The sequence below is a fragment of the Pyrgilauda ruficollis genome, unplaced genomic scaffold, assembly GCF_017590135.1.
Source record: "Pyrgilauda ruficollis isolate IOZ18807 unplaced genomic scaffold, ASM1759013v1 scaffold85, whole genome shotgun sequence".
NCBI lineage: Eukaryota > Metazoa > Chordata > Aves > Passeriformes > Passeridae > Pyrgilauda > Pyrgilauda ruficollis.
Window position 1 is genome coordinate 1,702,201 of NW_024530488.1, and position 63,910 is coordinate 1,766,110.

General features: G+C 43.9%; 1 protein-coding gene across 2 annotated transcripts; it reads left to right on the top strand.

The window, feature by feature from the left end:
* The first annotated feature begins 31,130 nt into the window (after nt 1–31,130).
* LOC121364538 (norrin cystine knot growth factor NDP) lies at nt 31,131–50,176 on the top strand. Of its 2 annotated transcripts, none has more exons than XM_041487907.1 (3): nt 31,131–31,208; nt 40,848–41,202; nt 49,467–50,176. In XM_041487907.1, the coding sequence occupies exons 2-3, from the start codon at nt 40,984–40,986 to the stop codon at nt 49,692–49,694; spliced, it is 447 nt and encodes a 148-aa protein (XP_041343841.1). In that variant the 5' UTR covers nt 31,131–31,208; nt 40,848–40,983; the 3' UTR covers nt 49,695–50,176. The 2 variants fall into 2 exon arrangements, with proteins under 2 accessions (XP_041343841.1, XP_041343839.1); XM_041487905.1 differs by lacking the exon at nt 31,131–31,208 and adding an exon at nt 40,137–40,215.
* The last annotated feature ends 13,734 nt before the right edge of the window (nt 50,177–63,910 follow it).

Below are 63,910 nucleotides of genomic sequence, written 5' to 3' on the forward strand. Positions count from 1 at the left end.
GACCACCAGGAGCCAGAAAAGCCAGATGAGATTCTGTTGGGATCACAGGCTCTTTGTGGAATCCAAGACTGCAGCACCACCAAGGGAATAAAAAGTGGCAGCCTCAAGTGAAACTAGGCCTCTCTGCCTTTCTGCTTGTGAGGGCATTGAGGCGACACCACCACCACAGGGATAACTACCAGCTCATTGTTTGCTAATTACTTGCTGTCCCAAGCAATTGCTTTTTGCAATTAAACTGTGGCTCTTTCTCCCTTGCTGGAGGTTGTGGTGCAGGGCTTTAGCTGATTGGGCTGCCATAGGATGACTTGACTTTAGCATTTGTACCACCTTCAGCCTCCCAGGGTGGAATGGCTTAGCCTGGGCTGCCCACAGCTGCTCCTCTGCTTCACATGGGAACTCCTCTGGATGGGCAGGGCTGGAGGGATGAGTAAGTCAGCTTGTCTGGGGTGACCCCTGGATGGTGTTTCCCTGCTTGGATGAGCACAGGGGGAGAAAGAAGGTGAAGATCATGGGAAAGTGGTGAGAACCACCCTCGATGAGCCAATTGCACTCAAACTTTCCCCCTTGGATTGTGTCAGGTGCCTCTTTCAAAAACCTTAACTCACACTGTTAGGAGTTTAATTTTAGGTTCTTGCCTCCCACATATGGCTTTTATACTGTGGGAAGCCTTCAGACATATCACACTTAATCACTGTTTATCCTTACTCATTTTCTTGCCATGCTGGATATTTGTTTTTAATCAAGAACAACTTTTCTGTGTCATGCCTTCATCCAGCTAAATGATAATGTGCAGTTCTGCTCCAAGAAGCCACTATGTCTTGCTGCATCATTTCAAAGCAGGGCTTGCTGAGTTGGGTAACAATATGCCTTTTTCTTCTGCAGCCCTGGGGAAGCTGGCACAATTCAGAGGCAGTAAAAGAAATTATTTCTTATTTTTCGCCTTGTCCAAAGAAATAGAACATAAATTTCCTAGCTCTGGCCAGCTGTGTGGCCAACATTTTGGGGATGTAGGACTTTTCCTAGGAGAGGAGAAAGAACAGAAAGAAACCTGTTTGAGTGGCACTGTCTATTAATTAGAAAAACCACAGTGAGTGAAAGCTTGGCCCTCCAGAAGACAGCAAGAGCTTTGCTGCAGATTTTCATAAAACCAGGATTAAACTCACCCTCTTTTAACACTAATATAGCAAATTTTGCATCCAACGCATCTGACTTGTTTGTCATTGAATTTACCAGTAGCCCAAGTGGGATATTTGGTCTGAGAGATAGTAAACTCAGAGCCACAACCAAATTCCACTGGGGAGCCAGTGCTCTCATACCATAGCTGACGTTGCCAAGGCAGAAGGATGAGGAATACAAATGCAGTTTTAGCTCTGTAAACCTTGGATTCAAATTGGAGGAAGAACTGGATTAAAGGAAAATGCATTCTTGCGTCCCATACAGTCATTGAAACCATGATGGAAATAAAGGAAAATGCTTGTCCACAAGATGTGTTAATACAAACATGAGTTTGCAGGGTGTGAGGGGAAATAACTTATATGAAAACAGCTTTGTAAAAAGATAACAAAAAGAGATTTTTTTTCTTTTTTTTTTTTGGTTCAGCCATCACATTTTAATCTGCTTCTCTACTTCCACTGGCTATTTCCAGGAATGTGAGTTGTTTGGGAATACCGGACACACACATCACGTATTTTTCATGTCAGAATCACCAGTAGGAGATATCATTATGTTGTTGAGCATTCATTTTTATCTGTTAGTGAAAGAGATGAGTGGATGAATCTATGTTCCCAGCAGAGCTGCCTGGGTGGGATGGACACACCAGCATTTTAAAACTTCTTATCTTTCACCTTCTTATTTTTGCCTAAAAAATACCCTGTAAAAAAATACATATTCTGGAGAGATCAAGGGTTGGGTGAGACACAACCATATCTAATTACTCTTGAACCCTTCCCCTCTCACAGACGCCACCCTCCAAGCCTCAGCTTTTAACATCAGCCTTGTTCTGGTTTATAAAGAATTTATTTTTTCTGCGTGGCCAAGTTTTACAGCACCTGCACTGATGCTGAGCAATTCCTTCTCTGCTCCTGGGAGCATCAGCTTGGACAAGAGTGGCCAAGAGGGCAAAGCTGGAGGGACAGTGCTGTGGGCAGAGGAGGACAGGGCACACAGGGGCTGCTGCTTCATCAGCCATAGACACAAGGACAAGTTTTAGCTGATCTCTGTGTAACACTTGGGAGAGCAAAGCCCTGGCCTGAGCCTTTTTATCTTCTTGGGGCCCAAAGTCCTGGCACTGCCTCAGTTCTCGTGGTTTCTGGAGCTGCCAAATCAAAAAATCACCTTCATCTTGCATTCCTGGAAGGTGCTGCCTTCGTGGGACAGCTGGAAAAGTGGTGGCATTACGAAAGCCAGAGTGACCACAGGGCAGCTCTAAGGGAGGCGATGCTCAGGCAGATGGTTTGCTCTTCCCTGGGCCAGAAATGCTCCCCTGCTGAAGAGATATCCCAGTGTCACTTCAATCTGTCTCCTGTTCTGGTGACAGAGAGTTTTGATTTTGGTTTCTGTCAGTGCTCACATAAGTCAGTGACTATTTCTTTATGGAAATAGCCATCAAGGACTCAAACCATCTGACACTTCACAGACGTGGAAATGACAAATAAAAATATCCATAATATCATCAGAACTTCTAGAACAAAGATGAAGTCTGATTTTTTTTTTCAGACAGAGACAGAAAGCACATCTTTAGACTTTGATCTTCTTGTACATCATTAGCTGATGCAACTATAATCCTAGGTTAAAATAAAATATCCTTCTCAAGTCCTCTTTAAGTTAGTCTTACTTTTCAGTCAGGTACAGAAGAAGCAAAACAAAGCAAAGCAGCTCATAAATCCAAAAGCTTTTCCAATCGTACTAAAGTTTTGTGCCAGAATTTATTTTCTATATAAATGTACATACGTACTCTGTCTGAAACATCCATAATTGCTGGAAAACAGAGAGGCTTTGAAGGATTAAAACAGAGCATGAGACCTGCAAAATAAAGATTGGATAATTAGGAATTTTTTCAATTCATTGACAGCATTGAAAGAATTAAACCACCGTTTCTTTCAGGTTGCCCCAAAAGTGAGAATATTTAAAGTGTTTTAGAAGAATCAAAGAGGGGGGGGAAAAAAAAAAAAGTGACTGGAAAAAAATTCATTTTTGTTCCTGAAATTAAACATTAAAAGTACTTAACTGAAACTGGAACTGTGTCTTCAGACATGAAAGCATAGCATTTCATCCTTAAAATATGAATATTTAAGTATTTTGTTCACTTTGTCTGGCTTTTTTAGAGTCTTATTTATCTGACCAGTCCAAAGCAACATTGGGCATAAATTAGAACTTATTCTTGTCAATCTGTGCCAGCATTTTCCAAGAAATAAACTATAGCTGTAAGCAACATTCCTCTGTCCAGCCAGAAACCATGATGTTACCTGCTTCTAATTTGTATGACAAGGGTGATTCACCAATAACATGCAACTCTTTGGAAATGATCATAAATTCTCAGCCTTTCAGCAGACTCCTAGTTTTTCATCCTCCTACAGTAATATTGTACTGAAGAGAAGATAGATGACACTGGTTTCTGCCACCTCCTTGGGGGATGCTTTTTCCCTGAACTCCATCCCCCATGCAGTTATGTGAATCATGGCATTTGCTAGCACTGCCTGGCATGATTTAGTTTATAGACTTCAAGTGAACAAGTTCTTGAATGTTGTAATCAACCAGCATTTTTTAATGCTGGGAAATCTTCCATCTCACAATGGGTTCTTATTTAAAATTCTATATATGACAGATTTTACGATCCAGTCCTGAGGTTACACAGAAAGCTTTTGAAAGTGCATGTTATTTTACATGCTTATGTTTTATGTGCAGCACATCTTCCAAGTCATTTTCTGTACAGACTTGTGGTAACACTGCATTGACTTCAGGAGCACTTCCTTAGACCAATGTCCGTGGATGTTGAAGAGCCAGAGCTTCCCTATCTGTGACAGCTGCCTTGCATTTGAGAGCCAGTATGGGAACAGAAGGCTCATATAATGGAGAATGGAGATATCTACCAACTTCATTACTCTTTATGACATATTAATGCACATGGGGGGGGGGCAGAGCCTCCATTTCTGAATATTGGGCCCTAATATTGAGCAATTTTTGGTTTGTGTTTCTTCTGTACAGCGTACTGTGAAGTTCAAAATGTAATACAACAAAGCAAACCCACTGAGCCTGGAGCAACTGCAGAGTTTCATAACCCAGAACATGAACACAGTGGGATGTTGCCAGGCCTGTCAGAGCAGCTGTCCAGACTCCCAGTTCCTGGTGAGTTAAAGGCTGTACCTCCATCAATGGAAATGAGGACTTTGTGAGAGTCAGCATTTGCATTAATCAGAATAACTGAGACATTTCTTTGGTTATTTCATTTGATCTCTACCTTCCATGGACACATCTGCTCAAGCTGAAGAGTATTCCTCAGACTAGGAAGCCCACAATGCTTTTTGTTTCTTGGTATTGTCTCATAGGACCATCTCCCTGGACAAAGTGGAGGAGGATTTTCAAAGGGTTGCTCAAAAATCTTTTCTTTGCTGGAGACTATGTACAACCCCAGGAAACAAACTCAGGGGAGGGCTGGGGAAAAGAGCAGACATTAAAAGCACTGTCACATACTTCTCTTATGTTCTCAGAAAGTCTGGTTGTATGCACTGCTTGAGGAAGAAGTCATGGGGGTGTGGGCAGGGGGGGCATCTTTCAGTTCCCTGAGGAAACAACTTCCCCCTGCCCTTCTCCAAGTTGGAATTGGACCCCTCCAAGAGAATCCAAAGGGATGCACAGTCCCAGAAGATGTGCTAGCAGGAAAATACAAGGCTTTGCACAACTCAGCAGACGTGCATTAAATCATGTCCTTTGATGGGAAAGACATTTCTACCCTGGGTAAGATCCCAGTGCTGCAGATTTACTGCTCGGTTGGGGCAGGTTCATGGAACGTCGTGGGTATTCTGGTATGAGCTGTGCTGTGGAGGTGGGGAAGGTTTACACCTGCCTAGGGCTGGACCACTGTCAGAGGGTAGTGGAACTCTCTAATGTGATCCAATCCTGGACTACAGAGGACAACTACTCAGAAAATTGGTCTGAAAATAAAATGTTGATGAAAAATCCAGAAATCAATAAAAAAAAAGTCCTCTTCAGTTCCAGAACTGGTCTTGAATCATTTATCACAAAGCTTCTTTCACCAGGAGAGGTGTATGGGTGAGGGAAGATTGAAGGGCAGTGTAAAAGCAGCCAAGGTGCAGATCGTGAGTAAGAAAATCCCTGGACACGTTGGTCTGTACAGTGCAGCACCAGCCAAATAATGACACCATGCTCTTGTTGTCATGGCCTGCAAAGCAAACAGAGTTCATGGTCACTTTGTGATTTTTCAAAAAAGACCCAGGCAGAGAGGGCTGTCATGTGAAGCACAGGAAAGGTGAGTGAGATTTTGGTTTTCCAAGGGCAAGCAAGCCTAATTTTGGTAACTGCCAGAGACAGATGTGATCTGCCCCTCAGCTTCCCACCCCAAAGAGTGGTACTTGGCAGAGATAACCCCAGACTGTATTGCTGGGAGGGAGATACCCTGCCCTCACCCTCCAGATTGATTGCTGTTCATAGGAAGACAGTCCTGGACAAGAGCAACAACCTGCAGCTCAACCCCTCTCTGCTGACTGGTTCACTCTTTTCATGGAGCTAAACCACCTGTAGATGCCTTTTGCTTTACATTCAGAAATTATTTGCCATTGTTTTTGTTGTTTTTTTGGTTGTGGTGGTTTGGCTTGATTCAGCTTTTTGTGGGTTTGGGGAGTTTTGGGGATTTTTTGGGGAGTGTTTTGTTTGGTTGATTGGTTTTTGTTGTTGTTGGTTTTGGTTTGGTTTTGATTTTGTTTTTTTTTTTGTTTGTTTGTTGATTTTTTGGTTTGTTTTGGTTTTTTGTTCGGATTCGTTTTGGTTTTTAGTAGGAGAGTGTTCTTGCTGCACTCCTGCCCAGCCACCCCAGGGTGCCATGTGGCAGAAGACAGACTGAAAACAGCATCCTGTCCTTCTCACCCTGCATGCCCAAAGCCCATCATAGCATCCTCAGGAGCTCAGCATTTCAAGGAAGCCACACATTAAATGTACACCATGGGACTCAGTCCTCTTTGCTCCTTCCACCAGAGGTATCAGCTCAGACCAGGCTTCCACAGAAGGTGGTAGCTCCGGTGGGTTTGGATCTTGGGCAGGAAGAGGGTGGGACTATGGAGCAGTGGCCTGGGAGGTCAGCAAGCCCCCGTGTATCTGCCTTGTCCTTGGCAAGTTTGTTCCCAAGCCTGTTTGTTCCCAAGCATTTTGGACCAGTTCCCCACTTCTGTGCCTAATGTCTCTCACAGATCACCAGCGTAGCTGCCCCATGCCAGCAACCCCATGAATTTCCTCATTTAATATTGTTCTGTGTATTATTTATGGCAGAATCCTTCTCCCAGCCTAAACAAATTACTCCTTCATCCTTTCCCCACAAATAATGTATTTCAGTCCCTTGCAGCTCCTCATGCTCCTCTTCCCTATATGTTCCCATCTGCCTAAATTCTCTGCAGAGCCTGGTGCCAAGGTCTGGGCCCAGGGCTGCTCCTCAGGGTCCTTCAAAGCAGAGCAGAGTGGAGTAATTGTTTACAGCACTTGCTGGCATGTCCCAGAATGACATTTGCCTTTTCCCCAACAATATCACATTGTCAATTCATGCTCGATCCCCGCTTTTCCCTGGTGCCCAGACTGGTTTGTGCAGCAGCCCAGTCCATCTGCCCAGCTTGGCCTTCTTCCGGGCACCTGAGTTTTCCTTCCTGAATGCTGCCCTCCCACTGAGTTTTACCCTGCTGATTTTAGATGCATTTTATTTTATCTTATCAGGGCTGTTTTGAATTCCAGTTTTATCTGTGAAAGTGCTGCTGAAACCTCTCCAGCCTCATGCTGTTGGAAATCTTTCTGAAGCCAAGATATACCACCTCCACAGCATACCCTTACCCACCAGCCCTGTGACCCTGCCAGAGAAGGAAATCCACTTGGTTTGACACAATTTGCTCTTCACAAATCCACGCCAGCTCTTTTCCTTGCCTTTATGCTCTGAGTCACTGACTGATTGTCAATAATTCAGCTGAGTATTTTTCATGGTGTTGAGCTTCCACTGACTGTTTTACCATTGTCCATGTGGACTTTCTCTTCTTTTCTAAAGCCAGTGCTTTTCCCCTTGGTTAGTGAATCCCACATCTCAAAACTCATTCACACCTGACTTTTTGGAAGCACTCTTCCTGGGATTGCCAGGAGTGCTGGCAATACTCAAGGGGTACGTGGCCAGATCCGTAGGTAGATCAACATACCCTCACTAACCAGCTTTGAATGAGCTGTGTGTTCCTAAAAAGCAGTTTGCTGCTTTCCAAAACACTGCAAAAATGATGTCATAGGAAGAAATGCTACTGCAAATTAGTCAAGTCAAGAACTTCTGTGTAATTCTGTGAACTGAATTTGTCCCACAAGAGGTGGGCTCTGTGTACAGGTCTGGGAGTGATCTCTGAGCTGACCAACAGAATCACTGTCTGCCTTGCTGTATTTTTTGAAAGTCTCATAGGAAGACAGCTCAAAAAGACTCCCCCAAGCTCATAAAACCCCCAAAAAACAATAACAAAAAACCACTAACCAAAAAAGTGCAATATCCGCTCATTCACCTCTGTCTTAAAGAATTTTCTATTGGAGTTCTCCCCATTCCTCTGAGATTCACTCCCGAGTTTTCTGAATTTGGGAATGACGTAACTTCCTTAATCTTAGCTTGGTCCCCCAGCCACCTAATCCTGTGCTACTTGCACCTACCCACATGACTTAAATCCCTGTGCAATACCTTTCACAGGCACCTTCTTTAAAGATAAACATATGTTACAATAACAGTAAAATAACACATTACTCTCACAGCCCTTCACACTTGTTAACACTCATCTGGATCTATACAACCTCAGTTTTACGTTTACAATTTTATTTCCATAAATTTTAAATCCATACCTGGGCTGTGGGATTTAATCACAGGTAACTAATGGCTTTCTTTATGAATCTTATTGTTGGTGCACTTTAGTGTTGTGCAGAGTACAAAGTGTAAGAGAAAATTTCTTTCCTGGGGACCATATGGTAAAAGAATAAAGCTCTGACTTAATGCCCTTGCTTTGCAGAGTAGCACAGTCAACAAACCCCTATTAGATCATGGGATAAATATTGACAAGTTCCAGAGTATTGTTTCAGACCGTTGCTATAGTAATTTGAAATTTTGTTCTATGAGCCGTATAAAAAAGGGGATGAAACAACACATTAGTATTTAATTATTCCCAAATTTGCTGCACTGGTACCACTCAAACCAGAATCACCTGCATTTAAAAGAAAAGTGGGATGTGGGCATTTCTAGGCCAAATTGCTCTGTGTAGGCTTTCATCCTGGAAATTATTTATTCATATTAATGGAGAAGAGCAGGCTTTTCCCTGGTCTTTAAGCCAATGATTTAAGGTTCACAACTCCAGACCAGATGACATTGCCTATTTTTGGAACAACATGAGTTTATAATTTCATGTGAAGGATAAGTGCTTTATTGGGAAGTCACAGAAGGGCAAGGGGTCATGTTGTGAGTTTCTATGAGCAGCGAGCGCCGAGGCACTCAGGCACAGTGCAGGAAGGCATGTATCATCCATAATGCATGGACTGCCCCTCTGCAGGCTTCCTGTGGTATGAAAAGATGCTGTGAGGGCATCAGGGAACAGCAGAGACAAAGGTCAGGAACCCGGGCAAGCCTGAAGGGACCAGATCAATTGTAGGATGTGACATGAGATCAAGCAACTCTTATCCGAGTTGCTTCTTCATAGCTGTAGCAACTGTGTGATGCTCATGTCCCTTGGCAGGACCTGACAAACTGACCAGTACCATTTTTAACTTATGCATTTCCTTCCAAACCCATAGTAAATCACAGTGGAATCTTCTGAGACTGCTTCAGTCCCCTCCTGCTCATACAAGTTACTACAAAGTGTGTGCAATTTGAGAAGAACCTTCTTTTGCATTTTTTCTGAAGTAGGCAATATTCTTTAGCCCTTCTATATTTTAACTGCTACCTTTATAACAGGTTGGAGGTGTCCTGCTAGATTATTTCTAAGGATTTTACAGTTGCTCTTTCTTAACATAAAGCTGTAGTTTAGCCCAGCATTTTGTAATGCCAAGGCTCTGGAAGGGAAAGGAAAGTGCTTTTCAGTCTGTGGAACACAACACTTTATGCTGGTCTGTGAGGCAGCAGATGGGTGGTCTGTGGATGGATAAAAAAAGTAAGAAAATCAAAGCATGCCTTTACACACCTGACAAACAAATAAACTGGAGGTGGGGGTGCAGGAGAAACAGCACTGAAGATCAGCTGCATTTGGCTGCAGAGGAAAAGCAAACTGGCAGCGCCACACAAACTGTCCTTGACTTCTTTTTTGCAAGAGGATGCATAGTTTTTGGAATGAGGAATGCTGAGCAGCCCTGTTGAGCAGTATGGGGCACACAGCTGCATGGAGTTATGGAGAGTGCAACACCACCATGTGAAATATGGTAAGTGTCTAAATGTCTGGGGATAGTACAATTGCTGTCGTGCCTTTGAATTGGCACCGTGCTGCAAATTATTAAATAGATGTCTGTCTGCTCTGGAGGTGCTGCTAAGGGCTTTTGATGCCCAACACTTGTAAAAGTTATCCTTATCAGATTGTGCTAGACAGGATTTGTCACTGGTGAGTTTTGGTACCCTGGGCGCACCAGCTGCCCCTGCAAAACCAACCAACCCTGGAAGAGTTAAATCTTTCCAGTGCCTGGGTCCAGCCTTTCTCCAAGGAGCAGCCTTTCCCCCTTCAGAAAGAGGCAGCTGGCCCCCTGCCCACAGCTTGCTTGTCAGAAAAGGGGTTCCTTTCTTTGCTGAGGGCATGGCCCAGGAGCAGTGAGGGAGCCCAGCCTGGCACTGTCCTGCCTGGCAGCGAGGTTCTCACGGCTCTGCAGACTGCTGCTGTGGTGACAGCTTCAGAGATCCGCTGGATGACATTTTTCTTTTTTCCTCTTCTTTATTTTTTTCCTCCTTGCAGTCCTCCTGGCAGGTACAAATCTATTCATGTCTTGTTAAGCCCGATTTTTCACAAAGCAGGGTTTTGTCCCCTCCTGGTCTTACAGGGATCACTCAGAAATGAGGGAGTGGAAGGAAAGGGGAGCAAACACTCTGCTCTCACCCGGAGGGATCATCACAAAGACCCTTGAGGTGCTCTCCACAAAGCTGAATTTCATGCAAAACGAGTAAAGAGAACTCAAATGGTGTTATTTGCATCTGCACCTCATTTGTGAAGTGCCACGTTTCAGGTGCAACTGGAAGGTTCGGGATCAGTTTTTTAAATGATCTGCCCTGAAGCACTGCTTGGGCTGCTGGCAAAATCCCTGGCTCAGTGATGGGGCCAACAAGTGCTCTTGTACACTCATTATTCACAAATGCAGGGCAGCACACACAGCACTAATCTGGATCCTGGCACAAAGTTTCTAAATGCTCAGAAGTTCAAAATTCTAGGTTTTTTTTTTTTTTTTTTTTTTTTTTGCATAAGTAAGTTGTCTGGCAGTAGCAGGTGCTACTCCAGCCTGGAACTGAGGTAATTTGTGTCTCTGTCTCATTTTTCCACAGGAAGCAATAGCCAACAATTCCATTCAGCATCACCTACAACCTTCAGCCCCATGTGCTCTTGACTGCCTTGTCTGCAAAACCCATCTGGGGAGTTTTCCAGATGCAAATCTGCAAATTTATCCACTTGCCTACACCACAGAGCCACCCTGAGGCTCTGCACAGTTGCAGAGGAGCTGTCTCTGAACCCTCCACAGAAATGCCCAAGGTACACCAACTAACCATTTTTTTAAGAGCTTCCTGTGATTTTTGTGATAATGTGAACTTTATGGACCAAACTCTCTGTTGGTGGAAAACAAGAGAGTGTTGAGGTCCTGGTAAACCAAAACTAGTTGTGCACATCAAAGGACTTAGATCACTGAGGACAGCTGTTTTTCTGTCACTCAGCATAAATTGGGCAGAATTCAGTTCTGCTTTGCTCTGCTGGATGCTGTTGTTCCCTTGAAGCTTAAAGCTTCAAGTGTCATCACTCTTGGCTGTAAGGAGGAAGCTGGTGGGGGTGACACCACCTGCTCAGTTTTTTTTGCTGACAAAATAAACTGTAAACTCCATCATTTTGGAGCCACAATCTCTGCTTGCTAAAGTGGGCTGGCAAAGACAGACATTGCAGGTCCTTATCTCTCCAAGCGTGAGAGTTCTTTTCCTTTAAGTCCAACAGGAATTTTCTCATCTCCAGGAAACCAGAAGTTGTCATAGCTGCAAATTTTGGGTGCAGGAAAAAGAAGAACATTGTCCCCTAAAAATCAGCACTGTTGGGCAGGTAGAGCCACTCTGGGGCAGCACTTTTCAGATGCCACTGGCAGCATCAGTGAGAATTAGTGGAAAATCTGGATCACTTTGTGAAACAGTAGCTTGAATATGGAGCAAGACAAATGATATTTAAGGAAGCTGTGCTTTACAAATAAAAGGAAAATATGCTCAAAAAAAAAAAAGTGCTCCAAAAAAGTATTAATTAAGTAACTAAGAGGAAAATTCACCTAAGTCCCACAGGAAAAAAATATCTGGACACCCTTAGCTCACTAGCACACCCAAAGAAATCTTGCGTTAGTATTCTTCAGATATGACCTATTTTTGTTTTGTTGGTGTAATTCAAGGATAGTCTCTGCAGTGCCCCTGTAGGGAACTGTAATTCTATATATGATATTTGTGGGTTTAGGGAGGGAACAGAAGCAGGTAAGTGTTCTCTAGAGAAAAGGCTCTTGTGAGAAGTGACCCTGTAAAACTGAGGTGCTCTCTAGTAACCAGGAGCTGTTGGAAGGTCTAAGCATTGGACAGGGCTGGAGGCAGGTATGCATAAGCAAACATGAAAACAGATATGGAACCAGATAATATTTATTTTGCTTAATCCTTGGTAGGGGCACATTCCTGAGAGTAACTGGAGCACCAGGTCTCAGGTGCATTTCAGGGAAGCTGTTTCTGCAGCACAGACTGTGCCAAAGAGGCACACAGCCTCAGGACTGCAGCTGGCCTGTCACTGCATGGGAAACATGGACATGGGAATGGGCATGGTGGGAAGAGCAACCACTGCTATGGGTGCCACAAGGCACAGCCAGTGCAGCCACACTCCTGGAGGAGGGATGAGGTTCCTTATGGTACCAGGGGTGGGAGCAGGGAGTTGGTCCCTGCTTTCAAAGTCACACTTTGCTTTCCATCCTGAATTTTTTTGTTAAGGTGTCTGTCAACTTCTACCCAATTTGAGTGTATCTTTCATTTCTCATTCAGCACAGGTTGGTGCACAAGAAGCACCTGAACTCTGTTCCTTATGGCCTAAGGAAGAAGATGTGTGGCACTCATGTGACATGTTTCTTCCCACCAGTATCCCTGGACACCTCATCATGGGGTGAAGGGCTCAAGAGCATTGTGAACTCTTTCATTAGACCAGCTGAAATACAAAAATAAACCAAAAACCAAACTCCAAAAACCTGACAGTTATAGTGGTGGACACACAGCTCTCACCTCATGACTCAGAAACCAGTAGCAGCATCTTCCAAACAGGAAGCCAAAACACAGGTGAGAGACAAAAACTCTTTGTTCAACACAGTTGTGCCAGATGACCAGCCAGCTTTAGAGAAAAAGGGGTGGTTACAGTCTGTGACCAGATGAGGGTTTAGCAAGAGGAAGTTGATAACAGGTTCATTTCTTCAGAAAAAGCAGGGGGAAATGTGTTGGCAGGCAGCCCACATGGAATGAGCTTCATTCAGCCAGACAGGAGGAAGATCAAAGTAGGCCTTAAGTAAATGGACTTTGCTGAGTCTGTAATTTCTTTTTTCTACTCTAGTAGATTTGAGCATTTTGCTTTCCAGTGTTGCCTTTTGGAGTTGTATCAGAAGTCACTTTTCAGGATGGTCCTTTGAGACATCAGTGAGAACAGCTGGTGAAAAATATCCTCTAAATGGTGACTGGGTGCTCTGGTCCTTTATTGATCGTCCAGTTTATTGATTGACACCAGCAGAGTTCACTCCAGCACGTTGTCCAGCTGCATGGTCTCCATCAGTCCTGTGGTGTACAGGTGTGGTGTGTGCCAGGTTTCATGGGGAGCATGGGGAAGCTCCCTGGATTGCAGTGGGGCTGCTCGGAGTGCAGTGTGACAGTGGCTGCAGAAATGGGTTTACAGTCTATTTATTTTCTGCTTGTTGCTGTTCATTTTTTTGAGGGCAGGTTCATTTTGTTTTACTTCTGGTTATGAGTTTGTTGAGGATGGCAGTTATTTAAAAGTTAGAAAGCTAGATGCTGGGGGAAATTTCTTTCAAAACACATGGCATTCTGTTGCTGGTTTTAGTTACTTGATGATTTTCCATTTGGATCCCGTTAGGGCTTAGTATGTGAAACCTGAGGGATAGAGGCAGTAGGTTGGCTTGGATTTCTGCACTGAACCAGGCTTCTGGTCCCACATAGAATAAGCTGAGTTGGAAGAGACCCATCAGAATCATGAGTCCAGCTCCTGTCCCAGCACAGGGCACCCAGGAGTCACATCATGTACCTGAGAGCATTGTCCAAACACTTCCTGAGCTCTGCCAGGCTGGTGCTGTGACCACTGCCCTGGGGAGCCTGTGCCAGTGCTCAACCTCCCTCAGGGTGAAAAACTTTTTCCTTATATCCAACCTTAACCTCCCCTGACTCAGATCCATGCCAATTCCTCAAGCCCTGTCACCGGAGAGAAGAGATCAGTGCCTGCCCATCATGAGGATGCTGGAGACACAATGAATCCCTGTGAGATAAGGGCAGTTCTTCTGATAAGGCAAAGCCCAGTCTTACACCAGCAAAGCAAGTGCCATCATTGCTGTCCTCCAAGTGGCCAGTGGCCCCTGAGAGCCTCCCTTAAGGCACAGCAGTGTGATATCTTTTGAAGTTCAGTGGCAATATCTGTGTTGATCTGCAGGCGTGCTTGTACCTGGAAGATTTAGGGTCTCACTTCACCAATGATAGTGTCCCTGAAGTTAATAGAGGTGTAAGAATATCTCAGAGACAGCATGATGGCATTGTTGACTGAATTTGTGATGGGAACTGAAAATAAAATACAGGCTTCCAATCCAGCTGGTGAGCATGTGATTTCTGAATGTTGGTTAAAACATAGGCTTGGTGACATGGTTATTTAAAAAGAAAAATCTTCTGTGAAGTTGGTTTATAAAGAAGTTGGAATCTTTTGGGGCAAACTGGGTTCCTGTAGCCTAGATTTATTGAAAGAAAAAATTGGCGGAGTCAGAGATGCAGTGGGTGAGTTTGGTGGTGTGTTTGAGTTGGGAATCTGTGGGTATATTTTATTTTGTAGGTTCTTAAGGGAGGCTGCAACACTCTTACTGGGGATGTAGTTGCACAGGCAGTTCTTGGCTGTGGGAGCATGAATGGTGCTAATTTGGGGTACTTCATTTTATGCAGATCATGGGAAAAATCCAAAAATTCTCAGCTTTCTGAGTGAGGAAGGGCTGAGGATGATTTCTCTTCCTTGTGAAATCTGGCAGCAGATGATCTGCCAAAGCTGGGGGAGGGGATGGATTTTTTTCTTTGGCTCAGGAGAGCAAAACTACTGAATTTAGGATTGTTGTCTCAGTGCAACCTTTGTGTGCTTCAGGGCTTCCCAAACTCTGCAGCCAGGCAGCCTCTGCCAGCAGCCAGGCTCCAGAGCTACGTGTGCATGCATTCAAAGAGCTCCTGCTCTGCCCACTGCCTGAACCCCCACATCTCCCCCTCTTTTCCATTCAAATCCTCCCACCCAGGAAGAAGTTGCTGCACAGCTGAGGAGTTGCCCTGGCAGGGAGCTCGGGGGATGTACTGGGATTTTCGGTCATGTTATTCTGACTTGGGGAGCTGTTTGTCCTCCTTCAGTATTCCAGGCAGCCAGCCTGAAAAGAAGTCCTGATCCTGTGCTGCAGGCCAATCGTGTTCACAAAGATCTCTTTGTTACACCCGTGTCTGTGGCATTGTTCCTCTCCAACAAAACTCCCCTGCCAAAGCCCTGATGCGCTTGGCTCTGAAAGTGCCAGGCTGGTAATGCAAGGGGTGAATTCCTGCTCATTCACCCCATCCTGCCTCCTGCATCCTTCTGCCCTGCAGCTTTCTACTTCTTTAGGCCATGATGGGTGGGAGAATGCAGGCAGGACATGGTGGTTTATCCTCCTTGCAGCCTGTGTGTTACACAGACCCCGCATTATCAAACGTGCAAAAGTCCTGCTCTCCAGTCAGGTTTGCACAGAACCATGGAGTCACTGAGGTTGGAAAAAGGCCTCTAGGATCATAAACCCAGCTGTCAACCTAGAACCACCACCATGTTCACCACTGAACCATGTCCTCAAGTGCCACATCCACACATGTTTGGAATACTTCCAGTGGTTCTACCACTTTCCTTGGGCAGCCTGTTCCGATGCATGACAACATTTTCTGTGGAGAAATTTTTCATAAAATCTAGCAAAAACCTCCCCCAGTGCAACCTGATGTCTCCTCTCAGGTAATTGTAGAGCACATTAAGAACTCCCCCCAGCCTCTAGGTTTGCCCTCTGTCAGACCCAGCACTTGGTTTCTGAGCAGGTGATGGTGAAAGGGTTTTCAGACCAGGGCTGGCCCCTCAGCCTGTGGGGAACAGGAGCACTGAGCTCTGCATCACACAGGGGTTTTTAATGCCCATGTGGAGGGATCCTTGGTGTATGTATAAACCACAGTGCCAGATATCTGGGAGCACTTGACAGATTTTTAATCCGATGCACCCATTTCTGTCCCCTGGAACGGGACACAGTCAGGACAATGGAGGCTGCAATCCCAGCACAGCCAAAGTACAGCACAGCTGTACCCTGAGCTCCTGTTGCTGGAAGCTTTACCTGGATTGCCAAACAATATTGTTTTTTCTAGTCAACTTTCCCTGTACTCCTTCATGTATTAACTGCTACACTTTTCACTACTTTTGAGGAAAATCTGGAGTTTTTTCCAATCAGTATTTCCATGCAAACTGGCTTGTATTTCATAACAGGAGGTGTAATAGGCAGGGAACCCAGGCAGGGGACAGTAAAGACCCTCATCCTTCCCTGCTCTCTGTCTCTGCACTGAAAGGTCCCTCTAAGGCATCCATCTGCCCCTGGCAAACACCAGTCACACACCTGTGAGCCAGATGTAAACAGCTGCATGGTAGGTGTCATTTGTGATCCAGACTTAATACAAACCATGCTAAGGATTGGTTACAAATGGCTCCATAAAAAAAAAAAATACTTTAAACTTGCAAGTTCTTGCCTTATCCAAAGAATGCTGGTAGTGACTGTAGGGAATGCATTGACTGTTTTCCAATAATCCATATTCCTTTGCTGGAAACTTTAATAAATATATTGATTTTCAATCTGGATCATCTCAATAGTTTTCATTCTCCATACAAAATGGGAATCCTCAGGAAAAAGAACTCGAGTCTGTTCTCAGCATCAGCAAAAGTTGCTGAAATGAACTTGTAGCCACATGAGGCAGGGTCAGAAGTAAATGACAGTAAAGGCAAGCTCAATACTCTGCTTCTGCAAGGCAGTCTCAGATACCTTTGAGAAACCTTTAGAAAGTGAAGTGCCTTTAAGGAGATTTTAGTGGTTTTCTAATCAGACCTCAGTAAAGCACTGCAGACTCGATACTTACAGTCAATTGCTTCATGTTTACTTTATAAAACAAACAGCAGCCAAGAACTGGTATCCTTAATTGTACCCTCGCTAAAAATTGAAGAGGCAAATAAACACAAATCTAGAGATAACAAGCACATGCCTATCAGGTAGATTTGCACATGAACATAGACCTATGGAAACTGCTCAGCGTAGAAGGGAAGAGCTGGAGATTTTGTCAACTCTCTCTTTAATTAGAAGATTAATTAGCTGCGGTGGTCTCCTGCATGGTGTGTGTTCCTGGCCATCCCTACCTGATGCTGTTTCCACAGCATCCCTTTGACAGGTCCTGCAGAGGTGGGGCGAGACTGGAGTCAAGTGTGTGCTGGTACTATCGCACATAAACATGACTTATTTAATCTTCAAATGTCAAAAGAAAATGTAGAAATGTCAGGCTTGGCTGGCAGTAGCAGTTGTAGGTTGGACACTCGAAAATTAGAGATTCAGCAAGTACAAGACTTTTATTTAGCCTTGTTTGCTCTTAGTATCTCCCTGCTCTTTTCCCAAGCACTTCTCTTTCCAACCAAGTGACAATTTGAATAATTTTTGTTCTGGTTCCAGGAAGTTTTAAGAACAAACTTCAGACTTTAGTAGAAAGCAAGAAATGTGGCTTGGAATTTTTTTCCTGTAAACAAATTTGCAGAACAGTAGCAGGATAATCTTATTTATAAGGACATAACAGAAAACGGAAGATGACATTTAAACATGTTTTGTGTCTGGGCAAATTTATAACATGAAAAAATCACTTTGGCTTTCTTTGAAGTTCTTGCATTAAGACAGATGTTTACTATTGAGGGAATAAAAAAATGTGGAAGGGGCGATAGATGTGTTGGTTTTCCCCATCAGAAACATGACTGAAAAATATTTTTAATTTGGAAAGCAAACAAGAAAAAAAGCTCAACTTTGCAGGGTTGAGTAACCCTTGCTGCCAGTTTCTGGCACTGTACTTGAATCTAAATGAGGGGTGAACGTTGCATTAATTGCAGCAGTAATTGGTCTGCCTGAAAGACAGTGCCCCACAAACATGCCATGTCTATGAAGGAATGGAAGTGCAGGATCCTGATGCCTTGCATGTCATGGGGGGACGTCCCTGGAGCCTCCCAGTGCAGTGACTGCCAAGTGCTGCTGGGACTGCCCCACCCTGGCACTGCAGCCCCCAAGCCCATTCCACAGATTCCTCTGGAAGCAAACACTTCTTTTCCCTCTGCCCATTTTTTAAGGAGGGCCCTGCTCACCTGGAATCAGCTGATGAACAGAAGGATTTTGGTTTCCCTTTGGGAGTTGGATGGCACCTCTGGACCATCTGAGGCTCCTGGATGTGGTGATGTCCATGAGTGGGAACTGGAACTCATCTTTCCTGACAATGTTCCTGCTCATCCCTGTGCACCTGGGAGGGTGCTGGGGTGTTGCTGCTAATGGAGCTCTACCACCTGAAGATCTGAAAATTAATTACATTTTGACTGGTGGGTTTAGCTCTTATCTTTAGATTTCTGGTCATTTGTACACACAAGACTGACCAGAGAAGTTTCTTCTAGATCTTCTGGATCCTTTTATTTTTCATTTGGTAGCGCTGTATTGACTACAGGCATTCTTTTCATTTAAGACCATATAAATGAAGTCACTGCACAGCTCCTGGAAAGAGTAATGTATTTGGGAGAAAACCTATTTTATTAAGTCTGTCATAAATTAAAAATATTTGTGCCTGAGACTACAGTTACAACATTTTTTTTTTTGCTTCTTGCTCTCTTATGTGATTCTTTTATGTCAGACAAGATGGTAATGTACATAAATTATATTTTATATAGTCTGTCAAGCTTCTTAGCAGGTGGTGCTTTGTCTTACTACACCATAGATGGAATGCTTTGAGATCAAAGCATATCTTATTGCACAGGAGGATGCCAAGAGACTCTCTCCTTCATGACAGGTGATAAATGATTTCAACATTTGAGCAAGGTGGCTGCCTTTACCTGGAAAATCAGAATTGGCAATGGTAATTAAAGAAACTGCTCATATAGAGACATCAATGCTTGAGTGTTATGAGCAGCCTGAGACTGCTGTGGGGAACAGGGATGTTCATCAATTCATTACAGACTGAATGGGTAGAGCTGGCCACCAGCTCTGCAGACCAGGCCATTAAAATAAATGTGTTTGATTTACAACTACAGACAGTCTGAATTGCAATTTTACTGCTGCAAAACTCCAGAAGAGATAAATTGTGTTTTCTAATGACATAATTTTCTACAGGAAAGTACAGCATAAATGCAAATGAAATGTTCTGTGAAAAATGTAATAGTCTCAGGAAAAACCACAACTCAAATTGTTAGAAAAACAAAGTCATCAAACCATGACATTGCATTTCTACATCAGAAGGCTTGACTTTATTTATTTATTTATTTATTTTTTAAATTTATTTTGAGAATTTCTGCTCTGAGGAAGCAAAACCATTTCTTTTGGACTTCACTATTTGATTCTCTTAATTCAGTAAGCAATTGCGCCAAGGTGCAACACATCTTACTGCAGTCACAGAGCCCTGAGTGTGGCTGTGCTGCAGCAGGCAGATGTGCACCCAGCCAGAATCCTGCTCCACACTGACCAGCAGTGGATGCTGCTGGTGAGGAGCAGCCAGGCTCGGGGAGAGGGCAGTTCCTGGGAGCAGCCTCGTGGTTTGGAGCCTTTGCGGGATGCAGCACCAGGGTTGGTGTTTGTGCTGCCCTGCCGTGGTGGCAAAGTCCTCCTGCCCTCAGCACTTTCTGAGGGGCTGGGCACCAGGACTTTTCACTGCTGTGGAAGCTGCAGTCTGGATCTGGGAGCTGCAATTCACCCCCAGTAATGACAGGAGAGAGATTTGGATGAAGAAAGGAGGACAGGGATTTCTCCTGCCTGTAGGCAGCTTTAGAAGGCACAGTTCCAGAGATGCTGGTGTCTTGTCTACACTACAGCTCCTCGTGCTCCACATGGTTGAATGGGCTTGATCTACTTCCAGTGTGGCCCTACAGCCTTAACTCCCACTTCAGAAGCACCAGAAAGGTGAATTTGCGTGGCTATTCACGAGTGGCAGATCTGAGGACAGGCAGCCCAGGCACACAGGAGCTGCAGCTGTGCTAGCAGGGTCCAAGGTGCACTGACTGCGTGCACAACTCCCAGAGCCCTCATCGTGCCATGGTCTGCTCTGTGGCATGAAAATGATTGGTCTTGTTGGTTATGAATGCATCTCTCTTTTGACAACTAATTTTGAAGAACTCTCATTTTTTAAGTGAGAACATTGAAAATGAAAGAAAAAAAAAAACCCAATTCCTACAGATTGATCATCCCTTTTCTGTGCCCAACAACCGTACAGTAAACTGGAGGTACATGCAGGTACCATATTCCCAGTTTCCAGAGGGTTTCAGGAAGCTCAGAGCACAGCCATGATTCCTTCCCAAAATTACCATGAGAAATCAGCACCTACAGTACTGTGTTTTAAGCATTGAAACAATGAAATTGCTCCATCCCATTAATTGGATTTATTAGATCAGTAAGTATTGAAAATACCAAAATAGGTACAATCACTGTATGGCTGGAAGGGGACATTTAGTGCTGGTGTGAATTTAGGAGACTCACTGATGAAATTCCTGTTAGGCCTCCAGTTTTGCAAACAAGGGTTACAGCCCGGCTGCTTAAACTTGCGGAGTGGCCTTTTGAAATGGAAAGGGTGAGCTTGACTGGATGAGCCCATCCAGATCCAAAGCATCACTGCAGTCATCCCAAAGAGATGCTCCAGGCATCTAGGAGATTCAGGCTACTAGAAGATTGTGACCAAAACCAAGGCTTACAGAAGATGCAGCTACCCAGACTCAGTGCAACCAAAGGAAGGTACAACTGAGGAGGGGAAAAAACACCCACAACTTCTTTGGGCAATATATTCTAATGCCTCACCACCCTCACAGCAAAGAATTTCCTCCTAGTATATAATCTAAGCCTACCCTCTTTTAGTTTAAAGCCATCACCCCTTGTCCTATCCCTTTATGCCCTTTTGAAAGTTCCTTTCCAGTTTAAATCTCTTTTCAGGCACTGAAAGGCTGCAATAAGGTTGGAGCCTTCTCTTCTCCAGGTTGAACAATCCCAATTCTCTCAGCCTTTTCTCCTGTGAGAGGTGTTCCATCCCTCTAACCATCGTCATGTCCCTCCTCTGGACCCTCAATGGAGACCAGAGCCCTCCTGGGTGTGTCAGGTGTTGTGTGTGCTGTCAGCTGTCTCCTACAAGCCATTTCCTCTGGGCAGAGATGAGAACTTGCCCTCTTCACATAACGACTTAATTTTCCTTATTTGCAAGGAAGCAACATTTCTTCCTGTGGATGGATGTGGAGTGTGTCCAGGGCTGAATTTCTCCCTGGACCACTGATTCTCACAGCATGCTTTGAACCTCACCCTGGGCTGGGGGTGCCTGGTTCCAGCCACCCCTGTGGAGATGGGGACATTGAGGTGTTTTTGTGCTCTCTTCTGCAGTTTGAGGAGTCCCCTGGCCATTTCTGCTGTTCTGACCCAGTGTGCTCACCCTGGGGGTGAGATCAAAGATGTGACATTTTAAAAATCCCTGACATTATTATGAACTCTCTCTTTGATTTGCCTTTATCTCCTTCAGTGAGGAACAGTCCTCCTGAGTCTTTTCTTCTCTTCCCTTATGCTGCCTGCAGCTTTTCTCTCAGTGCTCGTAACCCTGTCAGACCCTTATCAGCTTGTGCAGCTCTGTCCAGCTGAAAATTCATTATTGCCATTTACCTATGGGCTGGTTGTCCTTTTATCTTGCCCCACAGCATTTTTCATGGCTCCTGTAAATAAGCCCCTTTTCTGTAATGGTGCTGCCACCATCCTCCTCTCCCATGCTGTGCACCACAGGTTCATGTTGACTCTTTCCCAGAAAAGGTAATCTGTTGTTACTCTTTTCCCAAATGCTGGGCTCACTTGTGGCTTGCCAAGGGATGTACATGATGTGTGGTTTTCAGTGTCTCCCATTGCAGCAGACTGGGCTTTGCCTCCTATTTCAGGGCTCTTTTAGTCTCTGTGCAGCCTTGCATCAGCCTCAGCCTGTTCTGATTGACTTCCTTTGCTTGGGAAATCCTAGTTCCTTGCTCCAGAGTTAATTCTGCTTCTTGCAGTAGCCTCCAAGTTCTGACCCAGGCTGTAACTCCATTAAAGGCTCTTGCCAGGGGTGTGTTCCTGAAGCTCCTGGAGCTGTGCTGTAGCTTTGGCTCTGCTAATTGAGAGCAAACTTTCCTGTTTCTAGCCTCTGTTTGATAACCTCTTATTTGTCTTTTGAGATTTCAGATGAAGGACAGGACTCACATTTCTCAATGATTTCTTTGCCCAGCAGAACTGAAGATTATTTGGAGCCACCAATGAATGGCTCTTTCTCCTGCCTCTTCTGCCTTTGTCTTGCAAACTCTCTCAGCCTTTACCACGATCACTCTCAGTACACCACAGTTTATACCCTTTTCTGGTATCCTTTTCAACTCCAACATGCTTCAACCCTGCCAGGACTTTTTGCACCTCCGATCCCACACAAAGAATGTTTCAGTTTGTTTTGATCCTGAGGCTGGGTGCAGATGCTCTTGCTACCCCCCCAAAAAAATCCTTCTGTTGTCTCACTTATCACAGCCCAAGTAGCAGCTCAAGGAGGATGCTGGATGCTTTGGCTTTCCATCAGCTGTCACCTCTCTGTGCCTCAGGAACTTGACCAGCTGTGGAGAGTGAATGGCTTTTCTCCTGGGGTCCTTGGTCATGCACAGCACTGGGGCTGCAGAGCAGCTCTCCTTGTAGATAGGAATCCAAGTCCCTCTTTTTCTAAAGGTAATAATGAGGCAGTGGTTTAAAGTGCTTTTCTCAAGCTCAGAGGTACATAAATTTATATCTGTATGAGTCTTTAATCTCTTTCTTTACCTGAAGCCTGCCTCTGATTTACATTTGCAGTTTAAGGCATATCCTATTTTAGAAAGATATTTCTGCTTCTATTCAGAAAAAACCAAAATCATAAAAAAATGCATAAGATGCCAAAGCTTTACTCATGCCAAAATCCGTAACAAGGTCTATTTAATTCCTTATTCTAGACTAATGTTATGGTGGAATAATTAAGTTCATATGTCATTTCAGACTGAATAAAGGGCAGTACCCTGAGGAACTTCAGAGAGCTTCACCTCTGCTGTGGACCGAGAGACAAAGCATCCAGCTGCCAAGGACCAGGCAGTGGTGGCACCAGATTTGCCCCTGGTGCAAGGTCACAGTTTACAGCAAAAGCCACAGAGCATTGCTGGCTTTAATTAGGTGAGGATCCAGAACCTGGGCTGTCTCATTCCATTGGCTGAATTGCATCATTCTGCAATTTTGGTATCTGCCAGCGTGGGCCCAGTATTGCCTTGAGGCAGCTCCTCGTGCCCACATGTGGGCACATCCTTGTGGCTCTGCTCCCACCTCCTCCAGGACTTCCCCCAGGGACTGGTGTGTGCAAAACTGGACACCAGCATGGATTTCAGGGCAATTAGTGCTAAAAAAGGACTCGATTCTGGCTCTGTCCAGTAGGTGGGAGATTTGACAGGGACACTGGTGAAGTCAGGATTTAGTTGAATTGGCCAAAATGACCAAATGTCTGAAGAGCTACCTGCAAAGAGGCATTAAAAAGCACAGGTTTGCAGCTGGGGGTGCAGTCTGAGCATCTGACCATTCCACTATAATGACTTTCATCCTAATAATAACTTAAATGGTTTCTTAAACATTAACTTGAACTTGCTCAAGGGAATGGCCTTTCTTTCTTTATAATAATTTCACATGAAGTACAGCATGAACGTTGGAGGGTAACTGGAGTTAATGTCAATTATGAATCACCAATTTCCTGCTCTAAATAGCATTTCTTCTCAGAAACTTCCCATATGATGAGTTGCCCTGCAGATTTAACCCAAACTGGCTAGCTGAGACTCGATTTCATTTAGGGCTTCCTTTTAAAACATGAGGTGTTGCACGGGGAGTGGCCACAAAATCCTGAGTCATAGACAAATGATTTCACTTTAATTTTTCACGGTACATAAAATAGAAAAACATCTTCTCCACTTTGCTTATTGCATTTTTACTGCAAGAAAAGAATATTGTGTGGGTATTGGCAGGAGGCTGCAATAAAATAAGGTTGCTATTGTTAGTAGCTGTTTGTAACTTGCCAGGTCAGTTTTACAGCTCCAAGCAAATTTATGGGTAGTTTTTTGTCATTATGGAAATGTTGTTCAAACCACAATCATAACTTCATGTTATCCTGAGGAAGGCAATGATGTTTTTCTCAACTGAGTGGAGATATTCCTGCTACCTTAGAGTTTTCTCCACCTTGTGCAAAACATCCTGGAAATGAGGCCGCAGTTTGATGCTCAGTGACATGCAAGACTCAAGGGGGCCCTCAGGATGTGACCCTTGCTGAGGGAAGCTACTTCAAACCACATTTAGAGTCCGTAACCCCCAGTTTGTATTCATACAAAGCTTCCAGCTGTGCCATTGGGTACTGTTTAGGACTTTCTGCAAACTCAGACTTCTTGAGAAACTCTGAGGACAGGAATCAGCAGAAATGTCATAGTTTGTGGTTTGGGATAGTGGGGTAGAGAGATCAGTGTTGATGCCCAAGGTGCACCACACATCACCCACGTGGGGACGTGGAGATGCAAACACTGGAGACATTTCCACATGCAAGCTTCCACGTTCTTTGGTACTCTGATAAACATCTGACACACCACAAGTTTTCACAGAGAGATCCTTTCTCTCTCTATCATGTGGAAGACATGAGCTGCAAATTGCTCACTTCACATCAGGTGTCATTATCCCACAGTGTTTGATGCAAAACTTTCCCTGCAGCCTTGGAAAAAGGTGTGATATTTAACACTGACCTACATACAACTGTGGATTGTTAGCTGGCTGGTTAAGCATCTACTGCACATGCTTATAAGATAATTTGAAACAACCTTGAAGATGGAATTCATCTACCTTAACTAAGGTGTTCAACAGCTGGATGACTAAATCAAGCTGACTCTTGGCTCCTTTTGTTATTAATGAACAGATACTGCCAAAAGGGAGCTCCACCTCCCATCAGGAGCAAAATGAGCAGCCCTTCAGGCAGTACCTGTTTGTGGTTCCCACTGACAGAGAGGGGAGCCCAGCTGAGACTGAGGCAGCTGCCTTCAGGAAGGGGGGATAAACCTCACAAGTGTCTGCAGAACTGTTGGTCCATGTTGTTGAAATTCAGGGAAACACAGCAGCTTTCCTCTTTCTCCATTAGGCATAAAGTAGTGGCAGAGGACACCAGAGAGGTGCAGCCAGTCACTCCAAAGGGCGTGGGACAAGGATCAGGGTGACAACAGTCGCTTCTAGGGAAAAGGCACTCCACCTTTCAGCAACCTGAAGATATTTTTCCTCTCTTATTTACAAGTTTCTCATATAATTGAGCTGCTTTTTTTCTCTCAGCCCTGATGTTAGTGTCCCCCAGCAGCTTTTCATCCAGCTGCTCAAATTAAATCCATTTTAACAGCAAGGCTGAGATCTCACAGAGAAAACTAAGTTTCTGGACAATTTCTTGGACATGTGAGGAGATGTGGTGCTTGGGCAGGAATGTTGCATCCTATTGCTGTCCTGCAGAGGGAAACCAAAGCACCCACATTTTGCAGCCTGAGGAGGCAAGAAGCCACAGGATGTGTTTGCTATTCAGTGAGAGTGTGCTGCCCCTTGCTCAGCCAGCAGTCTTGTAGGGGCTTTAAAAGCAGTTGAAAAAAAATCTGGGAGTGAGCAAAGGTCAAAGAGTTTAAACCCACATAATCAAGAGATGGGGGGATCAAGGAGCTGATGGCTATGTTGGGGAAAACCTGAGTGGGTAACCATGGGGGACATAGGGAAAAAATATGTAAGAATCCAGGTTTCTTCACTTGTCCTGTACAAACTGGGGCTCCTGGTGAGTGCAGGGCAGCCTGGCTGTGACTTTGTGTGCCTGAACCACTCATGAAAACCTTCCCATGCCACAGCATTGCTCGTCTCTCCCCCAGACACGGCCCCGCTGCTGCTCATCCAGGATCTCCCTTGGCACACTGTTTGCATTGCCAGGCTCCTCACTGGCCTTTTTAAAGCACTGATAGTCCACAGCAATCTGTGCCTTGTGGGCAGCACCCTGCTGAGGAGGTGACCCTACCTGGCCAACTGCTTCTTCCTGCTGGAGCAGCCAGGGGACACCAACTTCTGCTCCTCCTGCAGCTGCATTTTCAAGTCAGCCTAAAGGCTAAGCATTGTCCACAGGCAATATGTCTTTCTGTCTCAAAATTAATAAGCATATAATTTAGACCTAATTTTCACAGACTTCTCCATAGCAGCTTTATCCCCAGATGACAGGAGCCTTGCTGTAATAACAGCATTTGTGTAAATTACTGAATAAACATTTCCATTTACTGTTTCTTAACAGCACACAGTCATTAATACATACAAATATTGAAAAAAGAGACCCACTTAGTTTGCAGACGATTATGTGTGTTTAGGTGTTTAAATATCCTTGCATAACAAATCTGAGATAAAGCACCATGGGGAGAAAGATGAAAAGCTTTAAGTGTCTAAACAGACTTCTGTGCCACCTGCTCCTTCATTGCTGTATGTGGTTATGTAGTTTTATTTCATGGGACTATTATTTGCCTAATATTTATTTTTATTATTACAGTGATAGAAAAATACTTCCTCTAAGAATTCTGAGTACCTCTTACATATACAAAGTGTAAATTCATAAGTACTACATTTTTTGTTGCTGCAGATTGCCATTACAACGCTTTCAGCTCCTCCTACATTCACAACTATGAGAGGAATACTGATGGCCAATCCCCAAATATAGACCCTCCTTCATCAATTCAATAATGGAACAAAGCATGGCCTTTCCTTGAACTGCATTCCTGTGCATCCCACTCCCTCCAACTGCTTCCAGCAAAGGCTGCAGTGTCTATGCCTGTGTGTGAGTGTGTATCTACACTTAAAGGTTGTCCTTGTGCTTGTGCTCCTTTCCTGGTCTTTGCAGATCAGACACAACCAGCACAGATACCAAGCCTGTTCTGACAGAACGTTTGATGATTTTGAGGTCTGTTACCTGCTGTCTCAGAATGTCAAAATTGCCTGGGGGAGGTTACAAAGTGGCAGCACTGGAAAATCCTTAAGATGAAAATGAAATATTGTGTTTTCTGCACAACTCTGAATGCATTTCACAACACATGCATGATGGAGAGGTGAAATCCTGCCCCTTTGAAGAAGGAACATGGGCTTGATGATGTCAACAGGGCAAACATTTGGGCCCCATTGAACTGCAGCCAATGGTAGTCCAGTGCTTTTCTGAGGACAAACATGAGTCTTGTAGGTCATACAGTGGTGGTGGAATAAAGAATAGGATTGCAGGCCTCCAATGCACTTAATGGGGATTGAACCAGAGAGTTTGGTAGAACTCTATGAAGTAGTGGGTCTCCATCTCTTCCAAATTACACCCTGAGGCTACAAGGAAGGGATTTATCTCACCTGATTCTCTATTAAAAAAAAAAAAAAAATTAGTTCAACTGAGTCACCAGAATATTTATGGTTGTTTACAGAGAGTAAAACTGCTATTGATGTCAATCTGAATTGGGCCTGTACTGGAAGTAATTTGGAATGGAAAGTCTACTTTTGCTTCTGGAAGAGCCTAAATTTAGTTTTCAGACCAATACTTCTAGGTGAGATAAGCCTCTTTTGAAAGGAACTCAGATCAGAACTGATGGGAGCAGAATACCTTAAATCTTCTGGAAATATTATCTTATATCTGGGGTCATCTCAGATGTCTAGTGGTCTTTGAAAACTGAGCTCTGAGCTCCTGTTCTTTCTGCTTTTATTTGTTTCTTCAAAATGTCTGGTTTTATGGGCGGGATTAAGGCACAGTGTTTGAGAGAGGCTAAAGATTTATGAGCAGCTATGAAAAAGTTATGGACCACAGTGTTCTTGAGTTGGAGGGAGGCTACATTTAATGTTTCTACTTTTGAGCTTGTGATCATGTGCAAGTTCATTCAGAAGGCCACAAATGAGAGTGTCAGTTTATAAGTCACCAAGCTGTGCAGTCAATTAATTGCTGATTAACTTCCACTGGCTGCCAAACAGAGTCTGGAACCTAAAGATAAAAAAATTGGAAGTCACTTTTGCTGATTTTCCTGTATTAAGGATTTGTGCTGTGGTAGCAAATTGCTGAGCACTACATCTCAAAAATACTACTGTTTGAGGAATTATTGATAATTGTTTAGTATGCTTAGCACCCCACAAAAAAAAAAAAAAAAAAAAAAAAAGTACAGGTATTGTCACCTGCAGATGACACAAAGATAGGAAGCTTAAGTGGTGCCAGAAGAAAACCCTAAACACCATTTTCAGTGAGGAGCACGAGTAGAATATCTACTGTCTCCCTAAATCTGGAGGATTTAATCCAGAAGCTACTTTGTCTTGCACATGGGAAGTTCTTAGGGAAAGCAACCAGAGTATTTAAATCAGTTTCTTGCCAGAGGAAAAAGACAGACAACACAGCAGTACAACGACAAATAGCCTTCATTTTAAAGGAGGGTGTTGGCTAAATTAAAAAAGGTTTCTGTGTGTAGTGTCTCTGTTTAAGGTGGGAGCTGTGCCAGAGCAGCAGCCTCAGCCTGTGGTTACACTGAGGTGAAGGTGCTGCTGGGCTTTGCCACCACCTACGCTGGGTGACCTCAGTGGCATCTGCAGGGAAACAAAGAGCTGGGACACATTTGGTCAGGGAGAGAAACACAAGGTTGACTCAAGAGGCAAAACAATGTAAACACTGAATATGAAGGGAGAAATGTGCAGCAAAGCTGACATCCTAAGAATTTTGGTCCTAAGTGGGTTGTTTGTTTATCCCACCAGTCAAACCTGGCTGTGCAGCAAGGCAAGCCAAAGAAAGTCTCCTTTATTGTTTCCATGATGCCTACTCATCTAAAAGCCATCCCCCTTTTAGATTATTCTATTTTTAAGGCATAATTCCCATCTGTTCTTTGATCTTATACCACATAAGACATTTAGCTAATAACATCATCCATCAAATACCAACTTGCCTTTAGAGTTCAAACACAATTGACACAGAGCCCTGTCCATCTGCTGGCCAGAACAGATCCAGCTTGTGAATGGCCAGCTATGTTGCCTATTTTTTAATTAACCAGCTTAGGTCTGTGCTTCACACACTCCTGCAGGATGACTAGGGGTCACTACACAGGGAAGTGAAACACCCTCCTCTGCAGGGAAGAGAGTTTGGTGCATCCAGAGCTGTGATGTGTTTGTTGTAAGTGGTGTTTTCCAGTGGATGGAGCCTGCCTTCAGCCTCTCAGGGCTTTTTTTTTTCTTTTTTTAAAAAATATTTTATAAAATATTTTAACGATAATTTCTTTCAAACTTGGCCTTCTTCAGAGAAAGGTGTATAAAGTAGAAATACGGTTTTTTCTCTGAGCTAAATTCTGAGTTTATTTGACAGAAACTTCAGAGCAGGGGAATTGCAGATTTGCAGAGAAGTATTTATACAGAAAATGCTTGCCTGTTTACCCAACTGGAGAGCCAGGGAATGTCAGATGATTTAGTTGACTAATTGTAGTGAAGCAGCATGTCTTGAATTAAGGATATCTGAGATCAATCACAGTTAAAAAAGCCTAAGAAAAACTGGCCAGAAAAAAAAAAAAAAAAAAAAAAAGAGAGATTAATGAGTAATCCAGGGAGCAGGTAGTTTTTCTGCGGATATTTTCCAAATGCAAACAGTTATCAAATTCTTTAAATCATTGCTGTCAGATTCTTCACTTAGCTCCATTACCTTGCTTCTCATTGGTTTGCTTTATCTTGCACATGGTCCATTTGTTTAGGAAGGAATTTGATTCAGGATTTATATTCCACTGGTTTACACATGCCACAGCGTCCTTATCTCCAGATCTGAAACAATAACAGCAATTAAAACAGCGCCTACATTTCCTTCCATTTCCTGGCTTGCCAGTAATAAGAAGTCCCTGCAGAGGGGAGCTTGGCTGGTGGTGTTTTGTGATTTCTCAGATAACAAGAGCTTCACATTTCTGTGGAATTCCCATTTGCCAGCGAGCTGCTGCTGCTGCTGCCCTGATTGATATATGACTGCAATGGCACTTTTCCATTTGACATTCCCCCTCTCTCTCCCTCTCTCTCTTAAACAACAGCCCTAACTTTTGTGTGTTGCAAATATAAAAGGCAAGCCATGTGACGGAGGGACAGAAGAACAAAAGCATTTGGAAGTAACAAGACCTCTTTCAGCTCTCCAAAGGGTTTGAGGGAAGCAAGGAGTGGTGCATTTTCCAAAGGTAAGCATGCAAATAAGAGATTCCTTCAGATTTTGAGTGTTACACGGACTTAAACTGTGTGCTTAATCTCCTTATCTGACAAAGACATATTCTGCTTGTACCTTTTTTTAAATTAAACTGTGTTTAAATGGAATCAACACAGCTCTAGTCCCTGTGTCTCCTTATTCTTGTGTCCTTATCTCCTGCCTGAAGGTTGCCTTTATGTGGTCAAATAGGTGGCCCAGGGTGCTTCTGAGCAACTTGGTTAAACACCTATTCTTGTGAGCATGCTGAGCTCCAGCCTGCAGCTCAGTGCTGGCCATAGCTTGTGACTCTGGAGTGAGTGGACATGCCGGTCTCAGCCCTGAATTCTCCGAGAGAGCGCTGGTATCGCCAGCCCCCCCTTTGTGCCACTACAATAGGGCTCTACGAGCACGGGCAAGCCTGCTGCTTTAAAGTTGGACTGTTTACTTGCATCACTACTTGCGCCTGCTGTTCTCTTGCCAGTCATCCGCTGGAGCGCTCAGAATAATCTGAAACAACAGGCAATATTTATTTCTAGCTTTGCGTCTCACGCTTCGCGGGAGCACTCATAATTCGCACATTATTATTTATCCAAACTTCCGCAAGGCTTTCCAATGGACCGGGCAGCGCTGGTGGCGGGTTAGGACAGATTTAGCACGCACTCTTCATTGGCTGGGAGCTGTGAGGAAAGCCCCGGTGCCCGGCTTTGCTGGGTGCCCGGGGTATATCTGGAGGTGGCTGTGCCGCCCGCAGCTGGCACCGGAGGATGCTGCGCGACCCCGGACCGCCCGCTGAAGGAGAGAGGGAGGCTCTCCTCCGCTCCCGGCAGATCATTTCCCTGTGTGTCAGCGCCAGAGGCACGAGCAGGACTGTTCTCTGTTTCTCTGGGACGAAGGAAGAATTCCGCTGCCGTGACCGAGCGTCAGGGTAGGGTGACTGCGGGCTCGGGAGCGGACACTGCCCGGAGAGCGAGGAACAGCCCCGGCTCCCCGCCGGGACCAGGTGAGCGAACAAGCATCTATACAAGTTCAATGGGACCAGCAGCAAAGAGCAGAGTAACAAAGAAGACCAGACTCAGGACTGGGTTAGCTGCTGCTGCAGTGTCACACGCAGTGTGTGCTGGGGGGGAGATTTTCTTGTGACAAATCTGGATTTGCAAGGTGGGGTGTGTGTGTGCCTCTCTGTGTGTGTGTGTGTGCACTGACTCTCGTGGGACTGCCAGGCAGATTTCTTATCCTGCCTTGCAAGTTCATTGAGATTTCTCTCACAGCCTCCCTAAAACACACCTCACTTGTTTCTGCCAGGGAGAGACAGCATGGCAAGTAACTCCTCAAGGTTTCTGCAGCTCTTTAGAGATTAAACAAATATTTCCTATATGCTACACGTTACTTACAGTTCCTAAAGATTATAACCGTGGCTGAGAGGAAGGAACTCTGCCTGTTGAAAAAGGACTGGCAAAAGGTTTTTTAAAACCACTAATAGGACAAATTCACTTGAAGGCAAACGATTATTTAAAACCAACAGTGGGGACAAACTCACTTGGAATCAGTACTTTATTGCAAAGTTATTTTCTAATAGAAGCAATCCAGCTGCCTGGTGTGGCAAGAAGTGTGGCTGTAATAATCACAGTGCTGTTATTTGTCCCTCCTCTAAAGAATATATCTACATATTAAGACTTGTACCTATTATTCCCCCCCCCCTTCCCCCCTTCCTTTTGAATTACTAATAATGCTCACTTTTGCTCTTGCTGTGGGACCTTACTCATATTTGTGAGTAGTTATACACATGAATAATTTCCTGGACCTAAATAGAACTATTTGGTGAGTAACTACTTATCAGCTTGAATCAGGGATTCCCAATGTGACTTATATATTCACTGATATGCTCTTGCTGCTAATTAAATCTTATTTTGTATTCCAAAACGATGCTGTAAGATTTTCCAGTTAAAAAACAAATGTGGAAACAATAGGTATTTCAAGCTTACAAAGTAAAATTTGCAATTTGATTTAGGGACAGGGTATAATTAGGGGCTGCTGATGATTAGTTACAGGCTCATTTTGCTATCTGAAGGTGTCCCATGTAGGTTTCCTGGGTTTGTGCAGTGCCTGGTTTGGATCAGATTAATGTGTGCTGATGCCTGGCCTTTGCAGAGCAGGATATTTGTTATGGACAGTCTTGGGTGCAGTTTGCAGTAGCAGTACCCCAGGTAGCTCCTTAGGCTGATTCCCACAAAATCCATCTTCCCCACTGGAGCCATCCCTCATTCACCTTTGAGGCTTGTGGTGGCATCTGCACATTCTGGCCAGGGCTGCAGTCTCTCTTGCCCAGGTGGGCGGGAGATGAGTCACCTCCTCAGGAGCTCACACTGTTGCCTGCTGTGACTCATTTGACAGGGAATCCTCCCGTGGTTGGCTTCATTTCCCATTTCTCCTGGGGCTGACTTTGCCCCCTTCCTGGTTTGTCAGCTCTCAGATGCACTAGCAAGTGCTCAGGGTTGTCCTTGGAACTTGGAGAGAATTGACTATCTATGGTGAAAGCTTGCATGAAACCACTGAGACATTAATTTTTGCAACTTGTCTGGTGGATTGTTTGTTTAACCGAAAGAAAACAAAGTCCTCTCCTTCTCCCTCCCCACCTCCCAATCACTATTTTAATCACAATTATAAATATTTGATAGTTATATTTTAAGTATTCCAAATTTCTCTGTCTCATACTCCTGGAGAGACTTGTCCCTGTGTGTTTTAGAACGGTTTTGCTACATGAGACTCTAGCCCCCTGTTATTTGAGCAATCCACCTCTGGAAGCCACATCAAAGAAAGACACAAAGTCCCTGTGGCAGCAGCTATGGGGTAACTTGCTGGGGCAAAGGATTTTTCCCTAACCCCATTCACTGAGCTCTCAGAGTCCTTAGGGTTTATAACCCTTCCAAAAACTCCTCAGAAATGAAACCCCTGTGACTGTAACCCCCCCATACACAACAGGCCCAGCTAAACTTTTGCCCTCTGTGATATCTTGTTCCCCCGGATCATTGTCGCTTGTGTAAACACATGTTTCTTTTCATCAGTGTTAAGTGTTCTGCCTCTCAGCTCCCCTGCCCTTCTCCATGTCCTGGTATCTCAGGATGGGGTGAATAGCCATGTCCAGATCACCTTTTTTCTGCTGCCTGACTTCACACTTGACAGTCCTTTTGCTGAAACTCAACTCAGTGGCAGGAGAATGGATTAGTTGGGTCAGGTTAGCTCAGGTGTCTGAGCCAAGAGCACCCCACTTTGACCATGCTCCTGTGCATGCATATAAAGAGATGTTGCAGTCTCTGCTGGCTGTGATCAGCTGTTATTTCCTTTTTATATGTGTCAGTGTGGAACATATTAAAATTTCTCAGTAGTGGTATGTTAGGAATCCCTCTGATGCCCCACCTCTAACTTAGCAGAACAATAAAAGCAAGGTTGTAGTAAGCCTTTGAGCAGCTGGTCGTCTATATATTCCTCCTTTTCTCACATAATCTAATTCAAACTATTATCTGGGTAGCAGTGGCACTACCACTTCCAGACACCATCAGTCCTTGTCCTGTTTGCTGGAATTTCATTGTGTGGTATGGAGATCCTTTCTACTGGAGTGTAGCCTCTCTTCTGGTGTGAGAGTAGGGGTCTGTTGGTGCCATGGAGACACTGGTCCTAGGAATTCCTCCTCCTCATTGCTATTTTTCAGCTTCTCTTTGTTATTTTTCTAGCTGCATCAATCATTTTTATGGCTCACGCTTGTCACATTTTCGTTCTTGTTATTACTGAGCTGCAGACTGTGTCGGGCCGAGGCAGCACAGGTTGCGTTGCCCTTTAAGACATGTGGGTTGAGGATCTGAGTTAATGCCTCAGCTCTGGTTTGGCAAAGGTTAAGCATACCATGGCAGTGACAATCACATTTCTGTCATAGCAGCACGGCTCAAAGGGAGTGGGACCTAGGGGAAAGCTGCTGCTCCCCTTGTTAGAAGACATAGAATTGTTACCATGAGCCAAATATTTAGGTTCCCTAATTATCAGAGGATGAGGTATATGGATGGTGGCCTCAATGCTGCCTGTGTATAAAAGAGGAAAGGATTTTGCCCCTGGGGTCAGAAGAGAGGGAACATCCCCTTCAATCATGTGCTGTCTCCAGCATGCATAACACTCTCTGCTGGTCCCAGTGGCAGGGATGTGTTTGCTTAATGATAAAGAATAAAAAGACCATTTCTACTCCTGCATCTATTGATAATTACAGGCCTTTGAGTTTGCTGGAAAATATGCAAAAGAAAGAGAACAAAAACTGCCCACCTGCTCGTAACACACTCCAACAGGTAGAGGACACATACCTGAATGCCCTAGACCTCTCAGCAACTTGTAATTTGGCCAAGAGTAATTTTGCCTCCTGTTGGGTCATAAGACTGAAGTAGAGGTAATTACTGAAGCAAATCCTATAGCTAATGCTTGGCTGGGAACACTTGCACTGTAGCCAGCAGCCACCCTTGCTGGTTTGCCTCCTGAGAGGGATGGGCAGCCCTAGACAGCTCAGCTCTGCACCTGGTGCTTCACCAAGGAGTAATCCCATCCAGCACCCTCTGGATGGATGACCAAGTGGAAAATTGTATTCCTCTGCTGTCTGAGTCTCGAGACCATGACTACCCTGCTATTCAGTGAGACACAAGAATAAAGAAAGAATCCAAGGCTGGCATCACCTCACCATTAAAAGGCTCTACTCCCTCATTAGAGAGATATCCCATGCATGCCCCTAATCAATCTATTTAAAGCTTCCTGGAAGCAGGAAAAGGAAAGAATAAAAATACAAGCACTCTTTTGTCCCCCAGTAGTTATTCTTTGGGAGTGCATTAAGCCCTTTTCTCCGTGCTGGCCTGTGCCTGTCTGCTGGCCGGGCGCCAGCCCGCAGTACCCGCTGGAGTTTGTTATTTCAACTGCCGAGCAGGAAGGCACCTCCTGCTCCCCCTCTCCTAGTACCTGAAGGGCTGGAAATGTTCTTGGGAACTTCAAAAGCAGAGGGAAGTTCAGACAGCTCAAGTGCCATTCAGCTGGATTTCTTCCACCTCATGCACCGGGTCGCCATGGCAGGAACATTTTTGGGGCCTTAAACGAGCCCGGGGAACCAGTCCCATGTGTGCTCATCCCACGTGTGCTGAGGCTCCCAGGGTGCTTCCATTACGTTTACTGCAATTGCCAAGTTGTTTCTTATGCTTCACATGCCATGGCCTTCCTATTTTTTTATTTTTTCAGTTTCCTCTCAGTCACAGGCATTCATCTCCTGAAATATTAAGACTTAAGGAAATCTCATAGTAAAAAATGGTTTCCAGGAGTTTCTCTCATCACAGCTTTAGTAGGACCAGAAGATGGACATCTTTACCACGGACAACCAGATAAAGAGGCTCAAATTTCCTTCTTCTGAGCCTGTTTTCCTTCTTGCTGCCTTTTTCTTTCCCCTCTCCTCTTGCCCAACAGCTGCTGCCAGCTCTGGCCAGGAGTGTGTGTTGTTTGTGTACCCTCTGTGCAGGCACACACTGCCCTGCTGTGTGATGGGTGGATGGAGCTCCTGGACCATGGATGAAGACATTCCCCTTGGCATGGAAGGGGACAAGCTCCAGCACAGCTGGATGTCAGGAGAGCAAATCCTCTTAAGCACAAGACCTTGGGGGAACATTCACTTATTTAGAGCTGTAAGGGTCTCACTCAGTATTTGGTTTGGTATTTGCCTTGCCTCAGGATGGGAAGAAACCTGTTCAAATGTTGTGTGGAGGCATTTCTCAGACAACTGGGCTTGCCTGTGTTCACCTGCTGCTGCCTGGCTGCCACTTGGCCACTCAATGGCTCTGTCAGGTGTTTCGACAGGCAGCTGCAGAGTGAAGTGAGGATTTTTGATAGCATGCACAGGAGACCAGCTCCTACACTGCTGGCACAGAAATGACCACAGTAAAACAGCTAGATAAGCAGATCACATTTACTTACAGAGCTAAAAGATACGCTGGAACTGACAAAGGCTCTGAGGTGGTTCTACAAAAAGCAGGGCCAGACACAGCCTCTCATCTGGGGCTGCCTCTCCCGCTCCATGAACTGTTCTTTGGAATGGCTTGGATTGTCACGGATTCAGTCCCACAGCACTTCCCAAGCTGTTCCCAGGCATGGTGTGGATGGCTGCATGGGCTGGGAGCCACCTGAGTGCTGTGGGTGCTGAAGGATCTTTGGGAACAGACCACGCTGCCTCTGTCATGGAGAATTCAACCCTGCAGAACAAACCCCTGGGGAGCCTGACTGAGTAATTTGCCCATCACAGTTGTTTCCACTCCAATCAAGACCTTGGAGAGTGAAGTTCCAAAATCCTTATCTTCCTGGAAAATCAAAACTTTTCTAAATTTGATAAAGTTCTTGAGAAATCCATTTTTGTCTCATGGAGAACTTTGTGAAGCTTTTTTTTCTCAGAACAGCAGTGAATTGACACACATGCACATATATATACATACGTGGTTAGTGACAATTTTTTCAGTCTGGAGTTTGGAGAAACTGAATAGTCTTGCAACTCTTCTGTTTACATAACAAATTCAGATTGAGGGAACTACATGGTAGGATCCAAGTAATTGTGTTTACTAAATATGCACAGCATGCAAGGCCAGGCTTAAGTTATATACATACACTGCTGCTTCAACAGGATTTTGGCAGCCTCCAAAACACAAAAAGCATTGAGTGACTTAAATGGTGCCTTCATCTTCAAGCAGGAGTCTCAAACACAGAAAATGTCCAGCAAATGAAGGCCAAGCTGAACACATATGCATGCCTAATATGGGGGGCTCAGGGAACTGACTAGAAGTACACCATAAATGAGCTTTTCCACTGCTCCCTTCCCACCTCCCAGGGTAAGAGCTGTGCAGATCCAATAGACCTTGGGAGAATTGCTCAGCTCTTTATTTTTTCCAAGATACATAGCAAAAAGGGAATTTCTGTTTACGTTCTCACAAAGTGACTGGCTAAATAATTCCAGATGATGGAATGTTCTTCTGTCCTCAAAGCAAAACAAAACCTTAGCCTTCACCACTCTCCAAATGATATTAAAACTATGATAAGAAATCATTATTATTCAGAAAGCAGTTAATAAGAGTGTGGATTTGGAAAAACAACCCTAACTTTGCACCCATGTCCACATGCAATACAGTCTTAGACTGTGTGTTAATACAGTTTTTCTTTGTGATGTCTTCTATTTTTCCATGAAGTTTTTAAGCTAACAGCAGTTTTAGGTAACAGCTGTAACAAGCCTTAGTGTGTTATGTCTCTATGAAATCCTGAAAACTAGGTATATGGAAAGGAAACGAAGCCATTGCTAATGAAATGTACTTCCCATATCTCAGTGAATTCTGAAAAAAAAAAAAAAGTGAAGTAGTGATTATCATCCACTGTTAGGCCATATATTTTTGTAGCAAATTTTCAGCCTGAGGATATAAAGTTACATTTGCATCTTTTTCTTTACAGGATGGTGTAAAGTGGGAGGGTTTAGGTTTCCTTTTGGTTAGCTTGGCAGACGAGCTATCTACCACAGGTTTTGCATGGAAAGAAAGTGAGGAAAAAACAGCTGAAATAGAAGAAAATCTGCTCTGTGAATTTGTTGATTTTAATAAAAAAGGGTATTTTCCAAATGAAACAAAATGTCATTGTAATGATGATTTATGAGCACAGTTGTACTTGCTTCTGTTCTTTGGACAGAAGTATAGACGGGAAACTGCTTATGCCAATCCTGATAGCATGTGCTATCTAGGATTTTATAATTTCAGATAGCATTTCAAAAGGAATGCAATTTTTAACTTAAAAAAATAATAATATTGCTAAGTTCAAGTGAAATGGCATTGCACAATATCAGCTGGAAATGGAAAATATCATGCCACCGTACGTCATCATGGTGATGTACCTAAGTGAAAATATTTTGATTTTTTTTAACAGAATCAAAAATCTACACCCTAACTTCCATGTGTTTAAATGTCCCTCTAAGACTTTTTCTTCCATATATGTTATATGTGTTATATATAGCATATGTGCTTGAACAATGTATGTGCCTGCTTCCCATAGTTATGTCAGGAGATATACCTACACATTTTACCAGTATGTCTATAAACAACTGTAACCACTTATTTCACAAGAAATGGATCACACTTACAATGGTTTTCTCTCTTTTTTCTTATAAATATGTGATACTTTTTACTTCTTTCAAAGTATTGTTACCAAAACCTGCTACATTTCTTTCTTAGTGAAGTATCAGGGCAATTTTAAAAGGTTGTGGAAGTGTTAATAATTTTTGTGCTGTGCTTATCCTGAGGAAGGTACAGCCATGTTCCTTTTCTCACACTTTTCCCTGTGTCTTCCCAGCTTTCTCAGAGAGTTTTCATGAGGCAGACTCTGTGTCATCCAATTATTTCCTGAAGAAAACTAGGGAGATAAGCCTTTGAAAACTGAGCCAGGACTTCAGATTTCTCTCACTGTATTAAATCATACTGATCAAAACCATGGAAAGATATAGAAGCACAGAATTAACAGTGGGACAGAGAGAATGGGAAATGGGGATCCCTGGGTGTAGTATCACATGAAATGAGACCGTCTAATATCAAGTAAATTTATTTGGACAGAGAGGGAATTACTGGGTGTGTAATAATGATTAACTATGTTGGAGGGAGACCTTGCCAAGCAGCATGTTTTGGTCAGCCTCTTTATAAAAAAGAATAGGAATGTAGGTAAAAGGTTAAACATGGAGAAAAAAATAGTGCATCCCTCCTCCTGTTAGCTAATCCTTGGGCATCATCTGCATGAACTGGAGTAGCACAGTTCACTTCGGGGAGGGAGTCTGTCCCAGCTCCCGTGACCCAGAGATTTCTCTCCTATGCTGCTGAAATGTTTGGAGGGATATTTATCGACACGAATGAGGCTGTGCATAATTGTATCTGAGATTCTAAGTGTTCAGTGTTGTTTGTTTAAGTTCTTTTTACTGCAAAGCCATAGTATGTTTTTAATGCAGCATTTGCTGAGGAAAATATACCAGGTCATATGTCAGACTCTGGGAGAAAAAAAATATTGTCATTTAAATCCACAGTCACATAATTTTTCCTCTCCTACTTAAGCACATGGATAATAGCCTGAAACAACAACAACAAAAATGTCTAATACACAGAGCATCTTTGTCTCTCTAACACACAGAGCATCCCTAATAACATTTCTTCCCAGCATGAGACTTCGGCTGTCACATCAGCGCCATCCCAGCTTGGATGAACTCTGGAAGTATTTGTCACTGCTAGGCACTCCTCTCACAGAAGTGGTGGAGGAGGCTATAAAGCAATATACAAATCATCAAGCACTCTGGTGGGGAGGCTGTTTGGGAGATGAGGATCAGTCAGTTTAGAGGACTGCCAGCAAACCAGAAAACAATTTTGAAAGAGGCTTGTATAAGGCAGTAAAGGCACACATCAGCTCTTTAAATACTCAAGAGGCTCTGCCAGAGCATTTCTTTGTGAGTAGAGAACTGTTTTATCTTAAGTTTCTTCTGAAAGTCTTTGCACTTTTAAGTGTACTGATGAGTATCCTTTGACTATCCTTCATCGGGCTGTGTTTAGATGGATAATTCACAGCTCTTTCAAGTTATATCTGTTTGTATTTAAAGTGAAATTAATCACCCAGTTGGGACTACAGACTTTGTGAGAAGGATCAAGGGACTGTGAAGAAGCAGCTGATGGAGATACTTTCCTTCCCCTGCAGGCACAAATCTCTGGGCAGCGTTTCAGGGGCTGTCCTGTACCTGTTTCCTGGAGAATCTCCTGATCTCCAACATGAAACAGAAATCCAGATGCCTGGATAGATAGCCATATGTCTCCACCTGAACATATTTCTTCCCAATAGATAGCTGGGATAGTACTTGGATATTATGGAATAATAAACGTATTTTTCAGATGCTGTCCTTTAATTAGTTGGGAAGACACTGACACCCAGAAAGTGCTGCCTGACAAGTAAGCAAACAAAGCCTGGATGTGTGTGCATGGGAATTTGGTACTCAAAGGGCAGGACAGTTCAGCCAGAGGCCTGGGTGGTTCCTCATGCAGTGCAGGTCGCTGGGAGACCACTTTGCTCATGCCTTGGCTCGGACCTTTAGCATCCCTCCACCCTGGGGATGTCCCTTGTCCCTGCAGCTGCAGGGCACGGCCAGGCAGCCTCCAGAGCCACAGCTCAACCTGCCTCCAGCCTCTCCATGTGCTGCCTGGGCCTGACATTCCCATCTGTAATGTGGAAGACAGCCAAGCTTTGCCCTTCTTTGACACTTTGAGTGGGTACACAGTCCTTTCAATTTGCAGGAATTTCTGACGGATTTCATCACCAAATGAAAAGAATGGCATTGCACTACTTGTGATGTTGAAAGTCAAAAGTCATTTAATCTCCCTTTAATGATAGAACAATGCTAAAAATAACAAGGCTTTGACATCTCCTTCCTTAAGGCCATATTCCTTACCTACTGTGGGAATGATGCTCATTCTGAGCAGGTTTTTTTGTTAGCACAGGTCCTGAGTGCCTTAATACTATTTATGTCTATTTTCTCTAGAGGTCTTTTTGCTCAGGATTGTGATTTATGTTGCTTTTATTCCAGCTGTGCGGGAGATTCTTTGATGTATTACAACCTCATCAGACTCCAATTTGAGAAGAAGAATGACAGCTCGGACACTTAAACCAGACTTTTCACCATCCTGGAAAGGAACTGGCTTCCAGAATTTGGAGGGTTTTTGATGCTCTACCTCCCTCTGCTGTTACCAGCGAGAAGTTCCTCGACAATGGGAAATCATGTACTCGCAGCTTCGATTTCCATGCTCTCGCTGCTGGTGATGATGGGAGACACGGACAGTAAAACAGAGAGCTCCTTCCTGATCGACTCCGACCCCAGCCGCTGTATGAGGCACCACTACGTCGACTCCATCAGCCACCCTCTCTACAAGTGCAGCTCCAAGGTAAGGCTGCTAAAAATAGGTTAGAAACTGGTGTAAAATAGTTGGTAATTGTTAAGCATGTACTAGTTTGGTTATTATATTGTAAAAGCGGTTAAATTGTTAGTTATAAGAAATGTGGTACTCAGCGTATGACACCTAAGCAAAGTGCACCACCCCCAAGGGAAACAGCCTGGTCAGAAGTGTAATGGGCCAAGCGCCTTAAACCTTCATGCATATAAAGGATCCAAAAAGAAACCAATCCAAAGGGACAAAAAAACAGGATAAAAAGGGGTTTCTGACCTAGGGAAGCTGTGCTGCTCCACCTGGCGCATCGGGGACATCGCTGCTGAAGAGCCCCAGCGCCGGCGCTGCAGCATCCTCGGCGGGGTCGCTCCTGCTCGGCCCGCGGCCCCCTTGCTCTCGGGTTTCCTGCTGTCGGGATGACCCGAGAGTCCCTTTTTCCCAGCCCGATGGTCGAAGAAAGAGTCGGGATTCTTAGGCTTTGGTTCACAAGGTTGTTTATTGTCTCGTATCTAAAATATTTTTTCTCAGACATGCAGAGGTCCGTTTAGCAGGTCTGTCAAGGGCACACTGCCCATCCCTGGGCTGGTGTCTACATTTTATACTATGAATTATATATACATATATACTATGTATTTTATTTATCATTATTTTCCAATACCTATCACCTATGTTAGACAGTCCGTCTCTACTCTAAACCAGTCTAAAAGTGCCAGCATCACCCAGAACATGGAGGTTAGGAAGGAGAAAGAAGGACAGGGAACGCCCAAATTCCTCCATCTTGGGACTCCAAACCCCTGTTCTAAAAATCCCAGAAATTCTACTTTTCACCCTATGACAACTACTATTATGCTACTTAAACTATTGTGACTTGTGATTCTTCATACAAATTTGGTAATTTGCTCCATGGGTCAAAATCAAAGTCACAGGTGCCTTTGGCTGCATGCCAGGGTTTCAGAGCCCCCTGCCAGGGGCTTGAGTCATCCAGGACAGTCAGAGAGATGTCCTGGGTTCCAACACCTTGCTTTAGGCCTTTTTATTACAATAAATGCTGAAATCTCTTTAGTACCGGGAGTCTGGTCCCCTTTTTAACAAGGCTCCCCTCACCTCCTCACAGCTTCGAGGGAAGGGTTGTTAAAATGAGCCATTCTGGGTGATTTTCTCTGTGTGAAGTCCTATCTCCCAGAATCTAGCAGCAGAGACACGCAGATGTGAAGATGTCTTGCGAGTACATAAGAACTGGGACTGGAGATGAAGGCTCTTGACTCGCTTTTCAACTTTTCAAAAGGAGAAATTCAAGATGATGGTAAAGCTTATGTGCAGTAAATTACAAGATTGAAAGAAGTACATTTTGGATCTCAGCTGATGGCCCCAAGGAGATGAGCTAGTTCGGAAATTTAGATTACCCCAGTCACCCCATCATCCTTCAAACAAATGTTTAATTTGGAGCAAGTTCATAGCTACTACAGGTGAAGTGCTGAGATAAAGCACCAAACTGTAAAATGGTAATTAAAAAAAGGTTGTGAAGAATATTGCTTATTTTCTCCCTGCCCACTCCCTTTTCAAAGCCTTTGTTTACATGAAGAATGACACTTGGATGGTAACTGTAGGACTTAGGAGCAGACAGAAATACAAGATTGACTTTCATTTGGGATTTCAAGCCTGAAAAGTTTTGTGTCAAAGTGGTTTAGCAGCCTGTGCATGTAGCCTACAGCCATTTATTTCATTATGTGGAGAAAAAGAATTGGGAGAAACAATGGGAAAATCCTTGCTAGTCCCTTTTGTCTTGTCCTAATTTGTTCTGTCTGAGTTAACACAGTCCTTACATTCAGATGACTGGGCCATTCCTCTGTCCCATGGGAAGGGGCTTGGCCTCAGGCACTCACATCCCAGGATTAAGGAAGGGGAAGGACTGCCAGCTCCAGTGCTTTTGCCAGCCCTGTGTAGGGTAAGAGAGGGATGGGAGGCTGGTGTGTGACTGGGTTCATCACCAGAGGGGTGTCCCTGATGGCAAACCCCAGCAGCAGGGTTCCTGGGAGAATTTACAAGGAGGATCCAGAGCTGGGATGGATGCAGTGCTGGCTGCAGATGCCTTCATGTGCAGGAATTCCTTTGCTTCCCACAATCAGTGCAGGGGTGAGGGAATGCCACAGATAGCTGCAGATCATAGAAGCTGAAATAAAGCACAAAGAGAAGTGCCCACAGCAAGTAAGACCTGCTGGGTGCTCTGTGCACCAGCACAGCTGCTATCCTGGCCAAAATTCTGCAGCCAGGCTCATCCTGTGCCTGCTCAGCAGAGAGGGGCTGGCAGCCTCAAAACGGGGCACAGGGAGCCTGCTCTGCTCTGGGCTGCCTTACACTGTTCTCTCAGCAGTGCTCTGCTGGTTTTGCAAACCATGCCTGATTCACAGCAGTGGGAGCCCAGAGACTTTTGCCCTACTTCTTCTGAATCCAAACAGCAAAATCATCCATTACTTGAGATTCAGGAGAGGTCTTTTGATTTACTTTTAGGCTAGACTAGAACTCCCTACCATCTGGGAGACACATGGCCTTAACACAGAGAACTGCAGACGTGCATCTCTTTGTGCAATATTGATTTTATTGCAGTTCACTTCAGCAAGAGGCAAAAGTGACAAAGTGTAGGTGTGTGGGTGGCTTTTATTTACAGGTATCTGTGTGCCACCAGTCCTCCCCTCTCTGGACCTTTCTGATCACCTGTTAGACCTAAGAAGAGGGAGGGAGGGAGGGAGGGAGGGAGGGAGGAAGGAAGGAAGGAAGGAAGGAAGGAAGGAAGGAAGGAAGGAAGGAAGGAAGGAAGGAAGGAAGGAAGGAAGGAAGGAAGGAAAAGAACCCTTTGACAATGCACTTTTTAGCTTCCCCAATGACAGAGAAAAGCAAAAAATAATCAGGCCTTTAGGAGTGGGGCTGATGGAAGTGAGAACACAGAAAGCATTGTAATGAAAACCATATCATTTCAAAAGCTTTGAGGAAAAAAGTTGTTGACATAAATATTAGCAATTCTGGCTGCAAAACTCAGTGATTCTTTTCAAATGAAGCCTTTAATGGAAATCATGCTTGAAAATATCGCATATTCTGGCTTCCCGAAGTCCACAACAGTTTCAAGAACACTTCTATAACAATACTGTGAACTGTATGGACTTTCTCATGAAGTGGAAAATGAAAACAGTTTCCATACAAAGTCAAATAATTTCTTAGAAAACTCTCTTAATTCAAGCTCTTTTTTTTATGTTGTTTGGGGTTTTTTTTGTTTGTTTGTTTGTTTTGTTTTATTTTGTTTTGTTTTAAGGTCTTAGGTATCTGAATCATTCTGGTAGACATATGGCTTCTGTTCTGGATCTAGTAGCACATAAATACAGAGGAATAATAGACATGCTAATTAAAACTAGATCCAATGTTTGTTTATATCTATACCTTATGATAAAATGTAACCAGGACAAAAAAAGGAAAGTTCTGTGGGAGTAGCTGTGGGAATTGTGGTGCCTCTTGTTTCCACCAAGTTTCCACTGTGGAAGCTTGGAATGACAGTGTCAAGCAGAGACTTTGCCCTTTTTTGGGGCGATGTTTTCACTGAGATATCCTTTCTCACTCCATATGTTTTCCCTTTTGGTGCAGCATGGAGTTACAGAAGTCAAAAGTGGCTTCAGAAATTGCAAGACATATTATGTTTGCTGTCTGTCCTGGTTGAAAAAGGATTATGTCCACTGTGGCTCTCTGTGGAGGCTGCCAATTGCACCCACATGGGAAGTAGATTTAAATATCCAGCCAATATAATTTAATCATTAAAATCCCTTTTGCTCATGGCCTCAGGCAGGCGATGAAAACAGTTTTCCAAATCCTTTGGAAACATGGTCTATTATAGTTACAAAAAGTACAAAAGAGACACAAAAGGGGTATGGAAGAAGGCCTTTAGTTTCAGAAAAGCTGTTTTCCTTTGTCTTCAGGGAAATGTTTGTATCAGCTCATGAGGTATTCCCTTTCCTGACTACACTGGATTTATCCTGACCTCTGTCATGGAGACACACTTGTCTCCATCAATGTGCTGGGTTCCCTCACTGCTCCCAGAGCCCCCCAAATTCCAGTTTGGCTGTCACACGTGCTTTGTCCAGATGTGCCAGAAGTGTGCTACCACTGACAGTCTCAGACTAAAGAATCCAGCCCAGGGAGACACAGAGCAGATGAAGAAAGATTTAGCAGATGTTTGAAGACATTAACTCCTGAGGTAGCTCAGGAGATTTTCAGTAATGCCTGCTTGCAGCCAGGCCACGGGAACTGTGTGAAAATCTGTTCTCAGGCATCTCAGCCCATCTGCTTTTGGGCTTCAGCTTGTTGCTGGAGGTGCAGAAAAGAGGACTACAAACACCATTAATAACACACCAGTTCACAGCTTCTGGATTTCCAGAATACAGCTCAAATTATCAGAGTCATATATTGCCTCAGATTCAGGTTGCTCTCTTTTGTACCTATGAGACCATTGACTTTAAATAATAATGATAATGATAACGATAATGATAACAATAATGATGATGATGATGATGATGATAATGATGATGATAATGATAATAATATTCTTCTCTAGCTGCTCATAGACCCATGTGTTGTAGGACACTGTGCTTCTGGATCCAGCCTTGCAAGGTGACAAGCACAAACTCTCATGTGCAGGGGCCAAGGGGAGCCAAGAGGTGTCAGGTTATCAAATACCCACATGTTTTTACCATATTTACACACCCACTCTATCATTGTGCAATGCATCATAGCACGACTAATTATTTAGGCGATAATCTCTATTGCACTATAGTACATGAAGCAATAAGCAGCCAGTGCAATTGATTAAAATTCAAAGCTTTCAAAGTACGTGCTATTTCCAGCTCATTTGCACGCCTGCCAAAATCTACTGGTGCTGTTCTGGATTTATGAGGAGGAAGGTAAATTTTGGTTAGGACTTTAGGTCGCCCAGAAGGTTAGAAAGCTATGAAAATGGGAAATTTGATATTTTTTAGCCTGAAAGTTCAACTTGATAACCTTGGGTTTGTGGCATTGGTAAGAGTTTACACTGTCCTTCAAAAACAAGGAATAAAACCAACATGGTGTGATTCTACATGATATAAATCCTGACTTTAATCTTATGGAAAACTAACTAGCCAGCAAAATTGCAGATTAAAATCAGAGCCTCCACAGATTAAAAAAAAGTTTTTAAAGAAAAGGATTAGAAATTATAAATTGTAAATTATAAATTATAAATACAGCAGCACATTGACTAAATATTGGTTGGGTTTGTATTAGGAAGCCAGCTGTTAATATTGAGACAGATATTGGCACATCAGATAATTCTATCCTATAATTACTCTGGATAACTCTTCTCTAGTCCTGCCAGTTTCATGAGGGTATGTTTTTTTATTGGCATTTCTGAAAGTACCTGCAGATACTGGACCAGATGTGTACCATAAAAATTCTTAGGGTAACAGAACCTGACTGATTTTTCCAGCTCCTGAAGCATCAAATAGCAGAAGTCTGCCCCACACTACAGCAGTGTGTGCTGTCACATTTAGGCTGAAATCATAGAAATGAACTCTTGGAAAGGACTCTAGGGACACTCTGAACCTCCCCAAAAGCAATTTCTGGCTGTTGTACATCCCCCTGCACCACTCCTGAGGAGATTTCAACTCTATTGTCTCTTCAAACATTTGTCAGGTGCTGTTGGATTGCTCTTCACCCCCAGAATTTATTGATGATCTCCAAGGTCTGTTCCAACCTGGTTGATTCTGTGGTACAGCCAAACATTTGGGAGCAGCCTGTGACAGAGAGTGCACAGCCTGGTGAACTGGTCAAAGCAGGGGACCTGACAAGAGCTGCCAAGATGCTGGGAAGGAAATTTCTGGGTCAAATGTCCCAGTCTGCTCCTTTCCTTTGCAATACAGGCAGGATTCAATACCTGCATGGCTGGTACCTAATTAGATACCTTCACCAGCTGCCTGCCTGGGAAGTGAGGTTTGTTTAGCAAAGGGAAAAAAGTGGATCTTTATCCGTGAGTAATGAGGTGACAGCACTGCAGTGATTGTCCCTTTCATGTTCTCTGCACACTAAAGACTCTGCTATTCAGGAGCTTGGCGTAGCTGATGGGTCTAAAGCTCAGGTGTGACTCAACAGTACACTGAAATTTCCCTCCCACCATATTAATACAAACAGCTGAAGTTAATCTATGTATGAATATGCAGTATCACTGGAAGGAGACCATAAATTTATGCTACAAATCTTAAAGGATGACAGATTTGTCAGAGAGCAACAAAAGCCCATCTCTAACTAAGAAGCAAAATGGTACCAAGCACAGATCACCAGCTCATGAAGACATCTTTGGGACCTGTGTTGACTGAAAGAGTAGTTGTTAATATATTAATACATTAATACATTTTCAAGCAAAACATTTAGCGTGCAAGCATTCTTGCAAGAGTAATTTTTAAGCACTGTACAATGGATGATCAGAACCTTTCCCATGGATACAGACAGTGCTGGCATTTCTACTTGATTTCAGGAATATTCTCTCTCTCTCTCTTTTATCTCATCTTTCCTTACAACACTGACTAAAAACAAAGTTAAACATTTGATGTACCTGCTTGCATAACTTAGAGATTTGCAGCCAGTTGAGCTTATGTAATGAAAGAAGCCCCAAAAGTTTTAACACTTTAAAGTATTTGCTGTCACATTTGTAGTTATTCTTTCATATTTTCTGGGAAAAAAAACAGGAGATACATGTAGAATGGTTAAAATGTAATGTTCTTCCTTGGTTATGAGAAAGACAACTGTTTTACTGACTACTTTAGATGATGTAATAAGCTGATATTGAAGTTTATGTTGGTTAAGCAAAATTAGCTGACATGGATTTAATATTTCTGTCCCCATGGAAGAATAGGAGTCTGTTCAAATTTGTACAACACCCATTATCAAGGTGGTAGCAGCTGTTTCTAACACATCATTTGCTGAGCTTTAGAGGGTCCTTTCCAAGATTTATGTAGTGCTTAATGCTGCATCTCCTCTGCTCAGGGGGGTGGGTGTTGGGGAGTAGGTGACTGCTCAGGGACCTCCTTCCTTAGTGCCTCTTGCTGTGCAAGTCACCTTGCTCTGGTCACAGCTCACATCTGAACTCAGAATAAGAAACCTGGAGCTGCACTGTTTTTTGAAAATCTCACTAGAGAATCTTCATGCCAACCAGTCCTACTTTTACATTTTCACTGCTTTATGCCACGCAGTGCATTTTATGTAGATACAACTGATGCAATGATACATAGATACACATATAATTGCAAATACATGTGCAAGGCGATCTTTATCAAAGGAATGAGCTAGAAACTACTTCTTTAAAGCAATAAACAGAGCGTCTTCTTTATATTTCTACTTGACATGTTCATATATCTAAACTTGAGACATGAGAATTTGTAGCAATTCGTTTGGGGGGGCTCCCCGGGGAGTCCCCAGAGGAGCCCCTAGGCTGTGAGCTCTCTGGTAGAAGCAGAAAGGCAAGGAAACTCCACACGGCTTCTGAGGGTGCTGATTAGATGAGGGTTTATTGGGGGTCCCACCCCCGGGAGCAGCATGGTTTCTGAGGGAGAAAGGGAGAAGGGGGAGGGAGGGGGAGAGAAGGAGAGCCTAGGGAGAGAAGGGCCAAGAGAGAGTCTGGTCTCTCTCACACAGCTTAAGAGGGAGATTCAAAGTGGCTGCGGAATAAGACTCGGGCCAATGGGATTAGAGAGACGTGAGACTTCAGGGGAGGATCACAGGCTTGGAATAAACTGCAAATTTTCAAGGGGTGAGACAGAGCACACCATTTAACTAAAATATAACACCACAAGAACCAGCTGGTGTGTATACTCAGAACACTGGTAAATACCCAACCAAAGCAGCAGCCTGGCTGATGATTTAAGGGCTTGACTGCCACAGATCTGGAGTCAGCAAGTCACAGGTGCAGTCATGGTGTCTGGAAAGCAGGGCTGGCTGTGATCATTTGGAGCCCTAAGGTCAGTCCAGGTCCTGCAGTCCTTGTTGGTGTCAGCGCCAGGGATTTCAGGAGGAGCCTTGCTTTTCCTCCTGCCCACCTTATCCCCTCCACTCCCTCAGACACACCCAGGGGCAAAGCACGCTGTGGGGCTGGGATGCAGTGACAAAGGCCCAGCCAGGCCGGAAGGAGGCTCCCACCGCTGGTGCCGGCTGCGTGCTGGGGACACTTTTCCTAACCGCTGTGTTTTCCTTGGCAGATGGTGCTGCTGGCTCGCTGCGAAGGCCGCTGCAGCCAGACCTCGCGCTCGGAGCCCATGGTTTCCTTCAGCACGGTCCTGAAGCAGCCCTTCCGCTCCACCTGCCACTGCTGCCGGCCCCAGACCTCCAAGCTGAAGGCCATGAGGCTGCGGTGCTCGGGGGGCATGCGGCTCACGGCCACCTACCGCTACATCCTCTCCTGCCACTGCGAGGAGTGCAACTCCTAGGGACCGAGGGGCGCGGCAGACGGGGGACAAGGGGGTGCTGCTGAGGGGGAAGAGCCCCAAGAAACAATCCAAGGTCAGGCCGGTGCTCCCAGCACAGGATTGCGGCGAGGACAGGACTCACCAGGCTGGATTGAATCTGAGAGCAGAAGTACAAAATATCCTGGGTTGCTGGATGGTGCTGGTACCGCAGTGTGGGCTGTGATAAAGGCAAAAGCACGAGGACTTGTTTTTAAGAAGCCTTTCTTTTTTTCTGAAAGGATATTTTTGAGAGTTTCTTCTTTTTCAGACTCAGCTCTGACTACAGAGAGGTGCTTTTACTTGAGGCCATGGGCAGCAGGGGAACAGAGAAGAAGATCAGCCAGATGACAGCATTGCAGTCTGGAAAGTGACATTTGGACAGAGGATGGGCATCAGTTCCCACAGACAACCTCTTAACCTATCAATTTATTCTCAGTTTTCTAGTTATACTGGCCTTCAAAGCAATCTGTGCTGTTGGCAAGGGTCATCTGTTACTGACCTAGTGGCCAAATGCTGGATAACTTCAACTGTGGTTTAGCAGAAATTACAAATAAACCATTGAAAAGTGAACTGGATATGAAATGCCATGCTTGGAATACCCAGCCTAGCTGAAACAATTATTTGCACCATGTGTCATCAGAGTTCAGTGGCAAGCAACTCTTGGGAAAGGAAAGGTCATGAGACTCACGATTCCCTTCTAAAAGCCAGGAAATGTGACACATCACATCTGTCCAAAAAGCCATTATCCAAAGTCTAAAAAACTAATCAAATATTAAGATGCCACATACTAGATGGAGTAATTTCTGAATTTAAGTAGACCTGTTGATGTACAGAACCAGAGCCACCAAAATGATAATTAAACCTAGGACTTATTTTCACCTATAGTCCTTAGGCCATTGAGCAAATACCATTTTGCCTTTTAAAGACAGGCAATCCCCAAATTCTAAATCTCAAAACAACAGGGGATCCAAAGTTTGGGAATGGTATTTGCTGAGGAACTCTGTCCCTCCTCCATCAATATGAGGTTTTAGGAAGGTTCAGTCACAATCTATTGTGACTTCAAGGGAACAACATAACTTTCCTTATCTCATATTAAAATTCTTATGTTCTTAAATGGCAGCATATGCAGTGAGCCAGCAGCATGTCTGTGCTGTTCACAGAAACCTGGCTGAGCCATTGTTTTGGCAGAAGTCATGAGGGTGCTGAGAGCATCTTTGCTGTGTAAGGATTCAGGATCAGCAACACCCGTGAGCACAGTCCTACAGTGAATGTCTGGGATAGGCTGCATTGGCTCCCATGCACAGCAGAGTCTGGCAGGATCCCATGGAAGGAGGGGAAGTCCTTTCCAAGAGCAGAGTTCAGCCCATCTGTTCTACTCCACCCAGTTTATTTGCAGCAGGTGCCACACACGCGGCAGCTCGAGGACACACACTGCTCTGTGTGACAGGGAATCCCCAGGGAGCTCAGTAACAGGAGTTTCTGTGGCTGCTCAGGCAAAGCCTAATTCCTCTGCCTCTGCCTCCTCCTGGTGAATGTGTGTGGGATGTGAATGCAGAGGTGATGGCTGCTGGCCTTGCAAGCCAAACCCTGGAGGAGGATGGCAGTCGGCAGTGGAAAGACAAGGTGAGAGCACAGACACCATTCAGAGAGGTTTGTGGTACACGGGAAGAGCTCTGTCTTCTGGAGGTGACTTGGAGATGGCCAGTTTTCAAAGACACAGAGCTGTGGGCAAACTAAAGGGTGAATCCAACCCTCAGAAGCTGAGGGGCTCAGACTGAAATGTCAGAACCGGGAGTGATGAGCCGCAGTGAGCTCATTAGACACCATGTGTTGTCCCAGGACCGTCAGTCATTCCGTTCACATCTGATACATGGTCTGAACATCAAAGAGCCAGTCCAGGGACCGTGAGCTGGGCATTATCACCAGACTACTTTATATAAAAGATCATATGTGCATCCCTTTTCCACTCTCAACCTCCAGCATCTAAAGACCTCATTATCCAAAAAAGCACCACCCCCTACTGTTAATTATATATAGCAAATTCCAGTCCTCAACCAAAACGTCAGCAATACCTTTGACAGCCAGATAACTACACTGCAAAATATGCATGACCTCTAAGCGTGCTCACAGACACTGCTGCACACCAGCAGTACTATGCAGCTATCTAAGGAAGGGGAATGTTTGAGGGATAATTGCTATATCCAGCGTCATCACTCCCCCAGGCCATGCTGCCACTGGTCTCCTTTGCCAGTGCAAAATGGGGGGGGCTGTGACACAAAATCTGGGTGCTGCAAGTGCCTACAAGGGTTGGATGGGACCTGGCAGAACAGCAGGGCACCAATCGAGGTCCTCAGGTAAGAAGAGACAGCAGGGTTGAGCAGAGACCATGCCTGAGGCAATTTAGCAAAAAAGAGAATATCTACAGTGAGAGGAGAGCTTGGCTGGTATTTATACCCACACCCCCCTCACAGACCCAGAACTGTAACTGCTCAAATCAGCCTCACAAAAGAAATTTCAACAAAACATTTTTTTCCCCTCTCCCCACAACCCCTTCCTTCTACTTTTGCTTGGTTCCTCTGAGGAAATCATCACCTTGTGACCTTAAAGGCTGTTGCCAGGCATAAATGTCAAAGTGAATTCAACATTATCTAATTGAACTGCTGAGTCCAATAAATGCATGGAAGGAGTATAACAGAAAGCATAAATGGCAAAACAAAACAGTTGTAAATATCTACAACTTGATATTAAACAATGAATCAAACTTCCGAATTCTTTGGCTTTGTCAGACAATCCTCATACTAACATTTAAGAAAAGGTGAAGCTATTCTTCATGACCAAATTTCCCAAAGTCAGTTATAAATCCATATTTTGATACTTTTTTATCAGTATTTTAGGAAACTCAGTTCTGAATGAACCACACAAGTGCCACCTATGTTTAATTCAGATGGTGTATTGAAGCAAACAAAAATGAGGCTTCAGGTAAAAGCTACAGCATCTAGCTCATGGTGAGAAAGAGTCTAAATGGTGCTTGGAGATGAGCTGACCTCCTGATTTATTGGTCAGACACCACTCTGGATACTAAAGCTCTGTTTTTCAAGTCAGACCACTGTGTAAGTGCTTCTTAAATTGAACAACAGGGAGGACAATGCCCAGCTTCCCAGATAACGTGGGGCTTGTTCTTTGCTGGAGAATCCTCTTGCTGGGATTTGAATGAGGAGGCTTTGTCCCTTTTCCCTCTCACTGCACCTCACCCTTCAGGCACCATCTTCCCCCACAGAAAGGTTGGTTGAGCTGTGATCATCCTGTGGCTTGCTCAGGATGAGGTGATACAGATTTCTGACTGTCACCTCCCTATGCCCTCCCCTCTTTTGACGAAGTTTCTGAAATGAGCTTGTCTTATTTGTGAAAGTCAGCTGTCCTAGCAGAGTTGGGGTTATGCTTCAGCTGGATTGACTGCAGCCATGGTGTCTGTGAAAAGGAGAGATTTTCTCAAACCCTCAGTGTTTGATTAGTCTGTCAGTGCCCCAGGAAAGCCAAGACCCTTGGGTCAACCAGTCTGTCAGTGTCCTGTTATAGAGACTCTTCCAAAACAGTCCTGCTGTGTCAGAGGATGGCTTGGCTGACTTGTTCAGGGTCACACACCAAACACAAAAACCTCCTTCTAGGTCTCCACACATCCACCCAGTATCAGCACTCCTGAAGGGCTCACATTAACAGTTTATGGAATAATATCTTATTAATAAAACAGTGACAGGTTAAGGTTCAAGGATTGCAGGTGATTGTGTCTGACTGAAAAAACTATTCAAACAATATAATAATTCAAAGCAATATCCTAACAAGCTCCAGTCCCAATAAAAGCCAGCTCAAGATCATTCCACAGAGTAGAGTTTTTACCCAAGGAGAGGGGTTTCACTACAGTTGCTGATTCAACAGCAGGACATTTTTATCTCCTTCAGTTTTCAGATGCTGTGCAGTTTATCAGAAAGTACCACCAAGTTTCCTCCTTTGCAAGGGTTTCAACAGAGCCCAGCTGTAACATCTCCACTCCACTCCACTCCACTCCACTCCATGTTTAGTCCCCCTCAGATTGTGTGGGAATTTGGGAATGCTGACCGTGTTCTATCCAGGGAGAAGGAGCTGTATTTTCCCTTATAATGTCTGTACCATTATCTTTTTATCATTTTCCCACACATGGAGACCAGAGGCAAACACCAGAGCTTGGGTGGTGTCCTTTGCTTGTAAGAAAAGCCTTACAATGCCCCCACAGTTTGTGCCTATCAGAAACAATCTGTGATTTGCCAGAATAAAAGAGCCCATGATGTAGCAAATTTTAATTATTTTGCTCCCAGTTTCAAAGCCACTATACTGGTTCAACCTTTGTAAGAATCATTAAATGGAATAACTCACTGCTTTCTTGGAGATATCCCCCCTGAAAACACCTCACCTTGCCTGCTGACCTTGAAGAATTTTGCCAAGAGTTCCTGAGCCTGGCTGTCTCTCAGTGGCCTTTATCAGAGATTTTTTAAGTTACTGCCACAGGGCTCGTGCAGAATAGGAGAGGTAAAACTCACTGACATCCATGGTACACCACAGTATGTGGTGGGCTTTCATGTAAGCCTTAGTTTAAACCTGTTCACCAAACCCTTCCAGACCTACCACAAAGTCCTGAAGCTCAGGCAGGACTGTGTGACTTGCAGGCAGAATGTCTTTGTGAAAGAGGAGGGAAATAAAAGGGGAGAGGTCACTGTCCCATAGGAGCACTCCAATGCTCTGCTGCTCTGTGTCTAAACTCAGTTCTTAGTCCCTGATGTGAGAAAAAGAGAAGCTCCTGAGCACCCTCCTGTGGGTGAGTGTTTTTTTCAGTGTATAATTCTACTTTTTTAGTGACAGCAGCTTTGTACAGAAATTGCCTGAAGTAGGATTAAACCCTGTACAAAACACGGTTCTGCTTAGCACAGCATTTTCCCTAGGACTTGGGCCATAAATATTTTTGAAAAACCCAAATGCCATTAAAAAAAGTTGGTGTAAGGAGGCAGAGGGGAGGGTGTGTCTTGCTTTCCTTGACTGTAATTATTTGAAAGACAAGGAGCTGACAGCCTTCTAAGGTAGATTACATTATGGCTAACAGATAGTGAGACTGATATTCTTACAAAAGTCCAGCAGACTGATGGAAATGAGCAGCCCAGTTAAGTTTGCTGTGTTGCAAACTTGTGTACAAATAAGATTATTGGAAATCCAAATTGTGAGTCTATTCATTTTATTTTGCAAGGAAAGGGTCACAATTTCTATTTATTGTTTAAAAGAGAAAGGCCAATCACCAGTAAACTGCAAACTACGTTAGCAAGCAGTCTAATGCACTGAAAATGGTTCCTACACAAAAAAAAATGGTGGTTCTATACCAAAAAGATGCTTTGTGTATCAAGATAGAAAATTTAGATTTCATTAAGGAGAATAAGTAGTCTTGTCTGGCTTGCACCAAGAATGATATATCAAAGTGTTTTGTTCTTTTTTTTTTTTTTCCTAATAGACCATTCAGAAAAGGTCAAGGAATCAAAAACACGTATGAAGATACAAAAGGACATCTATAATTTGTCTGAGTCAGAATTAATACTTCCTTTAGATGTTAACCAGCAGTGCATCCCATGAAATATTAAAATAGTTAATCATATTCCCAGCTAATCTACATATATTAATGTGATCTTTTATTCTTGAAAGAACTGAAGAGCAAATCCTGAGTTACAGCTGTATTCATTCAGATGCACAATTGGTATTCCAAGTTCTACATGGATCTCAAGACTTGATAATTTTCCATTCTTTTGAGGCTTTTCAGACATAAAAAATAATGGAGGTTTGCACTGATATTTTGTACTGTAGTCAATCACTGTATAAAAAAGATTAATTTGGGGAGCTGCAGTAAGTTTTATGCCAGGATTAATTACCCCAGCTCCCTACTCCCTATCCTAAGCACTAGAGCTTCTAACTTGTTGGATCTTGTTCTGCCTCCAAAATAATTTCTGGAGCTGAAATCTTCAGTCATCAACTCTAGAACAGGTGGGGATCAAAACCCTCATTTGAGTGACAAGGGTCTGTGATGAGTCTCCACTGTCTTGATCGCGTTTTCCCACAGAAGCTGTGCATAAGTGCGGAGGCAGAATCACCGGAGCAGCTGTCAGTGATGCAGTGCAGGCTGAGCGAGCTAAACAGGCTCCCAGCCTGGCAGAAATGTTAAGCTGCTCTTTGCACTCGAGTTTGCTGAGTTTTCTGCAGATGCACTTTCCCAGGTAGTCCCTGTAGGAAAGGCGGAGACAACTTCTGCTGGTCAGAGAGACTTTTATCTAGAACTGTAAGGCTGAAAATATCCCAGGGAGGTGTCTAAGTGAATTACAAATTAGATTTGAAGAACTTACGCTAATAGTATTTTAGTGTTGAAATTACATGCTCACTGTCTTTGTTCTTTGAAAATGACTTAAAAATGGTTTTACAGAACTCAAACACAAGAGCAATCAGCCCCATAGCTTTACCAAGATGCAGTTTGGTACTATTAGAAGTACTAACTCCTGATCTTTGTGCCATATTCCTGTGTATATGTATATGTGCATATGCATATACAGAACAAGTCTCTATTTCACAGACATCTCTCTTCAGCCTCACAGCCCTCTATCATTTCTGAAAACCTGAAGAAGAGCAAAATCCTCCACTAGACCTTCTCCACTGCTCTTAGAAAGCAGCTGTGTTTCACCACTATTTGCAAGATGTACAAAATTTAGCGAGCAGGTGGCCTGAATCACTCATCATCCTCCTGAAGTGAAACATCACTTGGTGCTCAAATCCTCCCAGGTCCCTCAGCTCTCTGTGGCCACATCAGGGGTCACTCATTGGAGCCAAATAAACATTCCAGACATCATGTTTTGTAGAAAAGGAATCAGGGTGATCCCTGCATGTCTGTGTTTACTCTTCCCATCTGTGCTTTTTATGGGTTTGATTCTTTTTAAATGCAAATTTTCCCAACTCTTGTATTGTTCTCCTTTAGAGCACTGACAAAGAGATTATTGGAACTTCAACAAAATTGTTTTATGGTGTTTAGAAATCGTGCCATTTCTCAAATCTGGAAAAATATTTAAAAAGATAGTTCTACAGACTGTAACTGGGCAAAAATAGATCAGAAGATGATACTCAGAAGAGGATGCTTGGGGGAACTAAGACACCATATTGTAGACTTTGATGAAAAGACAGTAAAGAATTTTCTTTAGCCAAAGAAATCCCACCATTAATACTCAATTGAACAAACACTAAATGAATTCTGAGTGGGATTTTTCAAGGGTGCTCAATATTGACTTCACTCTGCTTTCATTCACAGAGAAAAGGAGCAATTCAGCAACTTCAGTGAGAGCAAAGCCTGGCCAGCAAAGCCTCCTGCCTGAGGCTGAGGAGGGAGGCAAGGAGGGAAGGATCCATTCCTGCAAAGAACCTGCTCAGGATATTGGCAGCCCTCAGCATCAGATATTCACAAGTCAGCTGCTCATAACTGAGGAAAACACAGTTATATTCATTTTCTTCACCCCTCTTGCCTACCTCGCTCCTCCTCACCTACCCTGCACCTCTTAACATGTGGGGACAATCACCCTGCTGATGTCAGACCCATCTCCACACTGCCCAAACACTCCCAGTAACTGGAAGTGTGACCTGCTGCAGCAAGGCTGTGCAAACTTTACAGCAGATCTAATCTTATATGAGCTACATATGTTCAAATATTACCACTCCAGGGATTAGAGTTGCTACTGCCTCACATATTTCATTCCCTTTGATGCACAAGAGAGTCCCTGCACTGGGAGAAGCCATCCCCGTGCTCCCTGATTTCTCCTGTGCTGTTTCTTTGTTTATATTTGATTCCTCCTTTAAGGAAGGCCTTGAACAATGAGGAGTAGATAGTTCAACACTCTTCATCTGTATTCCTCTTCTTGGAAACAGCCTCAAGGGGGAAACATATGTGTTACTTGTGGCTTTTCATCTGCAGGCACCATGAACTTCAGCACACAACGTTGTGATATTTTCCCTTTAAACTGTAATGATAGATACAGGAATATGATATGTATGTGCACACACACAGGGAAGATGAGATGGTGTTTGCTGTGGGATGCAAAAAGCTGTAGTTTTTAGCCTTGACTTGGATACTCACAGCTTTTTTGGAAATTATTTATATTGCAGTCTTTTGATGACTTATAAAAGAGAAACATACAGAGACAGGCACTACCCTACTTTTACATATTCATGAATATAATTTTATGTCTTTAAGCCTCAATAGTGCCATGGCTGTCAGACAAAATAACTGCATTAATGACCTTGAAAACAATAAAATAAAAGGTGATAGATATAAAATGAGGCTAGGTCAGCAGCACACCTGGCTGCAATGGAGGCAAAAGGCATTACTGACTGCTCCTAGATTTTGCTGAGTAACCTACACTTTCCCCTGGAGGTGGAGCACAGCGTGAGGCTCAGGCATGATGAAATCGCTGTGAATCCCTCCTTCCTTTCTGGGAGAGAGCTGAGGATAAGCCTTTAGGTGGAGCTCACTTACCACTGCTTTTCCTGCTGGACACAGCTGGCCTGGGCCAACCCTACAAGGAGCGAAAGCAGAAATAATTTGATTTTCACAGCTCAGGTTAATAGCCAGGCTCTTCGCAAGCTAAAAAATGAGATTGGAGGTGTTGTGTGCATGGGAGCACAGGACAGCAGATGCACCCAGCACATTGCACTGTGTGGCTGGAGAAGGCTGCACTGGGCTGTGGGACAGGGAGGGCAGACTGTGATTGGGACAGGAGGGCAGGATTTGTGCTCAGCATGGGGAATCAGCTGCAAAGTGTGTGGTTCCTAATTCCTCCATCCTTTCTGTGAGATCTGGCAGGTTGACGAGCAGTAGCAGGAATAAGTGGACGAAAACTCTGTGCTAGCAGCAAACCCCAAATCAGCTGGGGACTGCAATTAGTCACACTTTGTCTAACAAAGCCAGGCTTGTAAAGGCCCATTTGTTTCACACTGCAAAAGTGCTACCAGGCATCACAGGCAGGGCCTGTGTCAGCTTAGGAGGATGAAGAATGAGAGTGCCCTTGGTAGCATCAGGGGAAAGCTCCAGACTGCAGTAGGGGACAGGAATGGCGCTTAAATCTGTGAAATATGAAGAGGCCAAATCATTGCATTCCACTTTTCTTACCCGTGAAGCTGCCAGCAACATCACACCCTACTCACAGAAAATCATGACGCAACGTCAAATTTTGCCTACCATGTTTTTACACTCAAGGGTTTCCTGGGGTAAACAGATGTTTGGGACAGCAAACTTACATGGAAGCAACTTTACACTAAGGGCATCCTGCTGGCAGCTGTGGGATAGTGAGGATCTTGCATGGATATCACAGAGTGATCAGGAGGTGCTACTTTTCTTTCTTGCTTTTTAGTGCCTGCTTGTTTCAGTTGGATTCTCATAACTTTCTCATCTTTTTCTCTATTCGTGCAAGAAGTACAAGTCCCAGCTTGTACCTCCGAACAACCTAATATTTCTGAAGATCGGTGAAAAAGCAAATTGTTTAGTAACATTTCCCATAAAGACTTGGTCAGCTGAAACTATATCTGTGCCAAAAGTTCTCCACTATTTTGTGATCTCTCACAACCAGCATTCTGAACTCCTCCTCATGTACTTAAGAGAAGATTTGTGAAAGGAAATCCAGTTACAAGGGAAACAAATTTAACAGTGTTGCTTCTCATTCTGTTACTACTTTACTTTTCTCCCCAGCCCCTTGGTTTTTTTAAAGGATAATGCCTAACTACTGTACCTGTAAGCATCATTAGTAATTTAAGATGACCTCTTAGCTCAGTTAGGATATTCACTACCCCTTTCACATTACAGGTCACTACCCACCACTGTAAACATCTCTTGAGATCAGCAATAACAAATTCTAGTGCTTTAGCATTACTCCAACTTGCACTGTAAATATTATCCTTTCTCTAGCTTTCTTCTACACTCTAAAAATGTTCAGCAAAACTTGACTAGAACATCCTGAAGACAGCATGTTATTCTGTGTGTTACACAGAATTTAGCAGGCAGGATGTGGCTCTTGAATTAAGGGACCCAGAATCAGGCCTGTGTTAGACTTCCTACTGCAGGTGGAGAAGATCCAGGTGAGACAACTGACCTAAAGCCAACTCACCTGAGCAGACATTCAGTGTATATCTCTGGGTGAGCTGAGTAGCCTTCTAGACTGATTGTTCTGACTAGATGCTTGTGCTCTATAACAGGAAATTAGACAGCTATTGCAGAGGTAGACATATCCTCTCCAGTTTTAAACTTCAAGCTGAATCAACCTATTTTTTTTTTTAAAGGAGGAATAATTCCATCTCTCTAATCTATTATTTTACTATCATTCTTATAGCAGAAAGTCACAGATGCAGATCTATATACAGTACAGAAAAAAAAAAAAAAGAGGAAAATTTTAACTCAAAGAACCCAAATCCATGTACAGCCATACAGCAGCTGTGGGAATCAACAGGAACCACAGAGATGCTGTTAATGTAGTCTCTCTGCTGATATCTTCACAAATATGATGAGGAAACATGGTCTAGATGGATATTCTGAGAAGTAAGTAACACCTAGAGCACCTACCACGAGTAGCTCCTCACAAGCACTGTCCATGTGTGAGATTGCCTCAGTTCAAGCCCTTCATATTTCCTCTGCTGACTGAAATGATGGAATAGAGAGGATGCCTTTGGTATTTGCATGTGGCATTTAGCAGGAGGGGCTTCACATACAAATTAGTATTCAAAGCAATCCTGACAAATGGAAGGCACTGCCTAAAGCAAACAGAAGGGAAACCTGAAAGATGCAGCGAGACAGGAAAGAATAATCAGCAGTACAAATACAAACCTTCTCCAGGAGGAGATATGGGGATTATGGTGGGTCACAGCAGAGCATAAGTCAACATTATGTTGTTGTGTGAAAGCTAAATGCAATACTAGGCAGCATTGTGAGGTACCTGAAGCAACCCTTCCACTTTATTCAGTGTTAGGGATGTTTCAACTAGATTAGTGGGATCATTTCAAGCTCAAAAAAGACGTTCACTAACTGGGGAAAGTAAAGAGGAGAGAAATTCAAATAATCAGAGGGCAGGAAAACATTGCCTGCAAGAAAGAATTGAAGGAATTGGGCTATACAGTCTAGAGAAGAAAAGGATAAGGGAAAAATCTGTTGAAAATATTAACATAAGCAGCTGCAGGGATTAAACTCACAGTATCCATAATGAAAGAAACATTCTTGCACAGAAAACATGCATCCTTAGGCATCCTTAGGTGCCTTTAAGAAGCTTAGATAAATGTTTAGGTACAGCCAATCCTGCCACCAGATGGTGCAGTTAATTAAATTATCTCCTCAGGTTTCTTTCCATGCCCTGGTGTGTAACAGTGCATCATGACCTTTTTATCATAATATCTTTCTTTTGGGTAAGCTCATGATGCATGACCTCCAAGGAGAGGGTTAAAACAATTGTGCCACTAAACTAAGCAGAGGAACTCAAGGTTTGTGTCCTTGGTGGAGGGGCTGCTGCAGAAAAATTACATCAAAAGGACTCTGACTGGGAAGCAGAAAAGGAGAATCACCTGCAAGCTGCTACCAAAACTGAGCTAAAAAGACAGCAGAGCTACAGTATTTAGAAAAAGTAAATATACTGTGAATTTGTTTCACACAGCAGGGCAGCCTGGCAACATTTGGCACACTAAAGTGTAGGCTCAGGTACGCTATTTTTTCTGCCTGTTCTTTGGCCAGAGAAAATCTAGCTCTGGCTTGCAGCTGTGAGCATGAACTCTCAGTCCTGCTGCAGGTGGCTGTAGATCTGAGGTAGATTGAACCCATAGTGTTGAAGATGCCTCTCTATTTTACACCTTTTCTCCCCACATTTTCTTTCCAGGAAAGATGATTCTAAACTGCTGTGCCACTGGTCTGAAATACAGTGTCCAGACCATAAGAGGCTTAGGCTTTATAGCTGTGAAGCTATAAAACGCAGGGGGAAAGTTGTTTTGAAACTTCACAAAACAGTCCAAGAAAAAATATTTTAGGGGAGAAGGTAGTGGTGAGCATAAAACTAAAACTAAAACTTAAAAAAAAAAAAAAAAAAAAAAAGGGGCAGATGCTGGTTCCATAAAGAACAGGCACAGGGAGCTCAAACCCCAGGGCAGACCTGTGGGGGTGACTGGAGTCTCTTCTGAAGGCAAAGAGCCAAGGGTAAGTGTTTCCCTGGGTGTATGTCTGGTTCCATAGAGAACAGGCACAGGGAGCTAAAACCCCAGGGCAGACCTGCGGGGGTGACTGGAGTCTCTTCTGAAGGCAAAGAGCCAAGGGGAAGTGTTTCCCTGGGTGTATGTCCCTGCCAAAGCACTGTAGCTCTGAGATCCCAGTTCAGGAGGGTTCTGGGCAGCTTCACTGACTTCTGGTATTGCACCTTCACCTTTTACTGACCCGTGATGACTCCTCAGGCTTAGAGATGACATCCAGGATGAGTTGTTCTGTCACCTTCCTGGGGATGAAGGTGAAGCTGATGGGCTTGTGGTTTCCTGGGTGCTCCTTGCTGCCCCTTTTGAAGACAGCAGTGATGGTGACTTTTCCCCGAGAGCTCAGGCACCTCTCCTGGGGGACCACCTCCCCTGACCTGTGGGCAGTGCTCCCTGTGCCAGGGGCAGGAGTGGAAATTTCCCCTGGTCAGGGTTGGAGCCTTCAGAATTTAGAATGAGAATATTTGGTGACCAAAAAGCAATGCCATTATCAGGTCCTTGTTCAGGATGCACTTTACAGCTGGTGGAATGATGAAGGCAGGCTATGAATATTAGAAACTGTTTTATAGAAATCATACAGTTCCTGTCTATTACAGCATAAAAACAGGTGGACTTGATGATCATAAGAGGTCTTTTTCAACCTAAATGATTCTATGATTATCTAGACTTGGTCATTTGGGGAAGAATTATCATGAACGCATAATGCCATCTTAAAATATAAATCTCAGAAACAGATTCCAATGTTCCCAAGTTTAGGAAAGTCCTCAAATCCAAAAATGGCCAGGTAAGATTTGCTGCTTGCCTGCAAGATTATCCTGGGTCTGTGGAATCATAGAATGGTTTGGGTTGGAAGGGACCTTAAATTTCCACCTCCCTATGCCTAGCATTATTAGAGCATGTCCTATTCACAGGTGCCATGCCCTTTTCTGCAGTTGTTGGTCAACTCTCATCTGGAGCTCAGGACACCTTGCACAGGCTGTTTTCATCAACACTTCTCAGAGGAGAGGGAATACAGATTACAGCTATTCCTAAAGAAGAAATCAATCAACACTGAACAGCTGTCATGACAATATTCCACATCTGGACCAATTAAATGTCACTACCTGCACTCCTCTACAGTACCTGCAGAGGTGCCAGCATTTGTGTTCCTGCCACCTGTGTTCCTGTCTTTCATAAATCAGCTTTACCTCCACCACCCTGTGTGCTGTTCACTGCCAAAGTCTTGCACATCTTCCAGCTCCTCAGGAGCAGCAAACCACAGTGGGTGTAGGCTCAGCAGCACTGCCATATCACTACTAGATGACAACTAGACAACAAAATTTCACAATCCACTTTAGAAGGCATGGTTGCAGTTTACATTGCACAAAGGGAAACCAGCTATGGAAAATTCCAAACAATAACTTGGGAGAGAAAAGCCAAACTTTTAGGTAGAACGGAGTTCTCTGGAAGGAGTCTGTTGTAATTTCAGGCATGGCTCTCCACCAACACAGAGCTCATATGAGGCCTGCATGGGTTTAAAGGTCAATTTATCTCTGGCCTTTTCATCAGCCTGAGTAAATACAGGCACTACTGGCCAGCCCAGCTCTGCAACACAGTTTGCAGAGGTGCTGAACCTAGAAGAGGGTTTCATGCATAGTGACCTCCAGGAGCTGTGCTATTCCATGTTGTGCAATCCCTGGTTCAGGGGGAAAGCTATACCTGCTTCTCAAGGGAATGAGATCTCATAATGCAACAAAGGCCAGTGTTCATGGGGATGTGGCTATTTTGGTTTAAAAGATACAGGCACATCAAAGTATCTCATTTCAGAATACCTTCCTTCATTAAGCCAGCCTCATAGTTATATAATGTGCAATCCCAGAGCCTCGTATGAAAATGTCAGGATTTTTTTT

Excerpts from the sequence above, each read along its gene's own strand:
- LOC121364538 (XM_041487907.1), top strand. The coding sequence starts at position 40,984 with ATGCTCTACCTCCCTCTGCTGTTACCAGCGAGAAGTTCCTCGACAATG. Across the intron at positions 41,203-49,466 it reads TCTACAAGTGCAGCTCCAAG|ATGGTGCTGCTGGCTCGCTG; the intron begins GTAAGGCTGCTA and ends TTTCCTTGGCAG.